The following is a 72,089-nucleotide window of genomic DNA, read 5'->3' as shown; positions in this document are numbered from 1 at the left end:
AGTAAAGCCCTTTGGGCACTCCTGAGGACAAAAATAATATAATATTATTCCTTCTTGAAGAAAGTTCTTTCTTTCTTAATAAAACTACCAAAACATCAGGATTATATTTATTATTATAATAGGAGCATAAACTACAGAAATAAACACCTAAAATATGTTTACATAAAATAAAAACACTTCATCTTTGCTCATCCCATCTTTCTACTTTTGTAGCCTTTGCCTCTACTACTTCCATATTCTCTCTCTGTCCATTTTTTTTTGGGGGGGGGGTGGGGTTTAACTTGAATTTTACTTTTTTAGGCTCCATTCTACCCTTGTAACCATTTTTAAACTTTAAACTTTAGGTTAACCTTCAACCATTCTGTCAAACAACATCCATTTTGGAGGTGGAACATGCTTTTAAAAAATCGCCATTTAGGAGTTGGTGGGATGGAGGAATTCCTCAAGCTGCTATCTGTAGCGACTTTGCAAACATATTGGTGAAGGTTTCCTCTCTTCAGTTACCTTGCTGCCAAAATTATAACTGCAGTCTTTGAAAATGTGGCTGTGATTTCACGAGAAACAGCAAAGACATAAATTCTTCACAATCAATGATGTTGCTGCATACAACACCCGAAGGAATTCTTACCCTTTGATTAAGTAAAAACCAACTTCAAAAGTCACTTTATCAGGCAATCAAATGTTAATGATGATTAACTGGTTTGCATCATACAGGTGACCCTGTCAAACTTTAACACATTTCTACATCAAAAGGAAGGGACTCTTGACAGAGTCAACTTCCTGGTGGCTCCAAAAGAATGAGCCTGATTATTGCAAGTTAAGGGTTGATGATTAAAACTGCACAGTTAAAAATATGCCTAATTCCTTGCTAAAATAAATAAGATATATGTATAAATAAAGATAAATATAGATAGCAGATCTCCCATGGTATTGCTCATGGTGTGTTGGAGGATAGGCTGTTTTGTAACAATGGGATCCAATACTCTGCAGCCTGTATCCTAGCTCACATCAAATCCTGTTCACCCATCACCTCTGTGCTCGCTGACCTACATTAGTTCCCGGTCGGGCAATGCCTTGATTTTAAAATTCATATGTTTGTTTTCAAATCCCTCCATGGCCTCGCCCCTCCCTATCTCTGTAACCTCCTCTAGCCCCACAACCCTCCGAGATCTCTGCGCTCCTCCAATTCTGCCGTCTTCCGTATCCCCGATTTTCATCACTCCACCATTGGCAGCCATGCCTTCAGCTGCCTAGGCCCTAAGCTCTGGAATTCCCCCCCAAATCTCTCCGCCTCTCAACCTCTACCTCCTCCTTTAAGATGCTCCTTAAAATCTACCTTTTTGACCAAGCTTGTAGTCACCTGTCCTAATATCTCTTTATACGGCTCGGTGTCAAATTTTGTTTGATAATGCTCCTGTGAAGCGCATTGGGACGTTTTACTACGTGAAAGGTGCTATATAAACGCACGTTTTTGTTATCAATCAAGTGTTATGGAATGTAACTGTGATAGGGAATGTGGATGCTATACACAAGACTTTTAAGATCTTATAGTGAATCTCCCAATTGATCATGTTGAGTTGGAGAACATACATTTTTGTAAATAACAGGAGTGTAATACCATGCAATGTACAATGTATTATAGAATATAGTCGATGCCCTGTGGGGTTGGTCACAGATAGTGTAGGGCATGGTGTGGAGAGCAGGGCAGTCAGGGTCTTGCATGTGAAAAATAGACACAAATACATGCCGATCACACATGTAGAGAAGCTGGGAAAAGGTGCAAACATGCTGGACACTTTCCTATGGTCTACAGATTATTCAGAATGTGCCACATGTAAAACGTTTAATTATATAGGTTTTCTGTGTGTTGAAAATTGCTCTCCCTCTTTACCAGGCTCAATTAACATTCTTAGCACAACAAATATTCCTCCTGTTATTCCATTAGATTTGAATGACATCAAATTTCCTACTCTACTAATAATTCATGGGAGACACTGCTTTGAATTGTACTCCACTAGTTATTGACTATAGATTCGTACTTTCTTGCATTAGTTTTTCTTTTCTAGTAGAAATTCCTGAGGGATATTCCTATCCCATTCACTCCATTAATCACTCATATATATTTATGATCCCTAGTTACTCCTATATATTCATTATACGGTGTCAGCAGTGGCTCAGTGGGTAGCACTCTCGCCTCTGAGTCAGAAGTTTATGGGTTCGAGTCGCACTTCAGAGACTTGAGCACAAAATCCAGGCTGACATTCCAGTGCAGTGCTGAGGGAGTGCTGCACTGTTGGAGGTGACGTCTTTTGGATGACACATTAAACCGAGGCTCCGTCTACCCTCTCACGTGGACATAAAAGATCCCATGGCACTATTTCGAAGAAGAGTAGGGGAGTTCTCCCCAGTGTCCTGGCTAATATTCATCCCTCAAACAACACCTGAAGCAGATTATCTGATCATCACCACATTGCTGATTGTGGGAGCTTGCTGTGCACAAATTGGCTGCCATGTTTCCTACATTACAACAATGACTATGCTTCAAAAGTACTACATTGGCTGTAAAGCTCTTTGAGATGTCCTGAGGTCATGAAAGGCGCAATATAAATGCAAGTAATTTCCTCTCTGCCAGCAACTGCTGCTGGCATTGCAGTTGGCGATCTCCCTTAAGTAGCGGAGGCCACATTAGCTGATATGACATTGAAAGATCTCCCCGCACCACCTCTCATCCACCTACCACCACCTCTGCCAGTAACCCACTAGAGGGGCAGAAGACCTGGAAGCAGGTGTGGGAGATCGGGGAAAGACAACAGCTTACCTGCCAAACAAGGTATACACTTTATAAATTTAAAATTTAGCAGACAAATGCGGTAAAAATTTAAGGCGACAAAAAGCAAAATGGAGGGCAGATCAGAGTGCCTAGCACCCCAGCACCACCTACTGGTGGGAGGCCTGAAATTACATTATGACAGGTAAATAGGGTTTCCCCATTATAAGATGTTGAAATGTTGAGAAAGGTGTTTTCTCTCGCTATAAAAAGGGCAACACAGAAATTGTGACATTAGGAACTAAGGGTAACGTGGAGAGGAAGTGCATAAGATACACAAGAAACCTTAAGTATGTTTTTTCTTCATAAAACGGTAAATACTTTCTGTACATTATATCCAATAACATGGCACTGTCTTTCTTGGCACGGCTACTTCTCTGTATCCAGATAATAGAGATAATTCCTTCCCTTTTTCATTCCCACCGCTTTGGCCATGTTTCATTTGGGAAGGAAGGTTGGGTTTAGATCTTATTTGGTCTGCTAGTGTCATTCTTAGCAAACTGGCTTGCGTCTGCGATGGCCATGTTGGTCCACAACTTTGCTTTTTGCTCATATAGGACCTGGTAGCTCCCATGGTCTGGTCATTTTCTGATAAATCAGTCTTCTCCTTCCAGTCCCATTAAAGATTTCTTTCCCAACTTGTATTGTTGTATCCTTTTAATCATAGAATCATGGAATCATAGAAAATTACGGCACAGAAGGAAGTAATTTGGCCTATTGTGTCCATGCTGGCCGAAAAAGAGCTCTCCAGTTTAATCCCACTTTCCAGCACTTGGCCCGTAGCCCTGTAGGTTGCGGCACTTCAGGTGCACATCCAAGTACTTCTTAAATGAGTTGAGGGTTTCTGCCTCTACCACCCTTTCAGGCAGTGAGTTCCAGACCCCCACCACCCTCTGGGTGAAAATATTTCTCCTCAGTTCCCCTCTAATCCATCTACCAATTACTTTAAATCTGTGGACCCTGGTTACTGACCCCTCTGCTAAGGGAAATTGGTCCTCCATACCCACTCTATCTAGTCCCGTCATAATTTTATATACCTCAATTAAATCTCCCCTCAGCCTTCCAAAGAAAACAACTCCAGCCTATCCAATCTTTTCTCATAACTAAAATTCTCCAGTCCTGACGACATCTTCGTAAATCTCCTCTGTACCCTTTCTTGTGCAACCACACCTTTCCTGTAATGTGGTGACCAGAACTGTACGCAGCACTCAAGCTGTGGCCTAACTAATGTTTTATACAGTTCTAGCATAACCTCCCTGCTCTTATATTCTCTGCCTTGGCTAATAAAGGAAAGTATCCTGTATGCCTTCTTAACCACCTTTTTAACCACCTTATCTACCTGTCCTGGTACCTTCAGGGATCTGTGGACATGCACTCAAAGGTCCAACCTCTCAGTATCCTCCCATTTATTGCGTACTCCATTGCCTTGTTTGTCCTCCCCAAATGCATTACCTCACTCTTCTCTGGATTGAATTCCATTTGGCACTTTTCTGCCCACCTGACCAATCCATTGATATCTTCCTGCAGTCTACAGCTTTCCTCCTCACTATCAACCACATGGCCAATTTTTTATCACGTGCAAACTTCTTGATTAAGCCCCCCACATTCAAGTCCAAATCATTAACATGTACCACAAAAAGCAAGGGATCTAGTACTGAGCCCTGCGGAACCCCACTGGAAACAGCTTTCCAGTCGCAAAAACACCCATCGACCATTACCCTTTGATTCCTGCCACTGAGCCAGTTTTGGATCCAACGTGCCACTTTCCCTTGGATCCCATGGGCTTTTACTTTTTTGACCAGTCTGCCATGTGGGACCTTGTCAAAAGCCTTGCTAAGACCCATGTAGACTACATCAAATGCGTTACCCTCATCGACCCTCCTTCTTACTTGCTCAAAAAATTCAATCAAGTTAGTTAGACACGACCTTCCCTTAACAAATCCACGCTGATTGTCCTTGATTAGCCCATGTCTTTCTAAATGATGATTTATGCTGTCCCTCAGAATTGATTCCAATAATTTGCCCACCACCGAGATTAGACTTACTGGCCTATAATTACTCCCTTTTTACACTTTCTCCCTTTTTAAACAATGATACAACGATAGCAGTCCTCCAATTCTCTGGCACCATGCCTGTATCCAGGGAAGATTGGAAAATAATGGTCAGAGCCTCCGCTATTTCCTCCCTTGCTTCTCTTAACAGCCTGGGATACATTTCATCTGGGCCTGGCGATTTATCTACTTTCAAAAATGCTAAACCCCTTAATACTTCCTCACTCACTATATTTATCCCAAACAATATTTCACACTCCTCCTCCTTAACGACAATCGCTGCATTATCCCCCTCTTCTGTGAAGACAGACGCATAACTTTTTCTGCAGAGCGGGGGGCGGACCTGAGCGGCAGAAGACTGAGAGTGGAATAAAAGCAGCAGCAGACCTGCAACAAGAGAAAACTACTGTGCGACGTCACAGGTGAGGCAGGAGAGTCCAAGAGGTGAGCACAGTATAAAAGGAGAGACCGAGAGCGGGAGGAGAGTCTGAGAGGTGAACGCAGGGTAACTCTAAGGCAAGTCATGGCAGCATAACTCGCACCCGTGATATGCTCCTCCTGCACTATGTGGGAAGTCATGGACACTACCAGTGTCCCTGGTGACCATGTGTGCAGGAAGTGTGTCCAGCTGCAGCTACTGGCTAACCGCATTTCGGAGCTGGAGCTGCGTGTGGATTCGCTGTGGAGCATCCGTGATGCTGAGACTATCGTGGATAGCACGTTCAGTGAGGTGGTCACACCGCAGGTAAAGATTACACAGACAGAAAGGAAATGGGTGACCGCCAGGCAGAGTAAAAGGACTAGGCAGGTAGAGCAGGAGTCCCCTGGGGTTATCTCCCTCTCAAACAGATATACCACTTTGGATACTGTTGGGGGAGATGGCTTATCAGGGGAAAGCAGCAAGAGCCAAGTTTGTGGCACCACAGGTGGCTCTGCTGCATAGGAGGGGAGGAAGAAGAGTGGCAGGGCTATAGTGATAGGGGATTCAATTGTAAGGGGAACAGATAGGCGTTTCTGTGGCCACAAACGTGACTCCAGGATGGTATGTTGCCTCCCTGGTGCTAGGGTCAAGGATGTTGCAGAGCGGCTGCAGGACATTCTGGAGGGGGAGGTTGAACAGCCAGTAGTCGTGGTCCATATTGGTACCAACGACATAGGTAAAAAAAGGGATGAGGTCCTGCAAGGTGAATTTAAGGAGTTAGGAGATAAATTAAAAAGCAGGACTTCAAAGGTATGATCTCAGGATTACTACCAGTGCCACATGCTAGTGAGTATAGGAACAGGAGAATAGACCGGATGAATGCGTGGCTGCAGGGATGGTGTAGGAGGGAGGGATTTAGATTCCTGGGACATTGGGACCGGTTCTGGGGAAGGTGGGACCTGTACAAGCGGGACGGGTTACACCCGAGCAGGACCGGGACCAATGTCCTCGCGGGGGTGTTTGCTAGTGCTGCTGGGGAAGGTTTAAACTAGAGTGGCAGGGGGATGGGAAAATGAGCGGGGAGTCAGAAGGGAGTAAAGTTGAGAGCAGCAAGAGAGGGGAAGCCCCATAGGAAATTTACAATACAAATAGTACAAATAGTTGTTCAAGAACAAGTGAAAGGGAAAAGCGTAGAGCAGCAGAAAGAAAGTGTACTTTAGGCACTACAGATAAAGTGAAAACTAAAAGGTGTAAGGCGATTAACCCAGCATCAAAGCTGAAGGTCAGGCTAGGGTGTGTGGCCCAACTAAAAGTTCTATATACAAATGCACGGAGTATAAGGAATAAATTAAATGAACTACAGGTTCAAATTCAAATTGGAGGGTATGACATGATAGCTATTACTGAGACATGGCTGCAGGATGGTCAGGATTGGGAACTAATTATACCAGGTTATAAGGTCTACAGGAGAGAGAGGGAAAATGGAAGAAGGGGAGGAGTAGCTTTCATGGTTAGAGATGAAATCACTTCAATGATAAAGGAGGATATAACGAGAGGTAAGCAGCCAACGGAGACCTTATGGGTTGAATTGAGAAATAGGAAAGGATCTAAGACTATAGTGGGAATTTTGTATAGGACCACTGGCAGCAGCTCTGAAGTGCTAGATTGTATAAATGCAGAGATTAGACAAGCGTGTAAGAAAGGCATAGTGGTCTTAATGGGGGACTTTAACCTTCACATAGATTGGGGAAAGCAGACTAGCAATTGTCAGAAAGGTAGTGAATTTCTTGAGTGTGTCCGGGATAGTTTTCTACAGCAGTATGTCCTAGAGGCAACAAGGGGGCAAGCCATACTAGATTTAGTAATGAGTAATGAACCAGATTTAGTTAACGGCTTAACTGTACGCGAACATCTATCCAATAGCGATCATAAAATGATCGAGTTCAATGTAGTGTTTGAAAGGGAAGAAAGTGAGTCAGCTGCTAAGATTCTAGACTTGGGTAAGGCCGACTTCAATGGGATGAGACAGAGACTGTCCACAGTAAACTGGGCAAATCTGTTAATGGGTAAAACGACTGATGATCAGTGGGAAATGTTTAAAGAAACATTTAACGTGATACAGAATTGGTTTATATCCCTGAGAGGCAAGAACTATACTTGCCAAACAAAACAGCCATGGACAACTAAAGAGGTAAGGGACAGAATAAGACATAAGGAAAGGGCATACAAAAAGGCAAAAAATGGCACAGATCCTGGCGAATGGGAAAGATACAAAGATCAACAAAGGGTCACAAAACAGATAGTAAGGGCTACAAAAAGAGAGTATGAAAAGAAACTCGCAAGGGATATCAAAACCAATACAAAGAACTTTTATAGTTATATTAGGAAAGAGAGGGTGGTCAGGAGCAGTGTTGGCCCCTTAAAAACTGAAAGTGGGGATATTGTCATTGACAATGGGGAAATGACGGACATGTTGAACAATTACTTTGCGTCAGTAATTACAGGAGAAAAAGAAGATAGCGTGCCGGAAATCCCAAGAAAACTAATACTGAATCGGGGGCAGGGACTCGATAAAATTAATATCAGTAAAGCAACAGTAATGAAGAAAATAATAGTACTAAAGAGTGACAAATCCCCAGGACCAGATGGTTTCCATCCCAGGGTTTTAAAGGAAGTAGGTGAGCACATTGCAGAAGCCCGAACCATAATCTTTCAAAGTTCTCTAGATTCAGGAACTGTCCCTCTAGATTGCAAAATTGCACATGTCACTCCGCTTTTTAAGTAAGGAGAGAGAGGGAAACCAGGGAATTATAGACCAGTTAGCCTAACATCTGTTGTGGGGAAAATGCTGGAGTCTATAATTAAGGAAAGGGTGACTGAACACCTCGAGAATTTTCAGTTAATCAGAGAGAGCCAAGCATGGATTTGTGAAAGGTAGGTCGTGCCTGACAAACCTGATTGAATTTTTTGAAGAGGTGACTAAAGTAGTAGACAGGGGAATGTCAATGGATGTTATTTATATGGACTTCCAGAAGGCATTTGATAAGGTCCCACATAAGAGACTGTTAGCTAAGATAGAAGCCCATGGAATCGAGGGAAAAGTACGGACTTGGTTTGGAAGTTGGCTGAGCGAAAGGAGACAGAGAGTAGGGATAATGAGTAGGTACTCACATTGGCAGGATGTGACTAGTGGAGTCCTGTAGGGATCTGTCTTGGGGCCTCAATTATTCACAATATTTATTAACAACTTAGATGAAGGCATAGAAAGTCTCATATCTAAGTTTGCAGATGACACAAAGATTGGTGGCATTGTAAGCAGTGTAGATGAAAACATAAAATTACAAAGCAATATTGATAGATTAGGTGAATGGGCAAAACTGTGGCAAATGGAATTCAATGTGGACAAATGTGAGGTCATCCACTTTGGATCAAAAAAGGATAGAACAGGGTACTTTCTAAATGGTAAAAAGTTAAAAACAGTGGATGCCCAAAGGGACTTAGGGGTTCAGGTACATAGATCATTGAAGTGTCATGAACAGGTGCAGAAAATAATCAATAAGGCTAATGGAATGTTGGCCTTTATATCTAGAGGACGACAGTACAAGGGGGCAGAAGTTATGCTGCAGCTATACAAAACCCTGGTTAGACCGCACCTGGAGTACTGTGAGCAGTTCTGGGCACCGCACCTTTGGAAGGACATATTGGCCTTGGAGGGAGTGCAGCGTAGGTTTACTAGAATGATACCCGGACTTCAAGGGTTAAGTTACGAGGAGAGATTACACAAATTGGGGTTGTATTCTCTGGAGTTTCAAAGGTTAAGGGGTGATCTGATTGAAGTTTATAAGATATTAAGAGGATCAGATGTGGTGAATAGAGAGAAACTATTTCCGCTGGTTGGGAATTCTAGGAGTAGGGGGCACAGTCTAAAAATTAGAGCCAGACCTTTGAGGAGCGAGATTAGAAAACATTTCTACACACAAATGTTGGTAGAAGTTTGGAACTCTCTTCCGCAAACGGCAATTGATACTAGCTCAATTGCTAAATTTAAATCTGAGATAGATAGCTTTTTGGCAACCAAAGGTATTAAGGGATATGGGCCAAAGGCGGGTATATCGAGTTAGATCACAGATCAGCCATGATCTTATCAAATGGCGGAGCAGGCACAAGGGGCTGAATGGCCTACTCCTTTTCCTATGTTCCTATGTTCCTCTGTATTTATTAAGAACCATACCCACATCTTCCGCCATCATACATAGGTTACCTTTTTGGTCCCTAATAAGCCCTATTCTTTCCTTAGTTATCCTTTTGCTCTTTATGTAATTATAAAACATTTTTGGGTTTTCCTTAAATTTACTTGCCAATACTTTTTCATGCCCTCTCTTTGCTTCCCTAATTTCCTTTTTAATTTCACCCCTGCACTTTCGATACTCTTCTAGGCTTTCTGCAGAATTGAGCTCTTGGTGTCTGACATAAGCTTCCCTTTTTTTTGCCTTATATGTTCCTTGTCATCCAGGGGGCTGTAGATTTGGCAGTCCCAGCCTTTTTCTTTGTGGGAACATGTTTACTTTGAACCCCTTGAATCTCCCCCGTGAATGCCTCCCACTGCTCTGACACTGATTTACCTTCAAGTAGCTGTTTCCAGTCCACTTTTGCGAAATCATTCTCAGCTTAGTAAAATTGGACTTTCCCCAATTTAGAACTTTTACTCCTGTTCTATCTTTGTCCTTTTCCATAACTATGCTAAATCCAACTGAATTATGATCACTACCACCATAATGCTCTCCCACTGATACTCCTTCCACCTGCCCAACTTCATTCCCCAAAACTAAATCCAGAATTGCCCCACCCCCACCTCTTGTTGGGCTTGCTACGTACTGGCTAAAAAAGTTCTCTTGAATGCAATTTAAGAATTCTGTGCCCTCTATACCTTTTGCACTGATCGTATCCCAGTTAATATCAGGGTAGTTGAAATCCCCTATTATTACTGCCCTATTGTTTTTGCGCTTCTCAGAAATTTGCCTACATATTTGCTCTTCTATTTCCCTCTGACTGTTTGGGGGTCTATAGTACACTCCCAGCAGTGTGACTGCCCCTTTTTTGTTCTTTAGCTCAATCCATATGGCCTCATTTGATGATCCTTCTAACATATCATCCCTCCTCACTGCCATAATTGTTTCTTTAACTGATATTGCCACCCCCCCCCCTCCTTTTTTATCCCCCTCTCTATCTCATCTGAAAACTGTAACCAGGAACGTTGAGCTGCCATTCCTGCCCCTGTTTAAGCCATGTTTCTCTAATAGCTAAGATATCATGCTTCCACATATCTATCTGAGCCCTTAACTCATCTGCCTTATTCACTATACTTCTTGTATTGAGGTACATACCATTAAGCACTGCCAAACTCCTTTGTTGTTTAGTTTCTAACCTTTGTTTCCTCTGCCTTCCAAACTCACTTACTCCAAACTCACTTAATGATCACCATTACCTGATGTGCTTTTATGTCCCCTTTCTGATGTTCTGTTCTGTGTTCATTCTGAAAATACTGCTGGAAGGTACCACATATGCAAGGAGATTTATTCATGTTACTGAACACTAACCACAGAGAGAGCTGTGGAGAATCTGGTTTTAGCTTTTTTTCCATATGTTTGCATGCCAGCTTTGCCAAGTTGGTAGCACTAGCAGCTCCGAGTCAGAAAATTGTGGATTTAATTCCTATTCAAGGACTTGAGTACATATTTGGCCGGTACTCCAGTGTAGTATTGAAGCAGAGCTGCATTAATGGAGGTGTTGTCCTTTGGCCGCTCGGATTGAGAAGGTCTTATTAATGATTGTAAAGATCTTGTTAATGATTGTGAAGGTCTTCTTAATGATTGTGGAGGTTTTGTTAATGATTGTGAAGGTCTTGTTAATGATTGTGGAGGTCTTCTTAATGATTGTGGAGGTTTTGTTAATGATTGTGGAGGTCTTGTTAATGATTGTGAAGGTCTTCTTAATGATTGTGGAGGTTTTGTTAATGATTGTGAAGGTCTTGTTAATGATTGTGGAGGTCTTGTTAATGATTGTGGCAGTTTTGTTAATGATTTTGAAGGTCTTGTTAATGATTGTGGCGGTTTTATTAATGATTGTGAAGGTTTTGTTAATTATTTTGAAGGTCTTGTTACTGATTGTGAAGGTCTTGTTTGGGATCAATCACAATAAAACCATGCTTCCTTGCACAAGGGACAATAGAAATGAGAACTGAGTTTCAAACTCCCACTCAGAAAGGGGATAAGTTGTACGAAAGAAGCACAGATGTTATTTATTTTTTAAAATATTCAGATTCACAAGGGCTATCAATCTCCCTTGTTAACCTCACTCCCGTTAACACCAGTTATTTTTGTTACTTGACCTCACAATGTAAGCAAAACATCATAAGCTTTGATTATTTTAAATAGAAAACAGCAAGGAAATGTGCCATTTCACCTCAAAGAGATTGACTACAAAATTCATAAGTGCCTGTGCACCAAAAATATATATTTAGCCTCTATTTCAATGAAGCACAGTAATCATGTATGGCCCAAACATGACATTTATTTCTCGATGTCATTTTCCTGAATTTATAAGATTCGACGTGACACTATGGCTGGCACCGTGTCATAATATTTATATCCCTTTCTATCACCTTTTTCTTTGTAATGGGAAACACATGAAAAGCTCCATGAACATTAATGGTTGCTGGACATATTCCAACAGGAGAGGACATTAAATTCCACGGCTCTCTCCTTGCCTCAGTTTTATAGAACCCTAATTACTATAGCCCGAGTGAGCTTAGATAAGGGCACCTGTCTCCTAACATTGCTCAGTGATGAGCTTCTGACAGAACCATTAATATGTAGAACTCTTCACAATCTGTCCAGTGCAATACAGGCTAAGTTCCAAAGCAATTAATCATCGTCTGAAAATGGAGAACCGGCAACAGGGAGCACAGTTTCTTTATTTAGCCAGTGATTGACAAAACCAAATATTCTTGCAAATTAAAGCGAGACCATAATTGCAATTTGAACTGACTACACAATGGTGATGAGACAGAATATGCCCTGACACCTTGGTGCCAAGTAGCTCTCTTTACAAAACTAAACAAGATTTTCTCCACGTTTCAACTGGGTTCCAATTAGAAGCATTTTGAAGTTCCGTGCCAAATTCTTTTCTTGGGGGGCAGAGTTCTGGCAGGGCGGATTTCCGCCTGCCCCTTCGGATGCACCCCCAATTCAATCTACTTCCCTGAGTCAGGGGCCATTGATCATGCACGATGAGTTGTTGACAGGATTCCCGCCACCCAGTGTTAGCCTGCCAGGACAACAGAGGAAAATCCTGGTGATGATGCCACCTCAGTACCAGAGGAGCCTTGAGGCGGCAGAAGGGCCCAAAAGATCAGAATCAATGTCCCACTGAAGGCCTCGCCTGGGGCCTTTAGCAGATTAGCATTTGGGGCTGACTGAATAGAGAGGAGGCTGCCGCAAGGCCCTCTCCCTCCATAGGGTGACCTCATGGCTTTTACCACCACTTCCCAGGGCCTACTGCCAAGTCCCACAAGGCAGACACGGGAAGTGGTGGCAAGTGGGCAAACAGAAGGGAAATCCTCTGGGAACTTAGGCCCTGGCCCAGCCGCCCCCCCACCCCCCCAACTTTGCCCCCGACCCACCACCCCCCCCCCCCCCCCGACTCCCACCCCTACCCATTGCAATTTGCATCTGGCAGGTGGGGAAGGAGTGACAAGCAGCTGTCTAGCAGGGACGGGGAAGGGGGGAAAGAAATCCTGGGTTGATAGGCCTCATCACCCAACTCTTCCCTCATTCTCCACTGTGATCCTACCCAGTTTTGGGCATGATTGCAGCAGACAATATCCCCCATGGTTTCAAGGTAAAGCTTAAATGGTGTACTGTACAATCAATTCCCTGAATGTCAACTATCTGAGCTGTTTGATTATCCAAGTGGCTTCTCAAACCCTGATATTTGCTCATTTGTGGTTTTGGCCTGCACAATTTTCATTTTTAACACACAAATCGAGGCTCCCTAAAAGTGCTAGGGCTCCAGAATGATATAACTGTGCAAACACACATGGCAAATAGTGAATTTCTTCAAAGGTGGTAGTACATTAAATCCATAAAATAATAACCTCTTTTGTTCAATGAACAAAGTTCATTTAATACATGACCTGCATCATATTCTCTATTGCGTTACCTTCTATTTGCCTGGTCCTTCAAAATGAGATTTTTATTTTCCTGATACCTTTAAAATAAAGGCAATAACAATGAATAGGAGTAATTAACACTACTACAACAGAATAATTACAGATAGCTTTTAAGAACCAGATTAGATATGTAGCTTTACACACACCGTTTAGAATTGCAAAAGGTAGAATGGTTAGTACTGTAGAAATGGAGAATTGTAAAAAGGATATTAAGGTTTTATCTGGTTCTTCACCTCTCCCAGGAGAGTAGCTGGAGTGGGGTCTATATATATTGTAATGCACAAGGCATCACAGTGTGTGGGATAGGCTGGATGGACCAGAGGGTCTTTTCCTGTCTGTCATTGTTCGTATGCATGGGATAAGGGTAATGAATTACTATACGCCTAATAGCTATCCAGGCCAAAGATGGGTACACTAAACATGTTATGTTGGTTACAGCACCTTCAGAACAACAAGGAAAACCATATCTACCGGAATCCGTGACAATTATTTTGCAACATTGAACATGGTTTTTACCAATGCATCATGCAAGAGATGAGTTGCAGGGAGAGGCTCCTGAGGGAGGTCATTCTATTAATACATTTACACCATGATGAACTTGTTGGGAAAGATCAAGTGTTTTCATATCAAAAGCAAAATACTGCATGTGATGGAAATCTGAAATAAAAACAGAAAATACTAGAGAAACTCAGCAAGTGAGGGAGCATCTGTGGAGAAAGAAACAGAGTTAACGTTTCAGGTGGATGACCTTTCGTCAGAACTGGAAGATGTTAAAAGAGTTAAAGTTTTTGAGCAAGTACAGAGCCAGGGAAAGGGGGGGAGGGAGGGAAGGGGAGGAAAGAACAAAAGGGAAGGTCTTTGATAGGGTAGAGGGCACGAGTGATTAAATGACAAAGGGGATGATGGTGCAAAGCGAGGAAGGTGGTAATGGGAGAGGTTAAGAAACAAAAGATTGATCAGGAGTAGCTGTAAATGGAAGCAGCAGAACCATTACCAGCACTAGCTGACCGAAAAAAATGGGAGCAGTGGTTCTGATCTGAAGTTATTGAAATCAATGTTGAGTCTGGAAGGTTGTAAAGTGCCTAATCGAAAGATGAGGTGCTGTTCCTCGAGCTTACGTTGAGCTTCATTGGAACAGAGTAAGAGGCCAAGGACAGAGAGGTCAGAGTGGGAGCGGGACGGGGAATTAAAATGGCAAGCGACCGGCAGGTCAGGGTCGCACTCGGGGACGGAGCGGAGGTGTTCAGCAAAGCGATCACCCAATCTGCATTTGGTCTCCCCAATGTTGAGGAGAGCGCATTGTGTGCAGCGAATACTGTACGTTAAATTCAAAGAAGTACAAGTAAACCATTGTTTCACCTGAAAGAGTGTCTGGGGCCCTGGACAGTGGGAAGAGAGGAGGTGAAGGGGCAGGTGTTGCATCTCTTGCGCTCACATGGGAAGGTGCTGTGGGGAGGAGAGCGGGTGTTGGAAGTGATGGAGGAGTGGACCAGGGTGTTGCGGAGGGAGCAGTCCCTTCGGAATGCTGAAAGGGGAGGGGAAGATGTGTTTGGTGGTGGGATCGCGCTGGAGCTGGCAGAAATGGCGGAGGATGATACGTTGAATGTGGAGGCTGGTGGGGGGGAAGGTGAGGACAAGGGGGACCCTATCATGGTTCTGGGAGGGAAGGGAAGGGGTGAGGGCAGAAGTGCGGGAAATAGGACGGACACGGTCGAGGGCCCTGTCAACTACAGTCGAGGGGAATCCTCGGATGAGGAGAAAGGAAGACATATTGGAAACACTGGTGCAGAAGGTGGTATCGTCAGAACAGATGCAACAGAGACGGAGAAACTGGGAGAAGGGAATAGAGTCCTTATAGGAAGCGGGGTGGGAGGAAGTGTAATCAAGGTAGCTGTGGGAGTTGGTGAGCTTATAATAGATATTGGTTGACAGCCTATCCCCAGAAATGGAGATAGAGAAGTCGAGGAAGGGAAGAGTTGAGATGAACCATGTGAAGGCGAGGGAAGGGTGGAAATTGGAAGCAAAGTTGATGAAATTTTCCAGTTTGGGGCGAGATCAAGAAAAGTTTCACACCTGCCCCTTCACCTCCTCCCTTCTCACCGTCCAGGGCCTCAAACACTCTTTCCAGGTGAAACAGCGATTTACTTGTACTTTTCTTCCAATTTAGTATACTGTATCTGTTGCTCACAATGCGGTCTCCTCTACACTGAGGAGACCAAACACAGACTGGGTGATCGCTCTGCTGAACACCTCCGCTCTGTCTGCAAGTGTGACCCTGATCTGCCAGTCGCTTGTCAGTTTAATTCCCCGTCCCACTCCTACTCTGACCTCTCTGCCCTTGACCTCTTGCACTGTTGCAATGAAGCTCAATGTAAGTTTGAGGAACAGCCCCTCATCTTTTGTTTAGACACTTTACAACCTTCCTGACTCAACATTGATTTCAATAACTTCAGATCATAACCACTGCCCCCATTTTTTCAGTCAGCTGGTGCTGGTAATGGTTCTGCTGCTGCCATTTACAGCTACTCCTGATCAATCTTTTGTTTCTTAACCTGTCCCATTACCACCCTCTCGCCTCACACCATCATCCCTTTTGTCATTTAATCACTCATGCCCTCTACCCTATCACAGACCTTCCCTTTTGTTCTTTCCTCCCCTCTCTCTCTCTCCCCCCTTCCCCTGGCTCTATACTTGCTCAAAAACTTTAACTCTTTAACATCTTCCAGTTCTGACGAAACATCTTTGACCTGAAACATTAACTCTGTTTCTTTCTCCACAGATGCTGCCTCACTTGCTGAGCTTCTCTAGCATTTTCTGTTTTTATGTAAGTATTTTAACATGACAGTTGGGAAGTTCTGCACTATGGCAGACTTCTTTAATGCTCCATCTGAAAGCCATGGTCATATTCAAGATTGGACTTACTGTCATGATCCCTGACCCCGTCAACATAAGCTGCAGTAAAGCATGCTGATGAGATCTTCTAGACTTTACTCACTCATAGAGTGTCAGTAATGCCTCATTGTGCCATTCCTTCAATTCAATGGCCCAGAACTTACTTACCTTGGACGCCGACTCCGCAATGGCGTCCATCCCAACCGTTGTCGAATCCATCGGAGCAAGTTCACGAATACGCATTAAAACCTGGAAATCGCAAACTTGCTCTGATTGGTTCAACGGCGTTTTGACAGTCCCGAATTAAAGGGCCAGCCACGCCACAATCAAAGACAATCACCAAACAATCGTAAACTTACCCATCTGCCCAGCTGGAACGAAGATACTTATACCACAAGAAGGTACGCTTGAAAATACCAGCCCTAGGCTACTTTTAAAAGCACGGAGAATTATAATGACTGCAAAACAACAAAAAATTAAGTTTTTAAAATGTGGAATGTCTAATTATACTTATTTTAATATTTTTGATTTTAAAAATTATTAAAAGATAAAAATATAATTTTTAAAAAACTTTTAACTTCTGTATGTTTAAGTAAATTAAATAATTTCCTCGCATTTTTATAATAAGGTAAGTTAAATTTCTATTTAGACTAACATAGGGAATGTCACTTTAAATTTATGAGTTTAACTTGCCTGTTTGTGGGCGGGGCTTGCAGTCCCACAGTGTTTCCATGCGCACGTGGCCTGCACTGATATCGGAACACCCCACTGAGGAAGATCTCAGAATCCAGCAAATTGACATCGTGGACCATGCAGTAAGTACATTCGTACATTTTATCCGCAGGAGGTGCAGAGAGCCTTGACACACTGGTCGGAGCATGTTCCGGCCCATTATGTTATGTATAAGATGGGTTTGAGAGCTTGGTTATTCACAGTTGCAAAGTTCTCCTCATTCTTCCTACCAAAAGTGATACATTTTGGTAGTAGGAATGAGGAGAGGCAATATAAACTAAATGGTACAATTTTAAAGGGAGCTCAGGAACAGAGAGGCCTGGGTGTGCACATACACAAATCTTTGAAGGTGGCAGGACAAGTTGAGAAGGCTGTTAAAAAAGCTTATGGGATCCTGGGCTTTATTAATAGAGGCATAGAGTACAAAAGCAAGGAAGTTATGCTAAACCTTTATAAAACACTGGTTAGGCTGCAGATGGAGTACTGTGTTCAATTCTGGGTGCCACACTTTAGGAAAGATGTCAAGGCCTTAGAGAGGGTGCAGAAGAGATTTACTAGAATGGTACCAGGGATGAGGGACTTCAGTTATGTGGAGAGACTGGAGAAGCTGGGGTTGTTCTCTGTAGAACAGAGAAGATTAAGGGGAGATTTGATCAAAATCATGAATGGTTTTGATCGAGTAAATAAGAAGAATCTGTTTTCAGCAGCAGAAGGGTCGGTAACCAGAGGACACAGATTTAAGGTGATTGGCAAGAGTCAGAAGTCGTCATGAGGAAACATTTTTTGACGCAGCGAGTTGTAATGATCTGGAATGGACTGCCTGAAAGGGTGGTGGAAGCAGATTCAAATAGTAACTTTCGAAAGGGAATTGGATAAATATTTGAAGGGAAAAAATTTACAGGGCTATGGGGAAAGAGCAGGGGAAAGGGAATAATTGGATATCTCTTTCAAAGAGCCGGCACAGGCACTATGGGCTGAATGGCCTCCTCCTGTGCTGTAGCTGCTACGATATTATGAAAGTTACATTGGGTCAGAAATGTACTCTGATCATCAGAAACTGTGCTAGCTCAGGTGGTGATGTAAAGCGATACACTCTGTGCGGAGGTTAATTACCTTAAGACTGGAAACATCTGTTTCAATTGATCAATGGAGAATATTACACTGATCCTGATGAAATTGCAATGAAATACAGTGATCATATTCTCACTATAAATGAGTGGCAATTTTCTTATAACAGGAGTGTCATGGCGAGTGACCTGGAACATAATAACTGTTTCACGGAATTTGAGTTTGCTATATGCAGACACTTAACACACCACACAGGGAGTTGCGGGGCTGTAGAATTCACATCCAGGGTACGTGATTAAGGCAGAAACTATGTCAACATTCAAGACTAGATTGCTTTGACAGATGAAGGAACAGATGTGGGTAAATGTGATTTGGACTATTTGCTCACATGGAGGGTAAACACTAGCTTGGACTGGTTGGGCCGAATGGCCTGTTTCCATTTTGTAACTTTTATGTATTTCTATGTAGAAGCAGGGGCTTTACATGCAACAGTATTTACAAGTCTATTTTCTCACTGTATAACATATGGCCCTGATACAAGTTAAAATAAATGCACTTTGCCGTGTTCACTGCACCACATTTTGCACTGCTGATTTTTGCTCCTCTGTTACCATCTCCAGTCTTTATCAGTATTAGTTTCGAGCTTTTGTTTTGCTGCTTCTGCGATGACATTCCCTTTCGCTCCCTATATTTGATGCACTGCCTCTCTGGAATGCAAACCTTCCCTTGCCAAAGGAACAGGAATCAGGGGGAAAAAAAGCAATTCTATCTGTCTGGGTTTCCTGTTCTCAATGGAACACCAAACCTGGAGCTGCCACATAAACTATGCCAGCTCAGGCAATTAATGTGCCCTGTCTTTTCTGCCATTATGCATTGGTGGTGGAGCTCATTAAGGCAATTGTTCATGATGAATTCTCCCATCAACAGGACTCGAATGGACATCTTAAAGAAATAAAGACTTGCATATAGTGCCTTTCACAACCCCAGGACGTCTCAAAACACTTTACAGCCAATTAAGTACATTTGAAGTGTATTCACCATTGTAATGTAGGAAATGCGGCAGCCAATTTGCACACAGCAAGGTCCCACAAATCTATCTTTAGGTTTGAGGGACACTGAGAAGAATTCCCCTGCTCTTCTTCGTAATAGTACCCTGGGATTTTTTATATTCACCAGAAAGGGCGCTTGGTTTAACGTCTCATCCGAAAGACGGCACCTCCGAAATGCAGCACTCCCTCAGTAGTACACTGGAGTGTCAGCCTAGATCTTGTGCTGAAGTCCCTGGAGTGGGACTTAAACCCACAAGCTACTGACTCAGAGGCGAGTGTGCTACCAATTGAGCCACGGCTGACATGGCCATAGTCATATCTGACCGTATGTACACTGATCATCATGAAGGTAAACTCCTTCCCTTACCTCCGGGTTCAGTCTCAGTTGATCGTTTGTAAAAACATTGTTGACTGGAACAAAAATAGTGCAATGATTAACATCTTCACCTGGCCTTTAATTATGCTGTTAAAAAGCATTAATTTACCTTCAATTCAACACTGTCAGGATTATGATCTTTTTCTTTTGTAAATATGCTGTAAAGAAAGTGGATTTAATCCTGGTTTCTGCAGCTGCTGCTTCAGAACATCCAAAACTTGGGAGGGGAAGCAAAATACTGCATATATTGGAAATCATACAGCACAGCAGGAGGCCATTCAGCCCATTGTGCCTGTGCAGGGGAGATAGGGTGAGTTTTTTTTGAGCAGCGAGTTGTAATGATCTGGAATGCACTGCCTAAAAGGGTGGTGGAAGCAGATTCAGTAGTAACTTTTTGAAGGGAATTGGATAAATACTTGAATGGAAAAATATGCAGGGCTATGGGGAAAGAGCAGGGGAGTGGGCCTAATTGGATAGCTCTTTCAAAGCGACGGCACAGGCACGATGGGCTGAATGGCCTCCTTCTGTGCTGTATGATTCTATGAAAAAGCAGAAAATTCAGCACCTCCTTGGACTGAGGAATGTTTGAATTGTCGTTGAGAAAACAGAAATGTGAAGTTGAGCTCCTGTAGCTGAATAACAACTGTCCATTTCATTAAATTTACAATTAGCCAGTATCTAACAAATGGAAAAGTTTGGTTTTATTGAAGGTAAGATGTTGGCAGGTGGAGAGACTGTTCAACCCTAGAAATTTATAGTACAGGAGGAGGCCACTACTCTACTCACCATATCCATGCTGGCTTTTTGCTAGATCAATCCAAAGCTAATCCCACTGCCCCTCCTTCTCCTCATAACCCCATAACTTTGTCCACTTCAAATGTTTATCTACTTTTCCCTTAAAGGATGCAGCTATTCCCTATGGCAAAGCATTTCAACTCTCTGCATAAAAAAATTTCTCCTAACTCACTCTCTTAGTGACAATGTTAAATTGATGATCCTCTCCACCAACTCCCCAATCAGAGAAAGTAACCATTCCCTATCCACCCTTCAGTGACCTTTTTGTACTGAGGCACCCAGAACTGAACACGGTACCTAACTGGGGCCTAAACATTGCATACAATGTTTATCATTAGCTTGCACCCTGTGTCCCTATTTATAAAACCCAGCATACAGCTGGCCTATACTATGGCTTTATCTACTGACACTTGCAGGTAGGTTTTACAATGGAAGTAATTTTGAATGGATTCACTGCGGAAATATTTAACTACATGATATAACAATCCCAATATTCAGGTTATTCACAGGGATAATTGTTATAAATGTCTGATGAACTAGAAAGCCATGTGTAACAGAGTGAGAGAGGGACAATATGTAAGCCACAGGATGTTGAGAGCTCTGTATCCGAGATAGGGATACCACTTTAAAAAGTTATAAAACAGACGGTGTAGCTTTACGAAATTATTGACCGTAATTGTCTTTAATCAGGAACGACTCCCAGCCGGTAAGAATAAAAGGCTGGGAAATGGTTCACTTGAGAGAGGAGTTTGAAGGAGGAAGGAACTGAGAGGGATAAGAGGGAGGCTGGAAAGGAATACTGATCAGTGTCTTGTTCATTTCTGCAAGTAAAGACCCCACGTGGGTGAATAAACTTCACTTGTTTTAAGATCTAATCTGTGTGCCTAATTGACCACTGGGTCGTGGGCCTGCTTCAGCTTCTTACACCAGGTTGGTAGGACATCAGGGCATGGTTCAAATCGGCAAAAGACAAACTTAGGATTGATGTTAGTGAAGAGTGATTAAGACATGGAGTGGACTTCTGTGTAGTGCAGACAAAAAACTCTGGCAGCAACTGCATCATGTGAGGGGGGACTGTAGGTGTGTTCTGGATGAATAAGTTAGTATGGCTCAAATAGTTAATCCCACCTGCATCTTTCCTCTGATCAGTCTGCAGCCACCCAGAATGACGCTAAGTAAATAAAAAAACAATGAATTTATGTGCAGTAGCATTAGTCAACAGGATTATCTTGCTTCAGGCTAGATATTCTGAAAACACAGGACTTTAAGTGAGATATTTGTATTCTGTTTCAAAATGTGACACAGTCTGTGCTCGCATGCAGCAAGACCTGGACAACATCCAGGCTTGGGCTGATAAGTGGCAAGTAACATTCGTGCCAGGCAATGACCATCTCCAACAAGAGAGAGTCTAACCACCTCCCCTTGACATTCAATGGCAATACCATTGCAGAATTCCTCCACCATCAACAGCCTGGGGGTCACCATTGACCTGAAACTTAACTGGACCAGCCACATAAATACTATGGCTACAAGAACTGGTCAGAGGCTGGGTATTCTGCGGCGAGTGACTCACCTCCTGACTCCCCAAAGCCTTTCCACCATCTACAAGGCACAAGTCAGGAGTGTGATGAAATACTCTCCACTTGCCTGGATGAGTGCAGCTCCAACAACACTCAAGAAGCTCGACACCATCCAGGACAAAGCAGGCTGCTTGATTGGCACCCCATCTACCACCCTAAACATTCACTCCCTCCACCGTAGTTGCAATGTGTACCATATATAAGGTGCACTGCTGCAACTCACCAAGGCTTCTTCGACAGCACCTCCCAAACCCGCAAACTCTATCACCTAGAAGGACAAGGGCAGCAGGCACATGGGAACAACACCGCCTGCACGTTCCCCTCCAAGTCACACACCATCCCGACTTGGAAATATATCGCCGTTCTTTCATTGTCGCTGGGTCAAAATCCTGGAACTCCTTACCTAACAGCACTGTGGGAGAACCTTCACCACATGGACTGCAGCGGTTCAAGAAGGAGGCTCACCACCACCTTCTCAAGGGCAATTAAGGATGGGCAATAAATGCTGGCCTTGTCAGCGACAGCCACATCCCATGAATGAATTAAAAAAAACTTAGGTTCGACCGTGTGGTTCAGTTGAAGATGCAAAGTTCCGGTTTGTTTTGACGTAATCAAACACTGTCCAATGTTTTCCATGCTTAACCTTCTTACAATTGAAATTCAAAAAGTGAATGGTTTGGAGAAGAGTAATGTGGAGTTTTAGAACCGAAGAGGTAATTTTGTCAACCCACAGTTCCAGTGAAGAGTTGGAGATCAGTGCTACATTGTTATATCTCTATCTCTAACCTTCACTCCCTGCAATCATGGCTCCGTGATGGGAACATGGAATTACCCATTGCCTCAGATATAGGTTAAAATCCCCCAATTTTCTCCATGCAAGCGTCCTTGGAGAAATTAATTTCAGAAGGTTCATTCCAGTTCACCACAATGGCTCAAAATGGCCTCTCCTCCCATGTCCACATTGTCACCTGTAATGTGCTGCAGATCATTAACTTTGACCCCACTCCTCTTCATTGTGACCCTCAGAATCATGAGGTCAACTTCAATACATATGCCGATCACGCATAGTTCTATCTTTCCACTTCTGCCATCAACCCTATATCTAGCACCACTCTTTCCCACTGACTATTTAGCATTAAGACCTGGATGAGTCATAATTTCCTCCAGCTTAATGTCCATGAAAATAAAGCCACCCTATTTGGCTTGTCCAAACATCTACATTCCTCAATTCCATCAACCGCCCCAGCTGCCACCTGAGGCTGAACCCAGAGCGGCAGAATTCTGGAGCACTGGTGGAACGTGAACTCACTGACCTCCCATACATCCATTCACTCAGACTGCTTTCTTTCACCTCCAATCATTGCCCTCTCCATCCATCCCTTCCACCGAAGGCCACAAGCCATCCAGAACACTGCAACTTGCAGCCTTGTTCGTAACCCAATCCTTACTAGGCTCCATTGGCTTTCCATGTCCTGGAGAATTGACTTCAACATCCCCATCCACACCTTTAAATCCCTGCATGGCCTTGCTAATCCCTAACTTCGCAACCTCCTCCAACCTTATGTCCCTATGTGTACCCTCTGCTCCTCCAGCACCAGGTTACTTCTTGCTCCCCATTCCCTCCACTCCATCATCAGCGGTGATCCTGCAGCTACTGTGCACCCCAGTCTGGAACTCCCTCCCTCAGTGCATCCATCTTGCCACTTCCCTCTCTGCCTTCAAAAGCTTCCTAAAGACTCTTTTCTCACTGTGCTTTCACCCTCTCCTAACCCCTCGCTCACTCCTGCTTGATATTTTCTTGTTATGCACTGCCCTGTGGGACACATTGAGGTGTCTCTGCATAAACATAGAAACATAGAAAATAGGAGCAAGAGTAGGCCATTCGGCCCTTCGGGCGTGCTCCACCATTCAAAATGATCATGGCTGATCATCTAACTCGGTACCCTGTTCCCTGATGCATATGTGAGAAGCGCTACAAAAATGTAAGTTGTTGCAGTGATGGCCTTGAAGGCACAGGTTAAACACTGCTGCAAGTTAGCAGCAGAATAATACATGATGACATTGGGCGGTACATATTGCAACAGTCCGATCTTTAGCTTACCGTGAGCAATGCCATGGGAGACCTGCTAGTAATTTACTGTACTTGCAATATAACATTAACATAGTATTGCAAATTCAACTCAGATATTTTCAATTTGATAGATGTCAGGCAGTAATTAAGAAAGGTTTGTCTGAAAAAGGACTGATTGATGCTAATTAGCATTTTGAATGATTGAATTGTTGAAAACCTTAAGCATCATTACAACTTCAATAATTCAGAATGTTGCTCCTTGAACCTTTGTTACAAGTGTTTGGCTGTAAATAATGCATACTAATGGAACTTGCCATATCTCAGGCACTTAGGCTGGTCTGTAGATTTGGCTTTGCTTGCTAATCTGTAATTACTCCTCCTACATTTTATGCATCACACCATTACTGACAAATTTGGGGTGTTATATTTCTCCAGGGTTTCTTAAATTGGAATGAAGCAATCTTTTTGTGCTTTAATTAGCTCTTAAATAATGTTAATTAGAAACAGTCGCACTGGCCAAAAGGATAAAAACTCTTCATTAGGTAGGTTACTGAAACTGAAGATGCTTTTACGCTAGAAGAATGCAGCTAATTGTAGATGTGTGATTCTGCCATCATCAACCAGACCATAAATATCAACAACTTGAATGGTTAATAGAGTAGGTCAAAGGCTGGGTATTTTGTGGTGAGTGGCTCATCTCCTGACTCCCCAAAGTCTCTCCACCATCTACAAGGCACAAGTCAGAAGTGCAATGGAATACTCTTCACTTGCCTGGATGTGTGCAGCTCCAACAACACTCAAGAAGCTCGACACCATCCAGTTCAAAGCAATCTAATGATCGGCACTTCAGCCACTTGCCCAAACATCGCCCCCCCCCACCCCACTGACCACCCATCACCAGCATACTATGGCTGCAGTGTCTACTATCTACAGGATGTGCTGCAGCAACTCACCAAGGCTCGTTCAACAGCACCTCCTAAACCCACGATCTCTACCACCTAGAAGGACAAGGGGAGCAGGCACATGGGAACACCACCTCCTTCAAATTCCCTTCCAAGTCACACACCATTCCGGCTTCGATATACATCGATGTTCCTTCATCGTCACTGGGTCAAAATCCTGGAACTCCTTACCTAACAGCATTGTGGGAGAACCTTCACCACATGGACTGCAGTGGTTCAAGAAGATGGCTCACCACTACCTTCTCAAAGGCAATAAATGCCAGTCATGCCAACAACAACCACATCTCGAGAATGAATATATAAAAATAAACCTTCAGGGACCCAATAACATTGTGCGCCTTTCAATCTGTCATTAGACGCAGTGTTTCTTGTTGCCCAAGCTAATTGCAGAGAAGCTGCCTGATGTAGTTGCACTGAACAATTGTGTCTCCCTGTTATACACTGGAACCTAATAAGAATCATACAGCACAGAAGGAGGCCATTCAGACCATCATGTCTGTGCCGGCTCTTTGAAAGAGCTATCCAATTAATCCCACTCCGCTGCTCTTTCCCCATAGCCCTGCAAAATGTTTCCTTTTCAAGTATTTATCCGATTCCCTTTTGAAAGTTATTATTGAATCTTCTTCCACCGCCCTTTCAGGCAGTGAATTCCAGATCAGAACAACTCGCTGCGTAAAAAAAATTCTCCTCCTCTCCCCTCTGGTTCATTTACCAATTATTTTAAATCTATGCCCTAATGAATATAAAAATGATAATGAATGATAACGAATATAAAAAGGGGAGATCGGCACATGGAAGTCATTCTCCTGAGATCCTGAACAAAATGTACATTAAGTTCAGAGCAGGCTCGGTCATCACCTATTTGTTTTTCTCGAGGGCAAAGTATTTTTCCTTTTTAGTTTTTCTCCGAACTCCTGGCACTGCAAGCTATCGCTGACAGGAACATGCAGGCTTACTGCTAGGCCTCTGCCAGTGCTGCCCTGAAACCGTCTGCCTGGAGAGGCATGAGAAGGTTTCACCTGTCTTTTGGTTTCCTCCCCATGATAAGACGGCTGTGATTAGTCACTGACTGCATGGAGGATTGCTCCACTGTACAGCACATTGGGTTCCAGTGTACTTTGCTACTGACAAAGCCTTACTCTTAAACTATCTCTTGAATTTCAGAAGTCCTACTTATGTTTATCCTTAAATGGATATTCCTTTGTGACTCTTTACAAGAACAAATTACAACTATATGCTGCATGGCCTGCCACACCTGCTAAAGATCTTAAATGGAAACTTGCATTTACATTCTTTTATGATTATTAAACTAAGTAGAACGCACCCTGGTTCACATATCCTTTGTTCTGAAAGTATTTTCTGTCATCAGAAGTGATTCACTAGCTCAAACACAATCTTCACTAAGCACTGAGGCAGGAGGACATGAAGGCTTGATGCTGCCAGGCCAACCGTAGCCCTCTGCACCACCCTAGTTATAATGTCAAACCTACAGCACCAAGAAAATGAACTCTGCAATTTGTCTTTAAATGCTGACAGAACTGTAACAGTCTTTGCTGTCTGACACTTAACCGTGATTGATTAGTGGTGATGATAGTGTCTGGGGCCCATTTACTAACGAGCCCCGCTTTTGAATGGGACTGTACGCCCCATAATCTACTCATGTGCAGCTTCTGGAAAATGAAGGTAATTGAAGCACCTACCTCATACTTTAAATAGCCTGCTGATCACTGTTTCAGCACAGAACTATTGTATTCAAACACTTCAACCGAGAAAGTACTGTTTGCAATATTAATGTAAGAATGCTTAAAGAAAGGACTTGAATTTATATGTCACCTTTCATGTCCACAGCACATCCTGAAGTGCTTCACATGTAATTCCTTTTTGTGTTGGTAAACACGGCAGCCAATTTGCACACAGAAAGCTCCCACAACCAGCAATGAGATGAATGACCAGCTAATCTGTTTTGATTTTTTTTTATTCGTTCATGGGATGTGGGTGTCGCTGGCGAGGCCGGCATTTATTGCCCATCCCTAATTACCCTTGAGAAGGTGGTGGTGAGCCGCCTTCTTGAACCGCTGCAGTCCGTGTGGTGAAGGTTCTCCCACAATGCTGTTAGGAAGGGAGTTCCAGGATTTTGACCCGGCGACGATGAAGGAACGGCGATATATTTCCAAGTCGAGATGTTGTGTGACTTGGAGGGGAACGTGCAGGTGGTGTTGTTCCCATGTGTCCCATGTATTGATGGTGTAGGTTGGGGGATAAATGTTGGCCAGGACACCAGAACTCTCTTGCTCTTCTTCAGATAGTGCTGTAGAACCTTTCACATCCACCTGAACAGATAGACAGGGCCTCAGTTTAACATCTCATCCAAAAGGCACCAGCTCTGACAATGCAGCACTTCCTCAGTTCAGCACTGAATGTAAGATTGTATTAAATTCCTACAGTCAGCCTCCTGACACAAAAACTACTATCACTGAGGTGAGTTGATATTTAAGAACACTAACCCATTCAGAATAAACAAGTAACACCTCTGATAAACTAGTGGACAAAGGAATGTCATATGAAAGTGTTAAACATTCCTACGCTAATATCGCAAACAGGAATTTCTAGACCTGTGTTGTGTATAAAACTCTTCAAAACTATAATCTATTGCTGCAGACTTCACGCTGAAAGGTCATATTTCCATCAATATCTCTATGATTTTTTTAAAACTAGGATAAAATTATAAGCGCTGCTCAAGAAATATTGGCAATATTTTCATATTCCTACCACAGGTTAACAGCTCGGCTCATTCTCATATACAAAGCCTCAAAACAACTGTTCTACTTTCTGTAATATCTCTACAGTTTTAGAAACAGAAAGATGTAAAATAATCTGTTAGTCTGTGATTCCCTGCTGCTTCCAGTTTGCTATTCAGTCATTATGTGTAACTGATATGACTGACTTAATTGATATTTTCGTACAGTTGACAATGAACATCCCGTATTTGCTGACAGAGATGATTATTCTATTTAATGCTCTCTTTGAGACAGGCTCATACAGAACTCAGAGCATTAATCCATCATGTGCTTCAAAAGAGATCTATAACAGCACCTACCCATATCCTTCATAACACAACGGACTTTGAATTAGACTTGGGAGGAAGGACTTGGAGTTCAAGTGAAAGAGCTGGTAGGTTTAATTCACTATATAATTATATAGCAACCTCCTTACAACACCAGTACTGTCAAGTAGGTTTTCCCCCTCATTTGTGGATTAGAAACATAGGAACAGGAGTAGGCCATTCAGGCCCTCGAGCCTATTCCGCCATTCAATTAGATCATGGCTGATCTGTACCTCAACTCTATTTACCCTCCTTAGCTCCATATCCATTAATACCCTTCTTGATTATTACCAGACTGAATTACTAACAAAACTGATCTGTTCATCCTACAAACCATATTTTTCTCTTCCAATTCTAATTCACTACAGGCAGGTTATGCTCAGACTGAGCTGTCCAATTGTTAACAATTTGCTACCTAGTTCTTAGAAACTTTCTGGGCTCCAATATGCCCCATTGTTGACTGGTGCCATTGTCATCCTCTGCTGCTTTTGCGGTGGACCTTTTTCTAAAAGAATTGTTTGGGTTTTTCCACCCCTCCTTTCCTGAAGGTGCTGACTGATCCTGAAGTCCAGTTCCACAGATGCCAACAGCTATTTGGTACCTCACCCGAGTGTCCATTCTTTGTGTCTGAGCCTAGACGGTAGGGCCGCAAACTCTGCCTCTACCTGCCCCACACAAGTCCACTGATGTAGAGGGGACCAGGACCTCTGGGTCCAGCCTAAATTTGAAGGCCGTGTCGAAACTTAACACTATACTAATGCACTAACACCCAAAAACCAGTATTACAAGAGGAAAATTTTATTTTAATTGACTTGTATACAAGGGAAGAGCACCTCCAAGCAATGGTTGAAGGTACAGCTTCCTCGAGTCAGTGAAACAGCTCATGTTTATACAGTTCAACAAGAACGCCCATCTGCTACAGAATATGGGCGTATACATACATTCTTTATTGGCTCAGGTAGTTGGTCAATCAAGTAGTGAGCCTGCCCCCTCCCCCCCCCCCCGAACGTCCATAGCTCTTTTTTATCTTGGCACGTAGGCCTCGTAGGCCTGAGCATTCTCATCCTCCCCACATTCCTGTCCTGGTTATCAGTAGGGCTGATTCAAGAAACTGTATTCTCATTATATTTTTGTAGTCAGCAATACCCTTATCTGCTAGGGGGGCCAGACAGTACTAAGCACCTGCTCAGCTAACTTAATTATCAACATACCAAGGCTTAAACGTAATTACACAATTGTGCCTTTCTGTGTGTGCTGTAGCTACCCCATTATGTGAGCCAACAAAGAGTTAATATGGTCAAATATCCCTTCATGCATTGCTACATTAATATGGTCAAGTATCTCTTTATGCATTTCTACATTAATATAGTCAAGTATCTCTTTATGCATTTCTACAGCCGGCACATCGAGTACGATGTATTGGCCTCCTGAAGTGTGGCAGTTTCTCACATCTGGAGGCCAAGCCCATATCCCTAAAGATCAGGAGGGGAGAATTGACACTGCGGCCCACTTGAGTCAAGATCCATCGCTTTCGGTCTCCCCACCCCCAAGAAGAAGATAATCGTGCCGGAATTTCGAATCAATGAGGCAAGTCAGATGCCCAAGATGTGCCCCTAGTGGCATGGACACCTACCAGATCCATGCAAATTAAGTGTCCTCCCCCTGACTCCGCATACTCTGGCAGCGCTGCAGGGTACCGATGGGCACGATTCCGGCATTAGTACCAGGATCGCAGCACATCCAAATTTGAGGCCTGAATGTAAGTGGGCTATCTGACCTTGAAGAGCATCACAATCAAGCCCAACGCTGTTCCGACCTGACCATTGGATAGAAGAGAGAAACCTTGGCTGATTTATCACCTTCCTAGCCCAGGGGTATTGAGACTCTTTGCAGTGCCCACAGTTTAGGTCAGGGAATTAAATTTGGGACCCTGTAGGAATTTAATTTGCAATCAGGGCAGTTTGGAAAAGACACTATTGGGTAACACCTGACATCGAGAATTAGTATTAATGTACAGTGTCATCTTTTGATCCTTTACATAGAATAACAAAACTATCAACTTGGAGCTTGGACACTAAGAGCTGATATATTTTAGGAACAGGAGTAGGCCATTCAGCCCCTCGAGCCTGTTCCGCCATTCAATTACATCATGGCTGACCTGTATCTTAACTCTATTTACCTGCTTTAGTTCCATATCCTTTAATATCTTTACCAAACAAAAATCTACCAATCTCAGTTTTGAAATTTTCAATTGACCCCCAGCCTCAACAGCTTTAAGGGGGAGAGAGTTCCAGATTTCCACTACCCTTTGTGTGAAGAAGTGCTTCCTGACATCACCCCTGAACGGCCTAGCTCTAATTTTAAGGTTATGCCCCCTTGTTCTGGACTTGCCCAACCAGAGGAAATAGTTTCTCTCTATCTACCCTATCAACTCCTTTAATCATCTTAAACACCTCAATTAGCTCGCCCGTTAATCTTCTATACTCGAGGAAGTACAAGCCTAATCTAAGCAAACTTTCCTCATAATTTAACCCATTATCATTGTGATTAATCTGCATTGCAGATTGACCAGAATTAAATCTAGACTCAGGGCAATATTTGTGTCTTAAATGAGAGTAGATTTTTTTCTCCCTATTTTTTAAAAAATGTCTCCTTGAAGAAACACACAGGTTTACTCCAAGCACACCCGTGGACATTTTCTGCTTTTATTTCACCCGATTTACAACATTTGCAGTTTTTTTTAAGACTTCTCTGCAACTCCTACGTGCAAGGATGAAATTTCTTTCCACTCTTAAATCTATACCTGCTGTTGAGCCACTTTGTGTTATTTCAGCCTCGGAGTTTTGAAAAATTGCAGAGCTGTTCCACGAGTCAGTGCCTATGGCAAAATACATCTCCTTGGGTGAAATGCAGAGCCTGTGGAGGCATGAATGTTGGAAGGTAAGTGTAGCATGAATGATGCCCATAGTTGCAATGACTGGGATGTGGAGGGAGCCAGCACAACTGTTTGTTTATGCTGTTGATAAGCCACATGTAAAAGACAGCAAGGAGTGCTCCTTCAAATAATTACTTTAACGCTTCCATTTTTTTACAAGTCGAAAGCAGGAAAAAAAAGCAGAAAGTAAAATCATGAAGGGTTTTGAAAGAGTAAATAAGGAGAAACTGTTTCCAGTGGCAGAAGGGTCGGTAACCAGAGGACACAGATTTAAGATAATTGGCAAAAGAACCAGCAGGGAGATGAGGAGAAATTTTTTTACGCAGCGAGTTGTTCTGGTCTGGAATGCACTGCCTGAAAGGGTGGTGGAAGCAGACTCAATAATAACTTTCAAAAGGGAATTGGATAAATACTTGAAAGGGAAAAATTTCCAGGGCTATGGGGAAAGGGCAGGGGAGTGGAACTAATTGGATAGCTCTTTCAAAATGCCGGCACAGGCACGATGGGCTGAATGGCCTCCTTCTGTGCTGTATCATTCTATGATCCTATCATTTATCAGGGCCTTCTGGATACATCGGATTTCCCCCACTTTTACCTGAGACAGTCAATCGAAACAAAATGCCACCTGCACCACCCAGAAAAGTTAGCCAGGTTTGAGCTCGTTAATGACACGTTAACAGGTTAAAAAGTGGCTCAGCAGCATTGTTGCAGGTATAAAGAGTTAGTTATAACAAAATTCAACCTCACAGAAAACACCAAGTAAAGTTGCACGCGCCACTAAAAACAAATTAAACTGAACTGTCATTTTAACATGCTCGCGGTGTATTGAGAGCAAATTAACTCTTCCCACACCACCCATGTGTAAAAGAGCATGTGTAAAATGAAAAGAATGGCAAGACTATTCAGAACAGGGGAGGTTCAATCTGTCACTATTTTCCTCAGAAACAGGAGAAAAAACCATACAGTAGGAGCGGCAGATGTTTCAGTCAGATTTCTCCCAATTTGACAATGGAGGCAATTATTAGTGGCATTGTCAGGGTTGTTTTGTGGAGATGCAGCTCCCTCAAGAGTCCCAGAGATTTCTTTTGTTTTGTAGATTGGCCAGACACACGCTGGCTTTTGAGGCTTTCAATTTAACAAGCAGATGCTCATACACTTTAGGCATAGCCAGTACCAGTTAAAGTAACTTCAGTTCCACCTTCAGATTCCAACCTTAACAACATGTTATGTTACGTTTACCCCTCAGCACTGCTGTCTCTGGAGGCTCTAGAACTCATTTTGCCAGCACTTCCAGTGGTAGCAGCACCCTGGCAGTAATGTGTCAACCGTTGCTCAGTGGGTAGCACTCTCGCCTCGGAGCCAGAGATTGTGGGTTCATAGTCCCATTCCCGAGACTTCAGCACAAAATCTAGGTTGACACTCCAGTGCTGTACTGAGGGAGTGCTGCACTGTCGGAGGTTCCGTCTTTAAGATGAGACATTAGACCGAGGCCCCATCTGCTCTCTCAGGTGGATGTAAAAGATCCCATTCAAAGAAGAGCAGATGAGTTCTCCCCGGTATCTTGGCCAATGTTTAACCCTCAACCAGCACCACCAAAACAAGTAATCTGGTGATAATCACATTGCTGTTTGTGGGACCTTGCTGTGTGCAAATTGGCTGCCTCTTTTCTTACATTACAACAGTGACTACACTTCAAAATTACTTAAATGGCTATAAAGTTCTTTGGGATGTCCTGAGGTCATGAAAGGTGCTATATAAATGCAAGTCTTTTTTCATTGTGGGAGCACTATCACCACGAAGTGGTTCAAGGAGAAGGCCCACAGTCAACTTCTCAGTTCAATTAGGGATGGGCAATAAATGTGGCCTTGCCAGCTTCACCCACATCCCGAGAACAATTTAAAAACACATTGAGAGAGACAGACCAGGAAAAAGCAGATACTGGGGGACATGAAAGAAGACAGGTTTATATTAAGATGCTTATATGTGAACACTAGTAGCATTAGAATTAAGATGTGATGTGGAGATGCCGGTGTTGGACTGGGGTGGACAAATGTAAGGAATCTTACAACACCAGGTTATAGTCCAACAAATTTATTTTAAAATCACAAGCTTTCGGAGATTATCCCCTTCGTCAGGTGAATGAGTGAAAAGGTTCTCAAATCGCATATCTTATACTAGGCTGGGACAGCATCACACCAATCAAAAGGTGTCGTTGTTGTTCAAACAGGCCAGTCATGGAGAACAGCACGTCCCAGTACACTGGATATACATTGTGTCAATTACACAGACAGACAGAAAGAAACCCAAATGGCAGAGAGAGAGAGAGAGAGAGAATATTAAAAACCCGGAGCATGGTACATTGGCGAGACCATGCAGACACTGCGACAACGGATGAACGGACACCGCGCAACAATCGCCAGACAGGAGGGTCCCCTCCCAGTCGGGGAACACTTTAGCAGTCAAGGACATTCAGCCACCGATCTTCGGGTAAGCGTTCTCCAAGGCGGCCTTCGAGACACACGACAACGCAAAATCGTCGAGCAGAAGTTGATAGCCAAGTTCCGCACCCATGAGGACGGCCTCAACCGGGATCTTGGGTTCATGTCACGCTACACGTAACCCCACCAGCAAAAAGGGAAATAAAAGTTATGTTTTTAATATTCTCTCTCTCTCTCTGCCATTTGGGTTTCTTTCTGTCTGTCTGTGTAATTGACACAATGTATATCCAGTGTACTGGGATGTGCTGTTCTCCGTGACTGGCCTGTTTGAACAACAACGACACCTTTTGATTGGTGTGATGCTGTCCCAGCCTAGTATAAGATATGCGATTTGAGAACCTTTTCACTCATTCACCTGACGAAGGGGATAATCTCTGAAAGCTTGTGATTTTAAAATAAATTTGTTGGACTATAACCTGGTGTTGTAAGATTCCTAGAATTAAGATGACAGAAGTGGAGGCTGTTGTGGCAGCAGGGAAGTATGATGTGTTGGGAATAGCAGGAAAATGGCTAAACCCAGGGGATGGAATTGAATTGAATATTCAGGCTCCAGAGTGTTCGGAAAGGACAGAAAAGCAGATGGTGTAGCCGTATACAACTGGGAAAACTGGGAGGTAAATTAAGTTGGTCCTGTGGGAGGGGGTAAGCTTCTGAAAGATAAAAATGTCTAAAATGAAAAAATCCAAACCAGCATAGGGATTAGCCACAGACCACCAGGACAACACAAGATGAAGGATAGTCTGCCAAACAAAGAGATAAGAAGGGTGTGTAAGTGCAAGGACATTATTTTAATAGCAGACATCAGTCAACCCAATACAAACTGAGAAAACCCAAGCGCTTTAGAGTCGGAGTTAGTAAATGTAACACATGACTGCTTCATGACTCAGTGCTTCAAGGGAACCACAAGAGGATGTGCTCATCTTGACCAGTTGTTTGTAAATGACCCAGATAACATACAGGAAATGGAGGCCGTAACAGCCCTGGGAGACAGTGATCATTGGATGGTCCCAATTAAAGCCAAAGGCCAGAAGCCATGTTTATAACTTTAAACGGGCTAAATTCAAAGAGATGAGGTAAGAATTAAAAGAAATGGCTTGGAGGATGTTTGTCAATATTTCAGTGGAAGGCAAATGGAAGATCTTTAATGCTGGATGTACAGGACAAGTCCATAACCAAGATCAGCAGACTCAGGCTAAACAAGCATGACCTTAAATGGATTAACAAACAAATTATAAATGAAATAAAGAGGAAAAATTACCTCTACACATCATGCAAGGAGAAAGGGAACATTGGGATGAATATAGGATCGTGCAGAAATAAGTTCAGAAGTTGATTAGAGAGGCAAAAAGAGACCGAGAGAAACATAAACTACAGAGGCAAAATTTAAAGGTAAAAAATTCCTTCAGTACTACCATAGCAACAAGACTATCAGAGAAGATAAAAACTGGTCTGAAACTGGGGTGAGCATAAGATAGTAAGTGAATGAATGATTACTTCTTCAACATACTCACAAGGGTGCACAAGAATAACATGCCCTCCCTGGAAAAAAAGAGTACCCAGGAATAACTCAATATAAATGAGATGAAAGTCCAAGACAAGCAGGGAAGGCTTGAAACAAACAAACCCCCAGGGTTAGATGGTCTTCATGCCAGAGTATTGAGGGAGAATAACAAGGCCGTTTGTGAGGAACTGACAATCATTAACTGGCCCATGCATGGGAGAAATGCCATGTTAAAACCAGCAGGAGGAAATTCTCTCACAATTAACCCGCGCATGGCACACCAAATTCAATTCATAGGCCAACACAGTAAGGAATGTGGAAATACAAAGGTTAGCAATAGCTCCCCATGGCAAATATTGTTGGATTTTAAATGATTCAACCCAATGAGCAATAACAATACGCACACACATTTTGGTTCTGCAGGTCTTTAGTTAACTTTGTTGTGATATTATCTAAGAATCATCATTAGGTGTCCCTCTCCCAAACAAACTTTAAATTAGAAGACAGTCCAAACACAGACACTTTTCTCCAAGGACAACATCAGAAGTGCTAATTAAATAGATTTATAGCACCCACTTGAATGAAAAACCCTGCAATGCCTGAACTGTAAGCCGAGAGTTGCTTCTGTACTGAATCTGTCTCATTAGACATAGAATAATTATACAGCTAAACATCTGGGGACCCTCCATTTTCAAACACTGGAGTATGATTTGTTGCAAACCCTAATTAAGATGTGTTATCTTTTAACAGCAGCAAGTTGGTGACATGTTCTGCATACTCTGTTGTCCATTAATACATGAATGTTTAATTAAATGGTAAGTGGAATATACATTATTGACTTGTTTTAAGTATTTTTAGCAACAGAAATAAGCTTTTATTTAAGCCCAATAAGCTTATTCCTTTTTGACAGATCAACCCAATCTTCCTAATGTATTTCTCAACCCTGTCTCTCTCCAGAATCACATCTAATTGCCTCTGGAAGCCATTTATACTGTACATTTCAGTGTTGTTCCCTGGCAACAAATTTCACAATCCTATTACCTTTTGGGTGAAAAATATCCACAGGCCTTTCCTTCATAATCCTAATTCCTTCATTTTCAATAAACTTTGAAAGCTCAGAGTTTTATTTACAAAGCACCAGCAACAAGTACATCAAACATTTAATTGCTGATCATTTGCATTCCAGTCTTGACCACTGTCCAGTGAATTTATCATCAAACCTCTAACATGTTCTACATGATTAGTGGAGGGGGCTAACCAGGAAAATGAAGCTTGTTTACCCAGACTGTGGCCAAGGCTTTGTCAGATTTGTGCATTAAATGGCAAATATGGTGACACACACCGAAAATAGGACGGAATATAAACTATAGTCTCAGTCTTTAATATATGTCATTAAAACTCATTCTTTACCAGGATGTCAAAAAATGCGCAACTCTTTACCTCTCTCAATCCACAGACTTTTAAAACCCAAGCTTAGCATCACCTAATCATTGCTTAATTTATGATGTGGAGATGCCGGTGATGGACTGGGGTGGACAAATGTAAGGAGTCTTACAACACCAGGTTATAGTCCAACAGTTTTATTTGAAATCACAAGCTTTCGGAGCTTTGCTCCTTCATCACCTGACGAAGGGGGAAAGCTCCGAAAGCTTGTGATTTTCAAATAAAGCTGTTGGACTATAACCTGGTGTTGTAAGACTCATTGCTTAATTTACCTCACCCTCCATTCTACTCTTTTCAGTTTTGATGATAACTTGTGCTATGGGCACAATAAATAGAAAAGTGCAATCTATAGTGATTATTATTAGACTTTATACTTTGAAGGTCTAAAATCAATGGCATAAAAATAGCAAATCTCATAAGGACTGATTTGATGATAGTAGGGAAGAGCTAGCAATATAGACCAGGAAACTGAACTGGATAAGGTGGCAGTAATGGAAATAGATACAATTGAAGTAAACAACTGGAATAAGGATCATTTCAAGCTGCAAAGCCTGGTGGTTAAATAGAGAAGCAAAAGTTGATATAAGGGATAAACAAGAAAAAAACACTTGAAGCAGTGCAAGAGGTCACAGAGAGAAGATGACCTGTACTTTTACCAGAGGAAAACCAGATGATAATTAGGTAGAGAAAGAAAGCCTTGAAAGCAAAGTTCCTTTGCACACCAAAGACTATGTTAAGAAACGTTTGTATGTGCGGCATAGGTAGAGCAGTGAACAAATACATTGATTAGGTCTCTCAGAAATGTTTCAAAGGACTAGACATGCGATAAATTATTTTGAAGTGCAGTGACTGTTATAGAGGCAAACATGGCCACCATTTTGCAGGCAGCGTGATCCCACAAACAGCACATGACCAGTTAATTTGATTTTGGTGATTTGGTTGAGGGAGGGATACTGGCCGAGACACTAGGAGACCTCCTGGCTGCTCTTTGAATGGAATATTTAATATCCAGCAGAACAATCATAATAAACTCAGTTTAATGTCTAATTCAAAGGAAAACGGCAAATGCCAGCCCCGGTGATAGCAGTCTTGTCTCTGAGTCAGAAGGTCATGGGTTCAAGCATCACCCCAAAGATTTGAGCACACAATCCAGGCTGACACTTCAATGCAGCATTGTCAGAGGTGCCGTCTTCTAGTTGAGACATTAAACCCAGATCCAATCTGTTCAGGTAGACAAAAAAATATCCCATGGCAATTTTGAAGAAGAGCAGGAAGTTCTCCTAGTGTCCTGGCCAACATTCATCTCTCAACCGACATAATTAACACAGATTATCTGGCCATTTATCTCTGCTATTTGTGGAATCTTGCTGTGTGTCTATTGGCTGCCACGTATGCCTATATTACAATAGTGACTACACTTCAAAAGTACTTAATTGGCTGTGAATTGCTTTGGGACATCCTGAGGACATGAAAGCCTCTATATAAATGCAAGGTATTTTTTTTTACAATGCATGGCTTCCTCGGCACTGCACTGGAGCATCAGCCTAGATTCCATAGTGAAACCTTACTGAATAATCTACAAAAGTGTACACAGTTCCAGTAAAGAGAGGTCACTTGCTCATAAATACACTGGAATTTTTTTGAAAATATTTAAAATGAAACCAATATGATTTATTTAGATTTTGAAGAAACATTTAATAAGGAACCATAAGCACCATTTACAGAGAAGCCTGCTTAATGACAACTGCTTAAATCACATTTTTAACGTAGATTTTATCAGGTATCTTAGCTAGGAAAAAATTGAGGAGGCGCAGACTGTGAAGTAGACTTGAAGTGTGCTACAACAGAGCAGCTGCTTGATTGGTACCCCATCCACCACCCTAAACATTCACTCCCTTCACCACTGGCGCACTGTGGCTGCAGTGTGTACCATCTACAGGATGCACTGCAGCAACTCGCCAAGGCTTCTTCGACAGCACCTCCCAAACCCACGACCTCTATCACCTAGAAGGACAAGAGCAGTAGGTACATGGGAACAACACCATCTGCACGTTCCCCTCCAAGTCACACACCATCCCGACTTGGAAATATATCACCGTTCCTTCATCGTTGCTGGGTCAAAATCCTGGAACTCCCTTCCTAACAGCACTGTGGGAGAACCTTCACCACATGGACTGCAGCAGTTCAAGAAGGCGGCTCACCACCACCATCTCAAGGGCGATTAGGGATGGGCAATAAATGCCGGCCTCGCCAGCGACGCCCACATCCCATGAACGAATAAAAAAAAAAACTGAAGACAAAATAGAAATTAGATCCAGAGATCTGGATGGGAAAGAAGCAAAATGGACAAGCCAAATGGCCTCGCTTCTTTCACTCTTTCTTTTTTCTAAGGAACCTGGTAGGTGAAACCAAAATAGGAATAATCGTGAACCAACAAGCATAGCATGGTTTAAAGTTAAGTCACTAAGGAGCAGACAAATTGCCCTGCAAAACTGAAAACATGTAGAATAACATTTGCCAAGAAGCACTCTCTGCAGTAAAACTTGTTTTCACAGTTTAAAGTATTTCTTCTGGGACCCTGACATAGGAGAGATTATTTGACCTCGTCGCCAGAGGCATCTTCTTATTCATTTTGATTCATTTTAAACACTGTTGCCATGTCTCCCTTCAGTCTTTTTATTTTTACATCATTTTAATCAGACGTTCTAACATAAGGGGTAAATATGTGATATTTTCATTCGCAGTCAAAAATATTCTACCTCTCACCTTTAATGTAGGTTTTTCTCCCTCCTGTTTTGTTCCCACAGTTTCCTCCCCATGCCTCCTGGAGATATAGGAGACACAGAAAAAGGGTGGGACTCCAAAATCTAGAGCCTCCTGGATGTCCAGGAGCATACAGGGTAGGATATGGCAAAAAAGGGAAGCTTATGTCAGATACTGAGAGCTCAATTCTGCAGAAAGCCTGGAGGAGTATAGAAAGTGCAGGGGTGAAATTAAAAAGGAAATCAGGAAAGCAAAGAGAGGGAGTGAAAAAATAGTGGCAAGTAAAATAAAGGAAAACCCAAAGATGTTTTATAAATACATAAAGAGCAAGAGAATAACTAAGGAAAGAGTAGGGTCTATTAGAGACCAAAGGGGTAACCTGTGTGTGGAGGCGGAAGATGTGGGTATGGTTCTTAATGAATACTTTGCGTCTGTTTTCACAAAAAAGGGGGAGACGATGCAGACATTGTAGTTAAGGAGGAGGAGTGTGAAATATTGGATGGGATAAACATAGTGAGAGGGGAAATATTAAGGGGTTTAGCATCTATGAAAGTAGATAAATCACCAGACCTGGATGAAATGCATCCCAGGCTGTTAAGAGAAGCAAAGGAGGAAATAACGGAAGCTCTGACCATCATTTTCTGATCCTCCCTGGCTACAGTCGTGGTGCCAGAGGATTGGAAGACTGCTAACGTTGTACCATTGTTTAAAAAGGAAGAAAGGGATAGACCGAGTAATTACAGGCCACTCAGTCTAACCTCAGTGGTGGGCAAATTATTGGAAACAATTCTGAGGGACAGGATAAATCATCATTTAGAAAAGCATGTATTAATCAAGGACAGTCAGCATGGATTTGTTAAGGTAAGGTCGTGTCTGACTAACTTGACTGAATGTTTTGTGGTGGCAACAAGGAGGGTCGATGAGGGTACCGCGTTTGATGAAGTCTACATGAATTTTAGCAAGGCTTTCGACAAGGTCCCACATGGCAGACGGTCAGAAAAATAAAAGCTCATGGGATCCAAGGGAAAGTGGTAAGTTGGATCCAAAATTGGCTCAGTGGCAGGAAGCAAAGGGTAATGGTCAACAGGTGATTTTGTGACTGGAAGGCTGTTTCCAGTGTAGTTCCACAGGGCTCAGTACTAGGTCCCTTGCTTTTTGTGGACTATATTAATGATTTAGACTTAAAAGTAGGCGGCATGATTAAGAAGTTTGCAGATGATACAAAAATTGGCTGTGTGGTTGATAATGAGGAAGAAAGCTGTAGGCTGCAGGAAGATATCAATGGACTAGTCAGGTGGGCAGAAAAGTGCCAAATGGAATTCAATCCAGAGAAGTGTGAGGTAATGCATTTGGGGAAGGCAACAAGGCAAGGGAATACACAATAAATGGTAGGATACTGAGAAGTGTAGAGGAACAGAGGGACCTTGAAGTGCATGTCCACAGATCCCTGAGGATAACAGGGCAGGTAAATAAGGTGGTCAAGAAGACATAGGGGATACTTTCCTTTATTAGCTGAGGCATAGAATATAAGAGCAGGGAGGTTATGCCAGAACTGTATAAAACACTAGTTAGGCCACATCTAGCGTACTGTGTACAGTTCTGGTCCCACATTACAGGAAAGATGTGATTGCACTAGAGAGGGTTCAGAGGAGATTTACAAGGATGTTGCCTGGATTGGTGAATTTTAGCTATGAGGAAAGATTGGATAGGCTGGGGTTGTTTTCTTTGGAACAGAGGAGGCTGAGGGGAGATTTTAATTAAGGTGTATACAGTTATGAGGGGTGTGGATAGAGTGGATAGGGAGGACCTATTTCCCTTAGCAGAGAGGTCAATAGCCAAGGGGCATAGATTTAAATTAATTGGTAGAAAGATTAGAGGGGAGTTGAGGTGGTGGCAGTCTTGAACTCACTGCCTGAAAGGGTGGTAGAGGCAGAAACCCTCATTGTATTTAAAAAGTACTTGGATATGCACTTGAAGTGCCCTAACCTACAAGGCTACGGACCAAGAGCTGAAAAGTGGGATTAGGCTGGATAACTCTTTTTCAGCTGGCACAGACACAATGGGCCCGATTTTAGCAGGGCTGCGGGTTCTCAGCGGATGGGCTAGCGGGCGGGTGGGTAACGCGCCCGGTGAAATTAGTGGGTTTCCCGCGCGATCGTAGCAGGCAAACCACTAATTGGATTCACTTACCTGCTCCTCCGGGTTCCCTGCTGCTGATCTGCGCGTCGGGCGGGCTGTGCATGCGCAGTAAGATCTGTCAGCTGGAGGAGCTCTATTTAAAGGGGCAGTCCTCCACTGACAGATGCTGCAACCAATAGCAAAGATGACTGCATGGAGCAGCCCAGGGGGAAGGCTGCTCCCAGTTTAATGATGCCTCACCCCAGGTATCAATACATGGGGTGAGGAGGAGGGGGAGGACAGAGATCTTCCACCCGGCGGGCGGGAGGAAGCGGCCCGCCTCCGCCACCAGGAAGGCCTGGCTCGAGGTGGCAGAGGGGGTCACCTGCGCCACCAACATATCGCCCACCTGCACACAGTGCAGGAGGCGGTCCAATGACCTCAGTAGGTCAGCCACAGTGAGTACACGTAGTCTTTCCCCTACACTCCGTCTGCCATATCACTGCCCCCACCCCACATCTACTTCGGCACTGCCAACACTACTCTGTCACATCACCCCTCATACCCACTCAAACCCCATCCTCATCTTACCTGCACCTACTCACCTCGCCAGTACTCACCCCGCCACTACCACGCAACCCAATCCTCATACAATCTCATGGCTCTATCCCATACTCACCCTCTCGTGCATCTCTCTCACGGCCAGCCTCACTCAACCTGCCACCACCTGTACTGCAGCCACAGGGCATGCATCACATATGTGCAGTAGGCAGCGTAAGGCAAATGTGTCGTGAGCATGAAGGGGATGCACAAGGGTGTTTGAGGGTTCATCATGGTTGTTACTTATATTGAATTTCAGAACAACTCACATCACACATTATATTGGCACCACTACTGCCATGTCTTTGCGAATCCTGTCCGGTTTGTGCAATAATGCCCGCTCCTGGGTATCACTATGAGGACCCACCACTGATGCCACCCATTGTGTCACTGCAGAGTGGGTGTAGGTGTATTTGCAGGGCTCTTCTGCGCTGACGACTGAGAGACATCGGCGATGTCCCCGGTTGCACCCTGGAAGGCTGCGGAGGAGAAGTTCGGGAGGGCAGTGGTGACTTTGACAGCGACAGGTAGGAAGATGGTGCTCGGGCCAGCCAGGAGCAGCTCGGCATGAAAGAGGCTGCAGATGTCCACGACTACATGTCGAGTGACTCTGAGCCTCCGTGTGCACTGCTGCTCAGAGAGGTCCAGGAGGCTGCGCCTCGGTCTGTGGACCCTGTGTCGAGGGTAGTGCCCTCTGCGACGCATCTCTCTCTGCGGTTGCCCTCCCTCCTGCTGTACAGGTGGATGTGTCACAGCACTCTGTTGTGGAGCTCCACGTGTCAGAGGTGGACGGCGTGGATGGCGAGGCCGGTGAGGCTGGTGATGCTGTTCGCCCTCCGAGGAGGTCATGACTGCAGCTACGGCGGCCCCCATCCGCAAGATGTACATCTGAGGGGGTCCGCAAGGTAGGTACATGTCTCCGGACCCCGGGGTACATGTGCAGGTTGGTGACTTTGACCGTCAGGAGGAGGGTGGTGGAGGCCAAACTTTGTCCCAAGTGACAGAGTGGCCTCCTGCAATGAGTGAGGGTCTCCCCCCACCACCTGTCAAATGGACCTTTGCAGCTGCCACAGGCTGACAGCTGCAACACGTTCATTCGAGCTGGGAGTGTTTCCCCCAGTGTGGGGAACAGTCCCATGTTGTTCAAAAATCACACACAGTCCCTTAATCAGGTCAGTTAATGACCTGAAATACCTAACTAAATATTGTCAAGTGGCATCCCGCTGGCTTTAATTGCCTGCGGGATTCCCACCAGCGGGGGCTGCACGCGCACACCAGCGGGGAACCCGGAAGTGGGCGGGATCGAGGCGGGATCCGGTCCCGCTCCTGGATTTCGCGATTTTCGGGGCCCCCCCGCCGAGAACGCACCCGATAGCAGGTGCTAAAATCGAGCCCAATGAGTCAAATGGCCTCCTTCTGTGCTGTAAAATTTCTATGATTCTATGAGAGTGATGACTCATGCTGGGATATGATTTCAAAGGATCTTGCAGGTGCTCCAACACACCATCCAAGTTATCACTCTCCATGTGTGAACCTAGACAGCAAGAGTTGGCAGGTTATTTAATCATGGCCATTATAGCCGAGTCTGATCATGTCTTCACCCAATGTCTGCACACACATACTTTCCACAGAAGTCGATGGATTACAATCAGGAACAGGAAACCTGCCTGATCTTTCTCAACAACAGCTTGCATTAATATAGTGCCTTTAACGTAATAAAATGCTCCCGTTATCACAAGAGCGTAATCAGACAAAAATTGACACCGAGCCAAAGAACTTGACATTAGGACAGGTGACCAAATGCTTGGGCAAAGAGGTAGATTTTAAGAAGGGTCCTTGAGGAGGGAGAAGTGGCGAGGTTTAGGGAGGGAATTCCAGAGCTCAGGGCCTAGACAGTTGAAGGCACAACCGCCAATGCTGGTGCGTAGAAGGTGGAGGATGGACAAGAGGTCAGAGTTGGAGGAATGGAGAGTTGTCATAGGTTTTTTTTTAATTCATTCATGGGATGTGGGTGTCACTGGCAAGGCCAGCATTTATTGCCCATCCCTAATTGCCCTTGAGAAGGTGGTGGTGAGCCGCCTTCTTGAACCGCTGCAGTCCGTGTGGTGAAGGTTCTCCCACAGTGCTGTTAGGAAGGGAGTTCCAGGATTTTGACCCAACGACGTTGATGGAACGGCGATATATTTCCAAGTCAGGATGGTGTGTGACTCGGAGGGGAACGTGCAGGTGGTGGTGTTCCCATGTGCCTGCTAATCTTGTCCTTCTAGGTGGTAGAGGTCACAGGTTTTGGAGGTGCTGTCGAAGAAGCCTTGGTGAGTTGCTGCAGTGCATCCTGTGGATGGTACACAGTGCAGCCACTGTGCGCCGGTGGTGAAGGGAGTGAATGTTAAGGGTGGTGGATGGGGTGTCAATCTAGTGGGCTGCTTTGTCCTGGATGGTGTCGAGCTTCTTGAAGTTGTTGGAGCTGCACTCATCTGGAGGAGTTTCACAGATAGGGAGGGACAAGGCCATGGAGGGATTGGAACACGAGGATGAGACAAGTGCTGAGGACAACTGTATGACTCGGTTCGAGCTTGCTCGAGAGATACTCTGAGGAAGTGATGATATGGCTCTGTGCCCATTACCCCTCATGAACAGTGAGCTCTTGATTTTGAATGTGTTATAGTGGGAAGCTGGCTTATTATTTGTGCAATGGGGGATGGAATATCTCTGTCTTCTGATAGCATTCCCTTGCTGCAGAGCAAAAGGAATGGGAACGGCACGGAATCCCAATTGCAACAACTTCTCACGTCTACACAAGCTGTGAATACAGATCCAGAGACTACCATATCTCTGGAGGTCCACAGGTGAGGCACAGGGGAGTTAGAAGTACCAATCGGGCCACATTATGAATATTCTAGTGTAATACTATAAGAATTACTCATTGGTGCAATAAGCCTATTGTATCCCACTAATTATTAAGGAATGAATTCATTTACAACCCACAGAAGAGTGATTTAAGTACCAAATGATAGCAAACAGATTTTTGATCGTACTGTAATAGATTGAGAGACTGTTATGTAAAATCAACAAAATGGTTACATTAATTGCAATTATTTTGTGCTAATGATCAGTGTAGTGTGGCGGGAATAGTATGTGGAAATCTCTATCTTGGATTTGTGACCGAGGAGACTACAAATTTATGCCTGCTTGACTACAGGTGTGGAGCTTTTGTATCATCCTCCATTGTATTAAACTGCGTATTTATCTGTATTTTGCTGGTATCTGTACTATCTGTATTTGTGTTTGAAATTTTATTAGAGGGAAACAGTTTCCTTCTGGGTAGGGTCTAAGTTCTTTTTATAGTTTAAGCCCCTTTAATAAAAAAAGGTGGGGGGGGTTAGGTATAAATGTGTCCCTTTATTGGCAACATTGGGGCAGCCCATGTCATCTTGCTGGATTAGTTACAAAAAGCCAATTAAATAATAATTTTATTATAGTGTCGATTATGCACTCCACGTTCTCCATCTACAGAGCCACCAGGGTGCAGAGAATGTTGTGGAAGAGAGGTAGACATTCAGAGCGAATGCCCTCATGGGCCACGTCAAGCCTGGGCCCGTGGATGGCCACCTTGGCCAGGCCCAGGAGCAGACCCACGAGGAGGTCCTCCGACTTGCCTTCCCCCCACTCCTTACCAGCTGGCCAAAGATCAGGAGCATGGGACTGAAGTGCAACCAGAATTGAGCAGCAGCCCCTTTAAATATTGAAACAGGGGTTGCAACCTCTCACACTTAGTATACACATGGAAAACGGACTCATCCAGGCCGCAGAAATTACAGTCAGTCTGGGAGTCTGGAAAATGGCTTACCAGATTGTTTGTGAGTACTGCTCCGTGCAACACTCTCCACCCCATATCCCCAATGGTGCAGGGGAGGACCCCCATGGAACCATAGAACCATAGAAAAGATACAGCACAGAAGGGGCCATTCAGCCCATCGTGTCCGCGCCAGCTCGAAGAACAACCAGGTGCACATTCTAATCCCACTTTCCAAGTTGAGGGTCCCTGCCTCTACCACCAATTCGGGCAGCGAATTCCATACACCCACCACCCTCTGGGTAAAAAAGTTTTTCCTCATGTCCCGTCTAATCCTTCCGCCAATCAGCTTAAATCTATGCCCTGGCAACATTCTTGTAAATCTTCTCTGCACTCTCTCCAGAGGAATTACGTCCTTCCTGACCAGAACTCTGCACAATACTCCAGCTGCGGCCTTACCAGTGTTTTATACAGTTCCATCATTACATCCCTGCTTTTGTAATCTATACCTCGGCTAATAACGGAGAGCATTCCATATGCCTTCTTCACAATCTTATCTACCTGTACTGCCACCTTCAGGGACCTGTCCACATGCACTCCAAGGTCTCTCACTTCCTCTAACCATCTCAATATATTCCCGTTTACTGCGTATTCCCTTTTAATGTTTGCCCTCCCTAAGTGCATTACCTCACACTTCTCCGGGTTGAACTCCATTTGCCACTTTTCCGTCCACTCCACCAACCCATTGATATCTTCTTGGAGTCTACAGCTATCCTCTTCACTATCAATTACACAGCCAATTTTTGTGTCGTCTGCAAATTTGCCAATCATGCCCCCTACATTCAAGTCCAAATCATTAATATATACCACAAACAGCAAGGGACCCAACACTGAGCCCCGTGGCACACCACTGGAAATGGATTTCCAGTCACAAAGACATCCATCGACTTTTACCCTTTGTTTCCTGTTACTGAGCCAATTTTGGATCCAATTCGCCACATTTCCCTGTATCCCATGGGCTTTTACCTTTCTGACCAGTCTGCCATGTGGGACCTTGTCAAATGCCTTACTAAAATCCATGTAGGCAACATCCACTGCACTACCCTCATCAATCCTCCTTGTCACTTCCTTCTCCGCGTAGACACCCCTCCATTGTGGACCCCCGCCTCTGCCGGACGGCAAAATGGTAAGCTGAGGCGTGTCTGGATGGGGAGACGAGGGCGATGAAGTGGAGAGAATGCAGGAGCAGCCCATACAGTAAACCCCTCCGTGGAGAGTGGAAAGGCACGGAGGGAATTTCCAAGAGACGGCTCATGTTGTGAGGGGCAGGCTCCTGAGGGAGGTTTCGGGGCCTCGCTCCGATGAAAAATTCTGCCAAACGGGGGTCAGATTGGAGGGGATTGCTCCACACACCTAGTGGAGTCAGGGCCGAGTGCATCTTTCAGCGCCTGGATGGCTTTGGCCCTGTACCGGACGTAGCGCCAGGACAATTGTTCTGCCAATGTCCTCGGTGACAAGCAACCCACTCCTCCGCCAGCCAGGGCCCTCCACTCCCCAATCTCGTGTTGCTGAAGCTGACCACACGGAGGTGCGGATTCCCGAGCAGCAGCTCCCATGGGATGGCCGCCGCCCCTAACGGGAGGGAGCTCTGGCTGAAGGCAACCATATTCCAGACCCTGATTAGATTGTGGTAAAAGGCAGGCAGCTCCTGCAAGGACCCCTGGCCTGGAGTTAGACTCAAACGTGTCCCTCCATCGATGACATTGGGTCAACCCATGTCGTCCTGACTGATCAATCACCTCAATCAATTAGATATAAATTTTATTATTCTTGTCGATGATGCTCTCCAGTCCCTGCAGTGCCCACCAGTCGCGGAAAACCTCAAGCGCATCGGCAGACACCACATGCTCCTTCTCCAAGGCCATCCGGGCGCGGAGAATGCTGCGGAAGAGAGGCAGGCAGCCGGAGCGAACCCCATTGAAAACTTCTGTGGAACACAAGGGCTGGCACAGCGTGTTGAGCTTGCTTTTCGGAAGCATTTAAAGTAGATCAGCATCGGAATAGTGCAGATATGTTTAAAGATAGTTTTACTGACCTTGATCATTGCATAGATTCTAAACATACTGTAAAACCAGGTAGGGGGCGTATAAGATTAAATAACTCTAAGAAGACAGATGAGAGACCTTTAAATCGTTTCTATGTAAATATGAAGAGCGTTAGAAACAAATTGTTATAACCAGAGGCGGCATGAGGAAACATTTTTTATGCAACTGGTTGTTATGATCTGGAACACACAACCTGAAAGAGTGGTGGAAGAAACAGATTCAATAATAACTTTCAAAAGGGAATTGGATAAATACTTGAAGGAACAAAATGTACGGGGCTATGGGGAAAGAACAGGGGAGAGGAACTAATTGGATAGCTCTTTCAAAGAGTCGGCACAGGCACGATGGGCTGAATGGCCTCTTTCTGTGCTGTTAATACTATGAACTGCAATCATACGCTGGCTTGGAAATATTAGATATTTTGTGCATCTCTGAAACATGGCTCGATGAAAGTGATGGGATTGAAATTCACCTAAAAGGCTACAAGAGGTTGAGAAAGGATAGAGTGGGTCAAAGAGGAGGCGGTGTTGTTATTTTTTATCAGTGGGAAACTAACTGCTTGAGAGAGACTTGATTTTGCCTCATTAGGTACAGCTGAGGCCATCTGGGTTCAAGTGGACCAAGCTCACGGGCAGGGACTAATTATTGGTAATTGTTATAGGCTGCCAGGTCAGACACCTGAACACAATGCGTTACTATGGAAACAGATTTCTAAAGCCTCAAAGTAGGTATCTTTGTTTGATGGATGACTTTCATTTTCCTGGAATTCAGTGGCACGATGGTTTACCCTCTGTTTTGGTGGGAAGTGCAGCTGGAAAATTTGTTGAAAATATACAGGACTGTTTCTTGACTCAACGGGCTCGATTTTGAAATGGTGTCAGGTTGGCAGCGGGGTGAAGGTGCTCATGGCAAACCCGCATGAACAAAACAGATTGACAGGCTGGCTGCCGACAGGAACTGCAACGCGAGGGTTGGGGGGTGAGATAGAGAGAGAGCGGGACGTCATCCAGAACTGGACTGGAAGACCGGGGTGAGGGGGGAGGGGGGAGGGGGGAGGGGAGAGGGGAAGATCAGGTGTTGGACTGGAAGACCGGGGGGGGGGGGGTGGTGGAGAGGGAAAGATTGTGGGGGGGGGAAGAGAGGGGAAGATCGGCGGGGGGAGGAGAGGGAAAGATCAGGGGAAGATTGGGAGGAGAGGGGTAGATCATGGGGGGTGAGAGGAGAGGGGAAGATCGTGGGGGGAGAGAGGAGAGGGGAAGATTGTGGGGGGAGAGAGGAGAGGGGAAGATCGGGGGAAGATTGGGAGGACATCGGGGGGGAGAGGGGAAGATCGGGGGGGGAGAGGGGATGATCGGGAGGATATTGGGGGAGAGAGGGGAAGATCGGGAGGACATCGGGGGGTAGAGGGGGAGATCGGGAGGATATCGGGGGGAGAGGGGAAGATCGGGAGGATATCGGGGGGAGAGGGGAAGATCGGGAGGATATCGGGGGGAGAGGGGAAGATCGGGAGGATATCGGGGGGAGAGGGGAAGATTGCGAGGATATCGGGGGGGAGAGGGGGAGATCGGGAAGACATCGGGGGGGAGAGGGGAAGATCGGGAGGACATCGGGGGGGTGAAGAGGGGGACATCAGAGAGGGAGACATCAGACATCGGAGCAGGGTGCAAAGGTAGGTTCATTTAGTGTTTTCACTTCTGTCTATGGTTTTTTACTTAATTTATTTAGTTTCTTGTTCCCTGATCCGGCCCAGGCATGAATCAGAAGCGGTGTGTAAGCTGCCCAGGTAAGTTAAAAATTATTCTCATTACTTAATCTGTCACAGGTAAAGTACCTTAAGTACCTCAATAAGGTACATTTGGCTCTTTAACTGTCATCCCGCCGGCTTTAATTGCCGGAGCTCCTTCCGTTTTCGGGTCACCCGCGCGCACACGGGCGGGTCCCTGGGAAACTCGGAAGTCCCGCCAGCAATTTGGAGAAGTGCAGTGTTATGCACGTGGGCAGGACGAATGATCAACATACATACACTCTTCAGGCAAAAGCATTAAAGCACGTGGAGGAAGAAAGAGATCTGGGCGTTCTAGTGCATAGATCTCTAAAGGTTCATGAGCAATGCCGTGAAGCGATAACTAGAGTGAATAGGGTGTTAGGGAGCATTTATAGGATAGTTGACTGTGAGACAAAGCATATTATTTTGTCCTTGCACAAGACCTTGTTCAGGCCTCATTTGGAATATTGTGTCCAGTTTTGGTCTCCTCACATGGTGGGTGATGTTGAGGCTTTGGAAAGGGTGCAGAGGAGGGCCACTAGACTAATTCCCAGCTTAAAGCATCTTAGTTATCAAGACCGACTAAAAGCTGGGACTCTACACTTTAGAGAAGCGTAGACTTAGGGGTGATCTGATCGAGGTTTATAAGATGACGAAAGGAATAGATTGTGTTCCAGTTGACAGTTTGTTCCAATAGGCCGGGAGGACCAGGGGTCACAACTTTACATTGTATAGGGCCAGATCCAGGTTAGATATCAGAGGGTGGTTCTTTTCCCAGAGAATAGTGGACCTCTGGAACAGGCTGCTGGCTCGCACGGTGAACACTGAATTCCTTCAAGCGAGAGCTGGACCGGTTTCTGATTGGGGTGGAGATCACCTCTTATAAAATGCAGGTAATGTAATGCATAGAATTTAGGGCCAGAGATCTCCTGGACTTGTTTCAATCGCCAAAGGGGTTGGAGAGGAGTTTCCCAGATTTTTTTCCCCAAATTAGCCTGGGTTTTTAATCTGTTTTTTTTCCTCTCAGGAGACCACATGGTTTAGAGTGGGGAGTGTATATAGTATGAAATCACAGTATGTGGGATAGGCTGGATGGACCCGAGGATCTTTTCAGGCCATCATTGTTCGTATGTTTGTATTATAGTGAATGAAATATAATTTGAATAAATCTGCCTCCAATGATTTTAAGTATCTGCTTTGACTGACGACCTGTGTGCCCTCGTTATGTTACAATGCCTGTAATTTATGCTTCCACCATATCAGCCAGCAGCTTCACACAGTTATTCTTGCCATGCGCTCACGCGGTGCCTGTTCTGTTTGATGCTGGGTAAGTTAAAGTATAAAGGGCATCAAAGCCGGAAGATAAATCTTCACCTGTGAGAAAACAAGGGCAATTAGATGTTGATATGGTTCTCATGACTCTAATGAGACTTTTCAAAGTCTGTTTGATTGAATTCTAATCTTGCTTAGATATCTGTTCCAATCCATCAATTAAATCCAAGGCGGTTGATTGTAATATTCATACATTGGCATTTTAGGTCCCAAATCTTCAAAGGTTTTTTTAACTAGCTGAATTAGTGACCCCTAGGCTCCGAAGTATCGCTCGCTTTCTCCTTTTATATGTTTTGTTAGATGTTAGCTTCCATTCTTTCTAATTAAACCAACTTTCTTTCTAATTTTCCAACAACGTTCACCTGAGGAAGGAGGAAGCCTCCGAAAGCTTGTGAATTTAAAATAAAATTGCTGGACTATAACTTGGTGTTGTAAAATTGTTTACAATTGTCAACCCCAGTCCATCACCGGCATCTCCACATCATTCTAATTAAACATTAGCTATTTGTAGTTTGATTTAGTTATTTCTATCTCCGCTCCACTATTTTCTAACTCTTGTCTTTCTCCTTATCCCAAGCCCTGACCTTCAGGGTGACTGGTGCTGGTGCAACTTTATCTCAATGGCTTCAGGAGAGGAGTGTAAACAAATAGGGAAACAACCACCGACCGAAAAGGGCAGCTCATGGCAAGATTGTTCAAGTCCCAGTTTACATATGATGGTGATTTTGAAGTTTCTATCTGTTCACACGCAAACAGGAGTACTTTGGTACACTGAGGATATCTGTAGGGATTTAATGTTATAGAACATCATGACTGTTCGTGAACCTTCACCCCAAAATCTAAAGAAAATGAGAATGTGCCCATAGATCCTCATTTTGCGGATTTGTTTTTATCGTCAGGAGGGAGATGATGTCGGCTCATTACACAACACATAGGCCCCAATATTAGCGGTGAGGTGGGATGGCAGTGGGGGGGGGGGGGGGGCAGTTGGGTGCGTGGGTAACCCGTGGGCAGACTGCGCACCCGCATCACAGGCTGTCAGCTGGAAGAGCCCTATTTAAAGAGGCAGTCCTCCAATGGCTGCTTCTGGAGCAAAAATCCAAACAGCACAATGGAACAGCCCAGGGGAAAGGCTGCTCCTAGATTTAGTGATGCCTCACTCCAGGTGCTACCGGATGGGGTGAGGAGGAGGAGGGATATGTTCTACCTGGCGGACGGGAGGAAGTGGCCTGCCTCTGCCTCCAAGAAGACCTGGTTCGAGGTGGCAGAGGAGGTCACCAGCAGCAGCAACATCTCCCGCACCTGGATCCAGTGCAGGAAGCGCTTCAATGACCTAACTAGGTCAGCCAAAGTGAGTACACTTACTCATTCTCCTACACTCCGTCTTCCACATCACCGCCCCCACCCCCCAACTCATTCTCCACTGCCAACACTACTCTATCACATCACTCCTCACACCCATTTAAGGCTCATCCTCAACTTACCTGCACTTCCTCAACACTTCCTCACCTCCCCATTAGTCACCCTACCACTACCACTCAACCCAATCCTCATACAATGTCATGGCTCTGTCTCATACTCACCCTCTGATGCATCTCTTTCACGGTCAGCCGCAACCAAACCAATGCATTAATCGGTTGGCCACATCACCTTCACTCACTCACACATCTGTACTTTCTCCCCTTATAGGAGAAGAGAACCCAGAGTGCACAGGAGAGGGCGAGGAATGGAGGGGGTCCACAGATAGTCGTCTGGTGACAGAACTTTAACATTCAGCACACACAATATGAATTGATGTTAACATGCCTTGCCACCTTCAGCACCTCAACATCTATGACGATGCTTAATATTGCCTTCTGTTCTCTTACAGGGCCTTCAACGACCGATGTGACGGCGGAGGGCGATTCCTCAGAGGACCTGCCGGCCTCTGAGTGTGCACCAGCACATCTGAGCGAGCCATCCACCAGCACAGATACTCACACCTCGCCGAGTCCCTGTCCTCAGTTAGTTGGGGTCGCACGTGGTGAGTCACCACACACGTGAGCACGAGCTGACACTGGTGGCAGGGGCAGCTGTGGAGAGTCCGTGTCAGTGGGATCACTCTTCTCCAGGCTCTGCTCAGCTGGACACAGATGCTGAGCCCTGGGGGCCATCCTTTAAAAGGAGAATGATCGAGGGGCAGCAGCACATTGGCGAGGTACTGGAACAGGTGCCACATGCACTCTCCACAACAGCGCAGAGGATGGAGGAGTCCAACTCCTGCATGAGTGGAATAGTGGCACAGGTATGGGAGGGAATCTCTGAGATACTGTCGTGGGTAAGTGTGGGAATGTCTGCGATGGAAGGAAGGCTAGCCTCCATGAAGCTTCAAGCATGGCTCACCAATGAGACCAATGAGGCCCTGACAACGGCCGTTCAGACTCAGGGCAGATACACTAGCACTGGCAGCAGAGCGGTAGGAGTGGTGTGGGCCTGGCCCAGGGGAGGGATGATGGTGAAAGGGGTTATGGAAGTGGGGACGCCACTCTAAGTGCTCCCACGTCTCACCCATTACCCATCTCTCAACCAGTACCCTCAATGCTGCCTCCTCTCCAGGTGGCCAAGTCTGCCCCTGCACAGGTGCAGGTGGAGCAGTTTTTGGAGGGGCCCTCACTGGCACCGAAACCCAGAGGGCGTAGGCCCAAAGCATCTAATCACTCAGGGCATGAATAAGAGCAACCTGCCACTACCTCTGCTTCAGGCACAGGGGATGTACCACGTAGAAGTAGTCGGAAGCAAAAGGCGAAGGTTTTGTAAACACAAAGGGGATGCACGAGGGTGTTTGACGGTTGGTCATGTTTTTTATTTATATTTGCTTTTTGTTAAACTCACATTAAATATTATTATTGTCACCACTACTGCCACGTCTTGGCTTCTGTAATAAGGCCCTTTCATGAGGTTCACCATGAACGCCGACACTTGATGCCACCCATTGGGTCACTCTACAGTGGGCGTATGTGTAGTTGCAGGACTGTTTTGTGCAGGGGGGGGTGGGGGTGGGGTGGGGGGGAGCTGGTGTGGCCGCTTCTCTATCCAGGTGGTGAGGACTGGACTCTTCGCACTGTCTGATGTTAGGAGAACCGTTCACATACCAGTGACTCCCTGGCCTCACAAGCAGCCAGGTGAGCCGCTGTTCTGCCCATGGATTGTTCCTCCTCCTTCTCCTCCTCCTCCTCCGCCTCCTCCTCCTCAACGTGGGTGGCAGATGTGGATGGGACCTCCTCAAGCAGCAGGCCTCTCTGTTGTGCCATGTTGTGCAGGGCACAACACACGACTATAATGCATCCCATTCTGTCTGGTGCGCATTGAAGGGCTTCCCCAGAACAATCCAGGCACCTGAAGTGCATCTTGAGCAGCCCTGCAGCATGCTCAATTGTAGACCTGGTAGCGATGTGGCTGTCGGTGTCATGATCCACGTGTGCAGGGGGTATCCCTTGTCCCCGAGGAGCCAGCCCTTGCGGGTGTTCAGTGTGTGGAAGAGTCCCGGGATGTTGGATTCCCTCAGAATGAAGGAATCATGACAGCTGCCAGGGTATCTAGCGCACACGTGAAGTAGTCTCTTGCGGTGGTCACAAACGAGCTGAGTGTCGATGGAGTGATAGCCGTTCCTGATGATGAACAGTCCTGGCTCGTGTGGAAGTGCTCGTATTGCTATATGGGCACAATCGATTACACCCTGCACCTGTGGGAAGCCAGCCACAGCGTGGAATTCCATTGCCCTCTCCGAGGTCGTCCATGGGGAAGTTGACGTAGTGCGAGGCCCTGCGAAACAAGCCGTCAGTGACCTGTCTTATGCACTTGTGTGCAGATAACTGAGAGACCCCGGCGATGTCCCCGGTGGCACCCTGAAATGATCCGGAGGTGAAGAAGTTGAGGGCAGTGGTGACTTGGACAGCGACAGGTAAGGAGATGCTGCTCGGCCCAGCCGGGAGCAGCTCGGCATGGAGGAGGCTGCAGATGTCTGCGACTACCTGGCGACTGACTCTGAGCCTCCGTATGCACTGCTCCTCAGAGAGGTCCAGGAAGCTGAGCCTCGGTCTGTATACCCTGTGGCGAGGGTAGTGCCTCCTGCGACGTCGCGCTCTCTGTTGCCCTCTGTGTTCTTGTGCAGGTGCCTATGGTGGAGCACTGTGTTGTGGAGCTCCACGTGGCGGAGGTGGACGCTGTGCCCGGCAAGGTTGGTGATGTTGCTTGTCCTTGGAAGAAGTGGTGAATGCAGCCATGGCGCCCTCCATCCTGATGGTGTGAGTTTGAGGGGGTCCGCAAAGTAGTTAAATATGTTTGAACAGCAGAGTTTTGGGTGGAAAGTAAGAATTTTGAGTGAAAACACAAAGGTCTTGCGGCCAAAACTTTGTTTGAAGTGACAGAGTGCCCTGCTGCAATAAATGAGGTTTCTCCCCACCTGTCAAATTAACATTTGCATCTCCCACTTGCTGCTGGCTGAAACACGTCTGTTGCAACAGGGAGTGTCTCCCACAGCACGGGAAACAGGCTGAGGATCCTTCAAAATTGCACCCCTGCCAAAATGTCTACTCAATCAAGTATTTCAAGTACTTTAACCATCTGACAAACTATGCAAATGATCATCCCGCCGTCTTTAATTGCCGGTGGGAGGCGCGCGCACCCGGACGCATCACTGGGGAACACGGAAGTCAGCGGGTTGGAGCCGGGCTCCGAACCCGCTCTGGATTTTGGCGATTTTCAGAGCCCCCCCTCCCCCAACACACCCGCTCCTTCACCTGAAAATCGGCCCCATAGAGTGTGAGAGAAGCAGATTCCTTCCAAGAAACAAGGTATGTGATCAGATATTCATCTTCTCCTGTGGGTGTGGATAGTTGTTCTCTGAAGTATCTTGAGCCAACTCATGAACCTAACTGCACTGTCTGCAAGCCCCTGTGCAGTAGGTGCTCCTGTTCTGTCTCCGTCCAGGTACAGAGCTGCAAACACATCAGAGTTGGGATTGATGCGGTTTTATCCATGACTTGGAAAAATAAAGTGAGCCAATACGTTTTCGTTCAGGACAAGTTTAGAATTTTAATGGATGGAAAATCATAGACAGTGCAGCCGTGATTTCCCACAGGGCCTGAACAGCAAGGCAAGACTTCTCACTGGTATCACAAACTTGGAAAATCCCCCCCCCCCTACATGTATTCTTCAACTTGCTAAATCCCATTAGAGAGTGAGATCAAATGGACTAAAGGGCCTCCTTTTGTGACAAGTTATACAGGTTTTATTATTCTGTCGGCAGCTGGACTGGAAACCTCATTAAAAATAATGAGCCAAGATCCTGTTTGTTTGAAACATGTACACGTGTATATATTTTATATCCTCCTTTCTTTCATTATTAAACTTGAACATATTGGACAAAATCACTAAAAGGACTGTTTAGAAAAAAAAAGTACCTTTTATAAATTAATGAAAGAAAACTTGCTTTGTTAATTTGTACAATATCCAGCAAGGTTAATAGAAGGTATGGTGAATTAAACTGCCACGGTCTCACTGAACTTGCAATTGGATTGGAGTACAAGAGCTGTCAGGTAAAATATTGCAATCAGTTTGAGTGCTACATACAAGCTAACAGCAAAATCCTTCCAGTAACCAACCAGAATTCTCCTTCGTCCCGTTTCTTACAGGGGACTTGCCCACAAGCTCTCAATTTCACTTTCGACAGGAACACTTATCTTGGCCTGCAGTCCCTTCAGGGGTACACGGAGGTTTTGAGAGCCAACGGCATGGGGGATTTGGGTGGCTTATAATACCTCTCTCCAGGACATTTGAAAGCCAAACACAATCTCCACAAGGTAGAATTCTGGACTGAGGTAAATTCTTCCTAAGGGCCAATATCAATTTGGCGAAGTGCCTCTCTTGTGAGAAGAGCAGGCAGGGAATCGGTTATCTGATAGGTCCAATAGCACCAAAGACACAGTTACCTGACTTTGAAACCTTCCTCAAACTTCCTCTATTTAATCCTAAATCACTTCCCAAATAACATTGGTTAGAGTTGAAGGGTTCTCAAAATTCCCACATTTTTCATACCATCAACGAGGATATGACTTTTGGACTTTTATGGCAGAGGACCCGACTGCTGGGTTAAATATGGATCCTTGCAGACAGGAGATTCGGCCCATGAGACTGGACATGCCCGGGCTTGTTGGGACAGTGTGGATTGTTCCTGAAAACCAGACAATGAGAGTAGACAGAATACGCATTCTTCCCTTTAAAACTATCAACCCAGAGAAAGACTTCAGCTTACACGAAACTAAAGCCCATCAAAACCTTGCATAAATTATCGCTTAGCAATCAATGCAATTATGCAAACCCATCAATACAATGGCTTTCAGTTCAAGCCTAGTTATGGGGACAGGAAACCAACAATCACCGGAAGAAGCCCACCATAATCAGACAAAGAACTAACCTTGTTTTGGAATCAGATAAGAAATTCGAAAAAACAGTGTAACTGGGCGACCAGTTACGAAGCACAGGGAATTTGGTTTTGGAGCAGGTTCTAAGCAGTTCAGCTTTAAACAGCAGTTTTGGAGCAGCAACAAGGGAACCGCAGCCCTGCACGAAGATCGTCCACCCACAACTGCGCCTACCGCACCAACAGACTCTATCCAACTGAAGAACCTGCGCAGATTCCACAGACCAGGGCCACGTGGGGACGGCAGGGCCCAGAGGACACAAAGAGCGTACCCCAAAACTGCAACCAGCTTACCTGGCTGGATTTCGAACTGTCAAGGAACCCCGGTTTGGTGAGCATGATTCCTGACCTCTCCTAGTTCAATTTAGTTAGGTTTTGGGGGTGGGACAAGGGTGAGGGGATTAGTAGGGTGATTTTCCCTGGTTATGCCGTGTGTTCCCCATTCTTAACTAAGTGTACTTTGTATCTCAGTATTATCCTAATGTTATAAGTTCATTTGTGACTTCAATAAACCCAGTTTCTTTTCTTGTACCAAAATCAGTTGTCTGCTGCATTTTTTTTGTCACAACCCCCAAATAAGTCCAAGGTCTAGAACCCAGGGATTGGGAGCGATTCGGACCGCTCAGAAGTCAGAGGTGAAGCTGACACACACCGCCACCCCCTACAGAGTACAAGACACAGCTAGTACTTGAATCAGACTGCGAACTCTAATACAAGTTGACAGTGCATCAGCTTTTACAAAGCTCAGAATTCTTTTTTTGCCATTTACTTACAACCCGCAGATTTTCAATTCCTCTCCCAACAGAAAGATTATGCGTTCACGCCCAACAAGAGTGCTATTATTAACTTGAAAAATATCCAATTTTCCAAGTGCTGTGATATCTAACATTGATTTCATTTGTATTCTAAGCTATGAGTAAACCATGTGGGTCTGCCTGGGGCATCAGGCTGGAGGCTGGCAGCAACCGCTGGCCCCGACAGGATAACATGGATGACTGACTGTTTTAAAGATGAAAGCACACCAGATAAAAAGGCAGGTCCCACATCAGGACACCTTTCATAAACAAGATACAAATGTATTTAGTGAAAAGAAAGAAAGACTTGTATTTATATAACACCTTTCATGATATCCCAAAATGATGTACTTTTGCAGTGCAGTCATGTTATGATGTAGGAAATGTGGCAGCCAATGTGCACATGGCAAACTCCCACAAACAGCAATGAGCGAAGTGACCAGATGATCTGTTTTAGTGGTGTTGGTTGAGGGATAAATATGGGCCGAGACACCAGCGAGAACTCTCTGCTCTTCGAATAGGGATCTGAGAGGGCAGTGAGCTGGAGAAATTGCAATGAAATAGACATCAGCCAGGGACAATCTGTCCCCAGCAAATCATTAACTTTCAAGTTCACTTTTGGCATCAGTCATGTTTGATTTGTTACTCAATGATTCTTTGACAAAATTCAGAGGGAACTAATTGAATTGATGGAAATTTAATGCTGTTCTTCGTTATTCACCCCCACTGTCCTGGATTTATATTTGAACTTCACCTTTGTGCAGCCAAATAGGAGTTTTACTAGAATGACCAGCAGTGATATTGCAAAGCAATCGGCTTACGTACATTTAATGTGCAGGAAGGCACTATGAAGGTACAAATGAGGGGCTCAGCCTACCTAGCTCATCGCTTCTTCAGGTCCTCATGAAGAGCATGGCGAGCTCTTTCATCCAATTTATGTCCTAAAACCAAACCTATATTTTTCCATTCCTTCTTGAACCAGAAATCTGCTGTTTTATTTAGCTCTTCCCCAGACTAAGCATCCACTGCACTAGGTGGCAGACTAGTCCATAAATTAGCCTCTCCAAGAATGATGAAGTTGCTCCATCAGATTCGTTTATCTAATGGTTTCCTTTGTCTATAATCATGAATCCTAATTCTATAAAAAGAGTATTAAGATTCCCTTCACAATGTGCAATGTGAGGTGTTAACTGGGTAATTGTAACTGATGCCAAGAAAGAACACAGAAGAGCATTTCTCCATGTCAATTATATCAGAAAATGAGAAGTTTGTACCATCTTATAACAGCTCAGGGAAGCACTTCTGCATTGAGTGTACCTTCAAGCCCTTTTCCCATACTGTAGAACTACGAGACATTATCCAGGTAGTTGTGGCACTCCTGAGGGAATGAAGAGTCAATATGCTCAATGTGAATCTCCCCAAAACTGAGCACATTGTTTAGACTGACACTCCAGTGCAATACTGAGTGCCACATTGTCACAGGAGCCACCTTTTAGGATCTAACATTAAACTGAGGTCCTATTTCCAGTGAAACAAAAACAGATCATATTGGAAAAACACAGCTGGTCAGTCAGCATCTGCAGAGAGAAAAGACAGGTTAACATTTCAGACAGTGTCTTTCAGAATTGAAGACTTAAAGATAAACAAGTATTTTAATAGAATTAGATACAAAGGAGGGAAGGGAGAGGAAGGAAAACGTCAGTAAACATCAGATACTATAATCAGAAAGGGGATGTGAATGGCCTGAAACCTGCTGGAAACAAAAGCATGAGATTGTTAGATGATAAAAGGGTTCCTCTCAGACAGGCAATCAGGAGATGCTAAGGAAGAGTAGAGCATCCAAGTAACTCAGACATCGAAAGGCTTATCCTTGGAAAAAGGCAAGAGAAAGGTTGGCACTTTGTGCTCACTGGATTCTGGGCATTAATGTGCAGGATCACATTTCTCAGATCTGAAATTACCTAAAATAGTACACACAAGAATCTGATGTGCCCAGCCATCCAATGAGGCTTTCCACTGGTACTCGGCATTTGTGAATTCAACCCCATTCTTGACATGACATTTCTTTTTTGAGAGGGGTCAATGAAGAGAGTGTCGCTAAGTTTCCTACCTAGCTGTTTATCGCCAGCCTAGCTCAGTTTTTGCCAGTTTTGCATGACTCCGTCAACTGGCAATATTCAATAAAAACCTGTCCGCCATGTTGCCCATTAGAAACATCAATTGACAACCAGCGACAATTTGGAAAAACATGGATTTGGTAAAACCGGCTAGATGGCAATCCTAGGTATCACCAAGACTGATAGGATGGGAGAGGTGACTGGGAAAATGAAGATGTAATGATCAAGCTGTGCCAGGCTTCTGTTTTACAATCCTGTAGATTATGGAAGGAACAGAAGACTGAGGGCGGGAAAGAATTACACAGTTTGAGGTTTTGGGAAAGAATGAACTAGAGTAGAAGACAATGTCTTGCTTTCAACACAGCGAGGATAAAAGAAGGAGCAAGCGGACACTGTTTTGGAACTTAAGGAGGAACAAGTGAGTAGTTTGAGATGAGCTATGACCGTAGTAAGAAGAGAGAAATAGAGTAGGATAGAAAGATACAGTTAGCAACAGAGACAGAGTAAAATTGAGTGAGAAAGGGGGAGAGACAATGATGAGAATGAAACAAAAACATCAGCGAGATAGACAGAGGAGAGGAGAGAGAGGCAGGAAGGAGAAAGAAAAAAAGAGACACGGTGAGAGAGAAGAGAGACAGACAGACAAGAGACACATAGCCACAGAGACAGGGAGAGGGAGACATAATTGGGGAGAAAGGGAATGAGAATCAGAGCAAGCATAGATAAAGACACATAGCGATGGAGAAGCAGGGCAACAAAGAGAAAGAAAGAGAGAGACAGAGAAAGAAGACAGAGATAGAGACGGAATAGGGGAAAGGCAGATACTGAGTAGCGAAAGAAGGGGAGAGAGAGGGGGAGGAGAGCGCACAGTTGCAGAAAAGTGAGAAAGATTGTCTGTCAGAAAACTAGCTTTTTGTTCTATTCCTTCTGGGATGATGAATGATGTTTCTGTGCTGCTCTGAGACTTTGATATCTCTTCTCATATCGACTACTGGAAACATAGCAGACTCCATAGTGTGGAGGTTCAGCACAGAATGGATGGTTTTATAACTTGCTTCATCCTTCAGATTAATGCATTAACAAAACTGCCATTACAGCCAATATCGCTAACCACATCCTTCAAGCCAGCAAGACATTCCTGTCTGCAAGAGTGCAATTTAATGTCGGTTTGGATGTATCTTGAGTGTTATTAACTTATCACTCTTCATAACGTAATGGATTCATTGAGAGCTCACCGCCTGCACAATATTGCACTGATTGAAAGTAGTGTGTGAAAAGGCATTGAATCTCATGATGGTCACAAGTTCAGAAGCAGCAGCTGCTTATTTTTCTCTCTGCTGGAGGTGCCTCTCTAGAAACGTAGCCTTAGGGGCTATAATATATATATATATATATATATATAGAATTTCTTTTCAATTACTTTTCTATGCAACCCGGGAATGAAAACAGACATTAACATAGATATGGCTCTCCTTTTTTCCCCTCTCAATTAATTGGTCTAAAAATTGAAACCTTGTATATCATGGATGCTACGGAGAGAACAGAAACTTCATTTTATTCAGTTGATTTTTCCCTTTTCTCCTGGCTATCCATTTGGATACGAAATCCTGAACGACTGGTAATTGTAAACACCTTGCATTCACCTCAAAACTGACAACATTGCCCAACAAAACATCATCCCGTTTCAAGGGATTGCTGCTGCCTCTTTATTATAATTTTGTTCTGGTGCTTTTATATTTTCATAGGTCTGGATTAATGAAATTTAGTGAATTATTGATGGTGCAATGTATGAAGTGATCCCAACCTACATTATACTGCAGTTAGAACTCCAGTACCAGTGTAACTACATTTGTAGTATTTCTAGCCTGTGAAGCAATAATGATATATGGAATTGGAATCCTTGTCAGGTGAATAGGCCACTCGTAGGGGCAAAGCACTGTCATACGCCAGTTACTCACAAACAGCACGGTCACAGAGTCAGTCAACAACTATTTTCATTTATATAACGCCTTTAACATAGTAAAATGTCCCATGGTGCTTCACAGCAGCGTTATCAATCAAAAGTTGACACCGAGCCACAAAGAGAGATATTAAGACAGGTATCATAGTTTCATAGTAGGTACAGCACAGGAGGAGGCCATTCAGCCCATTGTGCCCATGCCTGCTCTTTCAAAGAGTTATCCAATTAGTCCCATTCCCTGCTCTTTCCCTGTAAATTTTTTCCCTTCAAGTATTTTTCAATTTCCCTTTTGAAAGTTCCTATTGAATCAGCTTCCACCACCCTTTCAGGCAGGGAATTCCAGATCATTACAACTCGCTGAATAAAAATATGTTTCCTCATATCGTCTCTGGCTGTTTTGAAGATCATCTTAAATCTGTGTCCTCTAGTTACCGACCCTTCTGCCACTGGAAACAGTTTCTCCTTATTTACTCTATCAAAACCATTCATTATCTTGAACACCTCTATCAAATCTCCCCTTAACCTTCTCTGTTCTAAGGAGAACAACCCCAGCTTCTCCAATCTCTCCACTTAACTGAAATCCCTCATCCCTGGTACCATTCTAGTAAATCTCTTCTGCACTCTCTCTAAGGCCTTGACAACCTTCTTAAAGTGTGGTGCCCAGAATTGAACACAATACTCCAGCTAAGGCCTTACCAGTGTTTTATAAAGGTTTAGCATAACTTCCTTGCCTCTATTAATAAAGCCCAGGATCCCATATGCTTTTTTAACAGCCTTCTCAACTTGTCCTGCCACCTTCAAAGATTTGTGTATGTGCACCCCCAGGTCTCTCTGTTCCTGCTCCCACTTTAAAATTGTACCATTTAGTTTATATTGCCTCTCCTCATTCTTTCTACCAAAATGCATCACTTCACACTTCTCTGCTTTAAATTTCATCTGCCAGGTGTCTGCCCATTTCACCAGTCTGTTTATATCTTCCTGAAGTCTGTTACTATCCTCCACATTGTGTTCTACATTTCAGTTTTGAGTCATCTGCAAACTTTGAAATTATACCCTCTATACCCAAGTCCAGGTCATTAATATATATATAAAAAAAGCAGTGACCCTAATACTGACCTCTGGGGAACACCACTATATACTTCCCTTCAGTCTAAAAAATAACTATTCACCACTCCTCTCTGCTTTCTGTCCCTTAGCCAATTTTTTATCCACGCTGCCATTGTACCTTTAATACTATGGGCTTTACTTTTGCTAACAAGGCTATTATGTGGTACTTTATCAAAAGTCTTTTGAAAGTCTATATACCTTCATCAACCCTCTCCGTTACTTCATCAAAGAACTCAATCAAGTTAGTCAAACAGGATTTTCCTTTAACAAATCCGTGCTGACTTTCATTTATTAGCCCATACTTTTCCAACTGCCAATTAATTTTGTCATGGATTATTGTCTCTAAAAGTTTCCCCACCACTGAGGTTAGGCTGACTGGCCTGTAATTGCCAGGTTTATTCCTCTCCCCTTTTTTGAACAGGGGTGTAACATTTGCAATCCTCCAGTCCTCCAGCACCATCCCCATATCGAAGGAGGATTGGAAGATTATGGCCAGGGCCTCCACCCTTACTTCCCTCAGTAACCGAGGATGCATCCCATCTGGACCGGGTGACTTTTCTACTTTGAGTACTGCCAATCTATTAAGTACATCCTCTTTATCTATTTTTATCCTATCCAATATCACTGCTACCTCCTCCTTTGCTGCTACAATGACGGCATCCTCTTCTCTAGTGAAGACCGATGCGAGGTATTCATTTGGTGCCTCAGCCATGCCCCCTACCTCCACAAGAAAATCTCCTTTTTTTCCCGATTCGGACCCACCCTTCCTTTCACTAGTCTTTTACTATTTATATGTTTATAAAAGACTTTTGGGTTCCCTTTAATGTTAGCCGCTAATCTATTCTCATATCCTCTCTTTGCCTCTCTTCTGAGTTTAAATCCCGCCATGGCAGCTGGGGAATTTAAATTCAGTTATTTAAATAAAATCTGGAATAAAAAGCTAGTGTCAGTAATGGTGACAATGAAACTACCAGATTGTCGTAAAAACCCATCTGGTTCACTAATGTCCTTTAGGGAAGGAAACCGGGCGTCTTTACGGTCTGGCCTATATGTGACTCCAGAAACATAGCAATGAGCTTGACTCTTAACTGCCCTCTGAAATGGCCTAGCAAGCGACTTAGTTGTACAATCCTGCTATAAAAAGTCACAATAAGAATAAAAACGGACGGAACACCTGGCATCAGACCACTAGGCACCGGACACGACAAAGGCAAACCAAGCCCAGTCGACCCTGCAAAGTCCTCCTCACTAACATCTGGGGACTTGTGCCAAAATTGGGAGAGCTGTCCCACAAACTAGTCAAGCAACAGCCTGACATAGCCATACTCACAGAATCATACCTTTCAGCCAACATCCCAGAATCTTACATCACCATCCCTGGGTATGTCCTGACCCACCGGCAGGACAGACCCACCAGAGGTGGCGGTACAGTGATATACAGTCAGGAGGGAGTGGCCCTGGGAGTCCTCAATGTTGACTCCTCCCGACTCCATGACGTCTCATGGCATCAGGGCAAACATGGGCAAGGAAACCTCCTGTTGATTACCACCTATCGCCCTCCCTCAGCTGATGAATCAATCCTCCTCCATGTTGAGCACCATTTGGAGGAAGCACTGAGGGTAGCAAAGGCACAGAATGTACTCTGGGTGGGTGACTTCAATGTCCATCACCAAGAGTGGCTCAGTAGCACCACCACTAAACGAGCTGGCCGAAACCTGAAGGACATAGCTGCCAGACTGGGCGGGCGGCAAGTGGTGAGAGAACCAACACGAGGGGAAAAACTTACTTGACCTCGTCCTCACCAATCTACCTGTCGCAGATGCATCTGTCCATGGCAGTATTGGTAGGAGTGACCACCGCACAGTCCTTGTGGAGACGAAGTCCTGTCTTCACACTGAGGACACCATCCATCGTGTTGTGTTGCACTACCACCGTGCTAAATGGGATAGCTTTAGAACAGATCTGGCAGCTCAAAATTGGGCATCCATGAGGCGCTGTGGGCCATTACCAGCAGCAGAATTGTATTCCAGCACAATCTGAAACCTCATGGCCCGGCATATTCCTCACTCTACCATTACCAACAAGCCAGAGGATCAGCCCTGGTTCAATGAGGAGTTTAGAAGAGCATGCCAGGAGCAGCACCAGGTGCACCTAAAAATGAGGTGCCAACCTGGTGAAACTACAACACAGGACTACATGCATGCTAAACAGTGGAAGCAGCATGCTATAGACAAAGCTAAGCGATTCCACAGCCAATGGATCAGATCAAAGCTCTGCAGTCCTGCCACATCCAGTCGTGAATGGTGGTGGACAATTAAACAACTAACGGGAGGAGGAAGCTCCGTGATCATTCCCATCTTTGATGGCAGAGCCAGGCACGAGTGCAAAAGACAAGGCTGAAGTGTTTGCAACCATCTTCAGCCAGAAGTGCCGAGTGGATGATCTATCTCGGCCTCCTCCCGATATCCCCACCATCTCAGAAGCCAGTCTTCAACCAATTCGATTCACTCCATGTGATATCAAGAAATGGCTGAGTGCACTGGATACAGCAAAGGCTATGGGCCGCGACAACATCCTGGCTGTAGTGCTGAAGACTCGTGCTCCAGAACTAGCCGCGCATCTGGCCAAGCTGTTCCAGTACAGCTACAACACTGGCATCTACCCGACAATGCGGAATATTGTCCAGGTATGTCCTGTCCACAAAAAGCAGGACAAATCCAATTCGACCAATTACCGCCCCATCAGTCTACTCTCAATCATCAGCAAAGTGATAGAAGGTGTCATCGACAGTGCTATCACGTGGCACTTACTCACCAATAACCTGCTCGCTGATGCTCAGTTTGGGTTCTGCCAGGACCACTCAGCTCCAGACCTCATTACAGCCTTGGTCCAAACATGGACAAAAGAGTTTAATTCCAGAGGTGGGGTGAGAGTGACTGCCCTTGACATCAGGCAGCCTTTGACCCAAGTGTGGCACCAAGGAGCCCTAGTAAAATTGAAGTCAATGGGAATCAGGGGGAAAACTCTCCAGTGGCTGGAGTCATACCTAGCACAAAGGAAGATGGTAGTGATTGTTGAAGGCCAATCATCTCAGCCCCAGGATATTGCTGCAGGAGTTCCTCAGGGCAGTGTCCTAGGCCCAACCATCTTCAGCTGCTTCAACAATGATCTTCCCTCCATCATAAGATCAGAATTAGGGATGTTCGCTGATGATTGCACAGTGTTCAGTTCCATTCGCAACACTTCAGATAATGAAGCAGTCCGTGCCCGCATGCAGCAGGACCTGGACAACAGCCAGGCTTGGGCTGATAAGTGGCAAGTCACATTCGCGCCAGACAAGTGCCAGGCAATGACCATCTCCAACAAGAGAGAGTCTAACTACCTCCCCTTGACATTCAATGGCATTACCATCTCCGAATCCCCCACCATCAACATCCTGGGGGTCACCATTGACCAGAAACTTAACTGGACCAGCCACATAAATACTGCGGCTACAAGAGCAGGTCAGAGGCTGTGTATTCTGTGGTGAGTGATTCACCTCCTGACTCCCCAAAGCCTTTCCACCATTTACAAGGCACAAGTCAGGAATGTGATGGTGAGAATCCCTACGTGGTCAGTTTTTGGTAAAATATTAAAATGCCTACGTGGCAAAGAAGCAGAATGCAAAATGGTTAGAAAGGGTTAATTAGTTAGTAACTGAGATTGATACAGGTGGCCTGGCCCTCTTGCAGGGCCATATGTTTGCTTAGTCAGCAGGCCTGCATGGTCTTATCAATGATAGGTCTTTGATGTGATTTAAGGACTGGTCTGAATGTCTCCATGTTTATGGAAGATCAATATAGGTAACGAGCTTAGCCAAAGTTGAAAGACATTCCAGGTTGGGAGATAAGGAACAGAAGGAACAGGGAAGAACATTCCAAGTTGGAAGGTGAGGAAGTATCCCCTTTGATGTCTAACAGCAACATGGTCAGCACATGGATTATCTATGATTGGCCGGAAATAATGTAACCCCGCATGGCAACCTGTGCCCGGCTTATGATTGGTGTTGACTCTTGTGTTAATGATGTTCCAACCCCTATCGATCTGTATAAAGGTATGAGTTTTTGTCTTTGTCTTTGTCTCCTTATTCTGTTCGAATCGTTCGGATTCTCTCAGGAATCTGAATTGAAGCTACAGACTAAGATCTGCTATTAAAGTTGTGTTGAACTTTACGGTGTACTCGAATCAGTTCTTGCTGAACCAGACTGAGGGGAAAGAATCCGGTTCGTCAATGGAATACTCTCCACTTGCCTGGATGAGTACAGCTCCAACAACACTCAAGAAGCTCGACACCATCCAGGACAAAGCAGCCCGCTTGATTGGCACCCCATCCACCACCTTAAACGTTCACTTCCTTCACCACCAGCACATTGTGGCTGCAGTGTGTACCATCTACAAGATGCACTGCAGCAACTTGTCAAGGCTTCTTCAACAGCACCTCCCAAACCCGCGACCTCTACCACCTAGAAGGACAAGGGCAGCAGGCACATGGGAACACTAACACCTGCACGATCCCCTCCAAGTCACCCACCATCCTGACTTGGAAATATATCGCCATTCCTTCATTCTCACTGGGTCAAAATCCTGGAACTCCCTACCTAACAGCACTGTGGGAGAACCTTCACCACACGGACTGCAGCGGTTCAAGAAGGCAGCTCACCACCACCTTCTCAAGGGCAATTAGGGATGGGCAATAAATGCTGGCCTTGCCAGAGATGCCCACATCCCATGAATGAATAAAAAAAATCCCTTTAAAGGATCTCCTCTGTACTTGGTCAAAGCTTAGTCAAAGAGATAGGATTTAAGGAGCATCCTAAAGGAGGAGAGAGAGGTGGAGAGGTGAAGAGGTTTAGAGAGGGAATTGCAGAACATAGGCAGCTGAAGGCAGGGCCACCAACGGTGGAGCGATTGAGATTGGGATATGCAAGAGGCCAGAAATGGAGGAGCGCAGGGATCTCGGAGTGGGGGTGTGGTGGGGTTTGTAGGACCGGAGGAGGTTACAGAGATAGGCAGCTGTAAGGCCATGGAGGGATTTGAAAACAAGGATGAGGATATTAAATTCAAGGCGTGGGACCAGGAGCCAATGTAGCTCAACGTGCGTAGAGGTGATGGGTGAACAGGACTTGGTGCGAGTTAGGAAACGGGCAGCAGAGTTTTGGATGAGCTGAAATTTACGGAGGGTGGAAGGTGGGAGGCCGGCCAGGAGAGCATTGGAATAGCTGAGTCTGGAGGTAACAAAGGCATGGATGAGGATTTCAGCAGCAGATGGGCTGAGGCAGGGACGGAGACCGATGATGTTAGGGAGATGGAAGTCAGGCTCAAACAACAGATGGAGACAAAAGTGTAGGCAAGCCTAGGCAGTTAACTCATATAATGCACCAGGACTCCCTACAAATCTGCCAACATATCAATCATTGAACTGCAAGGGTGTGAAGCACTTTGAGACATTCTACTTGATAAGGCAATAAATATATCACATATAATACTTAATATAGAGTATTGTATTAACAGATGAACTGAGAGTGGGTCATTCCCAAACAAGGAGAATTTTTAAATTCAGGGGCCCGATTTTACCAGGGGTGCGGGTTCCCGGCGGGTAGGCCAGCGGGCGCGTTCAAAACGCGGCCGGTGAAATTAGTGGGTTGCCCGCGTGATCGTAGCAGGCAACACACTAATTGGAGCCGCTTACCTGCTCCTCCGGGTTCCGCGCTGCTGATCTGCGCGTCGGGCGGGCTGCGCATGCGCAGTAAGATCTGTCAGCTGGAGGCACTCTATTTAAAGGGGCAGTCCTCCACTGACAGATGCTGCCACAAACAGTAAAAATCACAGCATGGAGCAGCCCAGGGGGAAGGCTGCTCCCAGTTTAATGATGCCTCACCCCAGGTAGATGGGGTGAGGAGGAGGGGGAGGACAGAGATCTTCCCCCCAGCGGCCGGGAGGAAGCGGCCTGCCTCTGCCACCAAGAAGGCTTGGCCTGAGGTGGCAGAGGGGGTCAGCTGCGCCACCAACATATCGCCCATCTGCATACAGTGCAAGAGGCACACCAATGACCTCAGTAGGTCAGCCACAGTGAGAACAAGTAGTCTTTCCCCTACACTCCGCCTGCCACAACACTGCCCCCACCCCACATCTCCTTCGGCACTGCCAACACAACTCTGTCACATCACCCCTCATACCCACTCAAACCTCATCCTCATCTCACCTGCACCTACTCACCTCGCCAGTACTCACCCCGCCACTACCACGCAACCCAATCCTCATACAATCTCATGGCTCTATCCCATACTCACCCTCTCATGCATCTCTCTCACGGCCAGCCTCACTCAACCTGCCACCACCTGTGCTGCAGCCACAGGGCATGCATCACACATGTGCAGTAGGCAGCGTAAGGAAAACGTGCCGTGAGCATGAAGGGGATGCACAAGGGTGTTTGAGGGTTTGTCATGGTTCGTACTTCTATTGAATTACAGAACAACTCACATCACACATTATATCGGCTCCACTAGTGCCATGTCTTCGTGAATCCTGTCCGGTTTGTGCAATAATGCCCGCTCCTGGGTATCCCTATGAGGACCCACCACTGATGCCACCCAGTGTGTCACTGCAGAGTGGGTGTAGGTGTATTTGTAGGGCTCATCTGCGCAGACGACTGAGAGACACCGGGGATGTCCCCGGTTGCAGCCTGGAAGGCTGTGGAGGTGCCCTCACGGGCACCGAAACACAGGGGGCGTCGGCCCAAAGCATCTACCAGGTCAGGGCATGAACAGGAGCAACCTGCCACCACCTCTGCTGGAGCCACAGGGGTAGCACCACGTAGGGGTACCAGGAAACGAGAACCCAAAGTTCCGTGAGCACACAGAGATTGCACCAGGGTTTTTGTCAATTTGTTATCTTTTTATTTCCAGTCTTTGAATGGCAACACGAAATAAAGTCATCTTTTCTCACCAATGCTGCCACCTCTTGTCCATAATTCTGCGGCTTGTGCAATATGTCCCTTCCGTGCGCCTCATCATCACGACGACCACCCCGTCCCACCCATTGGGCATAATACAGTGGGTGCAGGTGTACAGGCACCACTCTTCTGTGGAGGGAGCCTGTATGGACCCTCGTCTGCGCACGTTATGACATGTGAACGCCTCACACAGTGTGATGTTAGGAGAACCGTTGGCATATGAGTGCCTCCCTGTCCTGACGAGCACGCAGGTGAGCCGGTGTTCGGCCCATGGGTCGTTCCTCCTCCTCTCGCTCGTACTCTTCCTCCTCCTCCTCCTCCTCCTCCTCATTGTCGTCCTCAATGTGGGTGGCGGGTGTGCATGGGGCCTCCTCCAGCGGCACCCCTCTCTGTAGTGCCATGTTGTGCAGGGCACAGCAGACAACTATAATTCGTCCCACTCGGAGTGGCATGTATTGGAGTGCTCCCCCGGAACGATCAAGGCACCTGAAGGGCATCTTGAGCAGCCCTATGGCCTGCTCAATTGTAGACCTGGTAGCAATGTGGCTGTCATTATATCGACGATGCGGCTCGGTAATGGGGTTCCTCAGAGGTGTCATAAGCCACGTGTGCAGGGGATATCCCTTGTCGCCGAGGAGCCAGTCATTACCGGTGTTGGTTGCGTGGAAGAGGGGCGGGACGGTGGACTCCCTGAGGACGAAGGCATCGTGGCAGCTGCCAGGGTATCTGGCGCACACGTGTAGGAATCTCTGGCGGTGGTCACAAATGAGCTGGGCGTTCATGGAGTGATACCCCTTCCTGTTGATGAACAGCCCTGGCTCATGTGGAGGTGACCGTATTGCTATGTGGGTGCAATCGATTACACCCTGCACCCGTGGGAAGCCAGCCACAGCATGGAATCCAACCGCCCTCTCCGTCTGGCTGCGCTCATCCATGGCGAAGTTGATGTAGTGCGAGGCCCTGCGGAACAACCCATCGGTGACCTGCCTTATGCACTTGTGTGCAGACGACTGAGAGACCCCGGTGATGTCCCCGGTGGCACCCTGGAAGGATCCGGAGGCGAAGAAGTTGAGGGCAGTGGTGACTTTGACGGTGACGGGTAAGAAGATGCTGCTTGGTCCATCCGGGAGCAGCTCGTCATTAAGGAGGCTGCAGATGTCGGCGACTACCTGGCGAGTGACTCTGAGCCTACGTATGCACTGCTGCTCAGAGAGGTCCATGCAGCTGAGCCTCGCTCTGTAGACCCTGTGCGGAGGGTATTGCCTCCTGCGACGCATCTCTCTCAGCGGTTGCCCTCCATCCTGCTGTGCAGGTGGATGTGCCATAGCACCGTGTTGTGGGGATGCACGTCTCTGAGGCGGACGGCGTGGACTGCGAGGCTGCTGAGGCTGGTCATGCTGTTCGTCCTCCGAGGATGTCAACGCAGCCCCCATCTGGCAGGTGTAGGTCTGCGGGGTTGTGCACGGTAGAAAAGTGTGTCCTCGCACAGGGGTTGCGGTTCCACGTCGGTGAATCTTCTTGCTAGGAGGAGGGTGGTGGAGGGCAAGCGTTGCCCAATGTTACGGAGTGTCCTCCTGCGTTGGTGAAGGCTCTCCCCCCCCCCGCACCTGTGGAATGCACCTTGGCAGCTGCCACAGGCTGCTGGCTGCA

The sequence above is a fragment of the Heptranchias perlo genome, chromosome 27 (genome assembly GCF_035084215.1).
Source record: "Heptranchias perlo isolate sHepPer1 chromosome 27, sHepPer1.hap1, whole genome shotgun sequence".
Lineage (NCBI taxonomy): Eukaryota > Metazoa > Chordata > Chondrichthyes > Hexanchiformes > Hexanchidae > Heptranchias > Heptranchias perlo.
This window is presented reverse-complemented; position numbering follows the sequence as displayed.